At 31.2% G+C, this 72,089-nt stretch overlaps 2 pseudogenes; both read right to left on the bottom strand.

Moving 5' to 3' along the window:
- Positions 1 to 42,074: 42,074 nt before the first annotated feature.
- On the bottom strand, positions 42,075 to 43,554 carry LOC124913375 (annotated as a pseudogene).
- A 129-nt stretch (positions 43,555 to 43,683) lies between these two features.
- On the bottom strand, positions 43,684 to 45,167 carry LOC124913374 (annotated as a pseudogene).
- Between the last annotated feature and the right edge of the window lie 26,922 nt (positions 45,168 to 72,089).

The raw sequence follows: 72,089 nt of genomic DNA, 5'->3' as shown, positions 1-72,089 counted from the left end.
ACCTCATTTAGCCTCTTTTAATAAACCATAGATAATTTTTATTTTTTTATTTATATGTTTAATTAATTAAATATTAATATAATTTATCTCTTTTTCTATTTCATTAATTAAACCATTTAAATTTATTTTAATTTTAAAATTTTTATTATTTTTATATTAGTTTATCTTTATTTTATTTCATTTTACTTTTTTTTATCCGTTTTTATTTCTCTTAGTTTGTCTAATATTTGATTATTACATTTTTGTTGTTCGATGAATGAGTTGTTATTATTATTTAATTCTTAATTCTTAATTAATTTATTTTGTATTGAAGGATTTTTAATTTTTAAAAGGATAATTCATTATTATATCCCACCATTGTGACCAAACAATTTTAAAATAATTAATAATAAATGTTAATATAAGAAAAAAACATAAAATTAAAATAATTAATTATGAATGCTTTTATATATAAAATTAAAATAATCAATAATAAATACTTATATATGAATAAAAAGAAATTTATGAAAAAATTAAAAATAGAGAGTTATTGATTAATGAAAAAGTAGAAGAGATAAAATATATTAATATTTAATTAATAAATATATAAATTAAAAAATAAAAATTAAATAATTTACTAAAAAGAAATTAAATTAACCTATTTTTAATTGTAGATACGTATAAATGATCTTTTATCAGTAAAGGTCTACGTTTGTGAATTTTTTTTTTCAATTATAAATATTATCTTTATAAAATAAATAAATTAAAATTAATTGATCAAAAACTTGGTTGCATCTTGTTTTGTCCCATTTACAAAATAGAACTTTAAACCATATTGAATTAATTAACACAATTAATGGGAACATTTGAAAATTCTCGTGAATATGAATTTGCTTGAACTTCCATATTTACTTATGATATGTAGTATGAACCTCTATCAATGAAAAAATATATGATTTATACATTAAGGTTGATTTTTCTCAATATTTTATTTATGATGCTTATATTCAAATTATATAACTATATTTATTTATTTGAATAGAATAAAAAATAAAATCATATAAAAAAATAGATATATTAATGAATAAACACATTTACCATCTCCAAGCGATCTTCACTCTCTCTTAATGCCTTGTCTATTACCATCTCATCGCTCACATTCAGATTCATGTTTGAGTTTGCGTCCTGAACCTGCTGATCTGAAAAAAGAGAGAAGACGCAGCAACTTAAGGAATCCAAACGTGCATAGGCGTTTCGCAAAAGGAACAATTCGGTTCGAAGAGCGTTAGATGAATTAGATTCGATTTGGACGCCTGATAGGTAAGATTCAAGAGACGCCTTCGACTTGAAGATCATAGAGATCACAGATTTAAGCTCCTCCATTGCGATTTGTGATTAGATTTGGCTTGATATAACTATAATTGACTTTTTACCTTTTAATTTATTTACTAATATTTATTGCTATCTATTTTGTATTGGGAACTATGAGTTAGGGTTTTAAACAAATATATTTAAATTTATTTGATTTTTTTTTTTAATATGAATTTAGATTAGAATACAATACAACCCAACTCAAGTTTATATGATTTAGTTGTATCAAAAGGTGAGATTTAATTAGGCCTTGATCAATTATGGTTATTTGGTAGTTATTATCAAAACTGGTTGGTCTTGGTTAATTTTCAAAATAGGTTATTTAAGGGTTTTTTTTAAGTGAAAAGTAATTTAAGATTTTGTTTAAAACAAACAGGCCGATGATGACCATTAATGCAACTATATACAAGATCTCGAGAGGGTTATATGGAATTTGAAAGGTTTTGTTTTTAATTATAATTCAATATTAAATTTCAAGAAGAAAAAAGAGGCTGTTGAACTCTTCACCATGATTTTATTTATGCAAGAAATGAGGAGACAACTATGTAATTTGTAATTATCACTGGTAAAAAAATGGTCAAAACCGAGAGTTAAAACTCTCGGTTTTGAGCCCATAACTTTCGGTATAGACTAAAATCCGAGAGTTAAGATGACTGTCGCCATCCCTCGGTATTGACTCCTTCGTTAAAAATAATTGTGTATTTACCGAAAGATGTCCTCTAGTTCTCGGGTTTTCTTCAATGCGAAAAACCGAGAGTTATTAGCATAACCTTCGGTTTTTCCTTTGAAGAAAAACCGAGAGTTATTAGCATAACCTTCGGTTTTTCCTTTGAAGAAAAACCGAGAGTTATTAGCATAACCTTCGGTTTTTCCTTTGAAGAAAAACCGAGAGTTATTAGCATAACCTTCGGTTTTTCCTTTGAAGAAAAACCGAGAGTTATTAGCATAACCTTCGGTTTTTCCTTTGAAGAAAAACCGAGAGTTATTAGCATAACCTTCGGTTTTTCCTTTGAAGAAAAACCGAGAGTTATTAGCATAGCCTTCGGTTTTTCATTTGACGAAAAACCGAGAGTTATGAATTAGCATAACCTTCGGTTTTTCCTTTGAAGAAAAACCGAGAGTTATTAGCATAACCTTCGGTTTTTCCCTTTAAAGAAAAACCGAAAGATTCCATTTAACTTTCGGTTATTCTCTTAAAAATTTACAAAATAGCCGTACTGATTTGTGCTAAACCGAAACCGCATACCGAAACCTAAACCTGTTCAGCCAAACCAATCAATTCATAAAACAAAATCATCATTCCAAAAATCTCCAATCAATCATCCCAACAACAAGTTTTACATTAAACCATTAAACATATTCAATCAATTCATATAGTCGAAACGTCTTAGAACTAGCTGGTGGGGGGAGGGGGCGGTTGATATTGCCGCATAAACATTTCAAAATTCTCTAATCTTGCATTCAATTCTAACCTTTCCTTCTCCTGTTTTGCACTTTCTCTATCCATTCTTGAAATCAATTCTACCTTTACTGCTTGGATTTGATTAATCTTTTGTGTTTTTTCTTCATCCCTTTTCTTCAATTCCTCAAGTTCCATCGCCATTCTTTGATTCTCCTCAAACAATCGATCAGTGGCTCGTTGAGAATTGTTAGAACTCCGTCGATCTTGACGAAAGTGTGTGGGTCGGACGCCTGATCCCATACCGAATACTCCCCCGTGTTTTTGGGGTCCGAATACTCTCTCCGTCAACTCAAAGTCTGATATTTCCGGTTCGTTACTTAGAACTTCCTCCATCTCAACCTGCAAATTTGAAATAATTTGTCAATTATATAATAATTTATAAACTAGTTATAAGTAATTTAATTAAATTCAATTCACTTACAATTTTCTCTTGAACGCGGTCGTCCGGGACGGGAGTTGGGTTTTCTGTTGTAGGTTTTGGGGTACGGGTCCTCTTGAACACTTCAACGACAGATGGAGCCCGTCCCATTTCAATCGCCTGTTGAAAAAAAAATTATATAACTCGTAACAATCTTTATATTAAGTTATTATATAACTCATAACAATCTTACCAACTCTTCTTCAATTTGAGCAAACGGTCTACTTCCCGTATGATGCGGGAATTTCAGCTGCTTTCTGTTAGCCATATTTGTGTTGCTATTTTTCTGAAATTTAAATAAAAAAATTGAAGTTAGAATAACTAATATCATATTTTATTTGAATTATGAAACCGTACCTTAAATTTCTCCGTAAAGAAATGGTTGCGACACACAAACTCCCAATCATCTCGATCGTAGTCTGGTAGAGGATTGGCAAGTACCGCGGCCTCGTCTCCTTTATGGATGCGGATATATTCCGTGTGCAAATCCGAGCGCCATCTATCCCATATTTGTCTGACGTGTCCCATTGCGGTCTTTCGAAAAGAATCAATAGGACCATTAGTAGCCTCGAACGGATCCTGAAAATAAAAACATTCAAATGTTTTAAAATAATTATTGAATGATCAATGTAGAATTAATTAATCTTTACCTTCGCAGCATTCCAAATGTAATCCAATTGGTCAGCACTTAATGCCTTCCACTTCAAAAGACGGTGCGAGACGGCTGAGGGATCCCGCACAACCGACCCCACATGTCTAGACCACCTTGTTCTTCCAACGTCAACACCTCCCGGCCTCCCATCTACCTCTCTAAAAGTGAGAGGAATCCTTGTCCCCGCTGGTCTCTTAGATAACGCAATATTCTTGTTTTTCCCTCGTCTCTTGCGGGCACAAGATTCTTCAAAATAGATTAAATTCATAATCAGATATGTGAATCAATTCAAACTATAACTAATAGTAAACAAGTTACCTGTCGATGATGGGTCGGGAGTCGATCCATGCTCCTCCTCTTCATCCACGTCCTGAGGGTCCTCGTGACCCTCGTCATCAGCCTCATCGTCCTCATCCCCCACATTAGCAAACGTACTCTCTACAAACTCTTCTGCCTCAGCAGCCTCAACATCCTCGTCTGCTGGGGGAGCAGTAGCTATCGGGACTACAGCAATAGGTGGTGCATCTCTAGTAGACGATTCTCGGAGCCTCAAGTTTTCTGATTGTGCAATGAGGTTCTGGTACGGCTTTAAGAGTTTGCTGGGTGTTTTCCTCATACTCCACCAAGGTTCTTTACTACCTTTAGACATTCTTAATGCATACACCATTAATAAATGAGCGACTAATTGAAATAAAGTAGTAATAAGAAATAATATATAGTAAAAAACAGATAATCTACCTAATTAATCTGATCTATATATTTGTAAACCGCGGTTTTATTTTTGTCACAATCTTCCAACCGGGTCGGGCTGACATATCAAGGGCGTAGAAGACTTGTTTTGCTTGACTCGCCAATATATACGGGTCTTGACTTTGGGTTTTTAAAAATCGGTTTACATTTATACTTACGAAGCCATATTTATCCACTTTCACTCCTAGTTCCCCCGAGTGTGTATCAAACCACTTACACTTGAATAAAACAACTCGTTTGTGAGAAAAGTATTGCACTTCGATTATATCTGTTAAAACTCCGTAGTATGACATTGTTTCAGAACCATTGAACCCTTCGACAACCACCCCACTATTTTGAGTTGTCAAACCTTCGTCGTGTTTTTCTGTACAGAATTTGTATCCGTTTACTTTACACCAAACATACATAGACGAGTACATACTTGGACCTTCTCCTAAGATCTTGAGGTCTCTTGATATGTCGTTAAATTCGGTTAATTGAGCAACCTATACATACATTTACCCGACATGTAGTTGTTAAAATAAATATAAAGAGTTAGAATATATGGTTTATGATGAACTCACTCTATGTTTGAAATATGCGGCAAACGTTTCTCCACGAGACTCGTTGTTATTGCAATATTGCATGTAATCTCTGCAAATAGATCGAATATTAAAAAGCATACTTTTTAATGCTAATTAATAACAGCAACATAGAATCTTACATGTAAAAAGGTTCAGCTTCGGGGCAATTTTTCAAAATGTATGAATGAGCTGTCACTCGATCGATATAATCCAAGTTGTATATTTTTCCGTTAGAAAGGTCTTCCAACGATGAAAATATAGAAATGCCCGAGATTTCAGTTTGTGCATTTTCTTGCTCTTCTTCCTCCATATACCTTGCACATAAACTAATACTCTCATTTACAAGATAGCTCTCGCTTATAGAGGCTTCTGGGTGGTTATTATTCCGCAAATATCTTTTCATTGTACCCATGTAATGTTCAAATGGATACATCCATCGATACTGAACAGGTCCCCCAAGCAAAGCCTCAAATGATAAGTGAACCGGGAGATGCATCATGATGTCGAAAATTGACGGCGGAAAAATCATTTCAAATTTGCAGAGTGTCAATGTAATATCCATGTACAATTGTTCGAGGTCCGCTTGAATCAACTCTTTGAAACACAACAACCGAAAGAACCGAGACAAATTTACTAACGCATCATACACATTATCTGGAAGTAATCCACGGGTTGCTAAAGGAATAAGATATTCCAACAAAATGTGACAATCATGACTCTTTAATCCCGAAATCTTTTTCTCTTCCAAATTTACACAACCACTGATATTTGAGCAAAAACCATCAGGCAACTTGAGATCTTTCAAGAATTTCCAAAAACGTTTTTTATTATCGGATGTCAAAGTGAAAGGCGCTTCTGGATAATGAACCACTCCTTCATCATTTATAGGATGTAACCATGACTTTATGCCTAATAGTTGTAAGTCTTTACGCGCTTTAGGACCATCCTTCGTCTTCTCTTTCACATTCATTATTGTTCCCAACACGCTATCACAAATATTTTTCTCAATATGCATCACATCCAAATTATGTCTCAATAATAATGATTTCCAATAAGGCAAGCGGAAGAAAATGCTCAATTTGTTCCAATTGTCTCCCCGCGTTTCATGATATATCTTGGTTTTCTTGCTTAGATCCGTACTAAGAATTATGTCTTCTAGGTCTCGTGCTTGCTCGTAACTTTCTTGACCCGTTAACAATCTAGGGGGCTCTCCATAATCTGTTCGACCATCAAACGACTCTTTATCCCTTCTGTATTTGTGCTTCGGTGGAAGGAAGCGTCTATGACCCATGTAACATTGTTTGGAACCATGAACCAATCGAAGAGATACTGTGTCGTTGTTACAACAAGGACAAGCAAATTTACCTTTCGTACTCCAGCCCGATAAATTCGCGTATGCGGGAAAGTCGTTAATGGTCCACAACAATGCCGCTCGCATGTTAAAGTATTGCGAGGTGTGTGCATCAAACGTTCTCACACCAGTTTGCCACAGTTCAGTCAACTCGTCGATCAATGGCTGGAGAAATATGTCAATCGCATCTCCCGGACTCTTTGGACCCGGAATTAACATAGATAAAATAAAATTGCTAGAATCCATGCAAGTAGAGGGTGACACATTATAAGGAACCAGAATAACCGGCCAAACACTATATGACTTTTTTCCATTTGCAAATGGTTGAAACCCATCGCTTGATAAACCTAGTCTTACGTTTCGAGAATCAGACGCAAAATCTTTATAATTTTCATCGAACGTTTTCCAGGTTAAGGAATCAGCGGGATGTCTCAACGTATCACTATCAACTCTTCCTTCTTTATGCCATCTCATCATTGGAGCCGTTTTTGAGGACATGTATAGTCTTTGCAGTCTTGGTATTAGAGGGAAATATCTCAACACCTTCTTTGGAATGAATTTCCCATTTTGCTTCTCTCGAACTGTCCCACTTGTTTGGTCGACTTTCCATCTTGAAAGACCACAAACTCTACAAGAATCTTCATTTATGTCGTCTTTCCAAAATAGCATACAGTTGTTCCTACATGCGTCTATCTTGTCATACTTAAGCCCGATATCAGTAATGAATTTTTTACTTTCGTAGTAGGAGTTTGGCAATTGAGCGTCAATCGGTAATATGTAGTCTTTAAGTAGACGCAACAACATATCGAACGAAGAATTTGTCCATTGACACACATTCTTTATGTGAAGTAGTTTCAATAGTGCCGATGATTTCGTTATTCGAGCACCTTCATACAATGGTCGTTTGGAATCATCAAGCAATTTATAAAATCTCTGCGCATCTTCGACTGGTTCATGGTTGTTCGGGACATCATTAACGTTGGAGAACATATCGTTTATGAAATTGTGCATATAACGTTCTTCATTGACCTCTTCGTTAACTGTATTATTTGTCTCCGTTCTCGGATCGTTGAATTCTGGTACGGCATCCTCTGACTGATCATCATCATCATCATCGTAGTCATCGCCATCTTCATCGACATCTTCATTAACCACTTGAGTAGTACGTCTTTTTTCTCCATGACAATACCAGTACTCGTAATGCACATTTATTCCATAAATGATGAGGTGAGTCTTCACTTCGTCTATTTCCATAAATGGCGTGTTCAAACATTTCACGCAAGGACATTTCACTTTTTGTCGGGATGTACTCCTAACAGCAAACTCGAGGAATTTGTCAACACCTTCCTCGTAATCTGGATGATCTCGACGTAAGGTCATCCAGCTTTTATCGGGTACTTCCATCTTTCTAATAAAATGGAAAACAACCCACATTATTATTTACTTAACTTTGTCTAAATTAATTAGGATTACATATTTCTAACATAATCTCTACATATCCAACCAAAAATCCACCGTAAATCTAGCATACATATAATATAACATTATTTCATTCTTACACATTTCAAACCAATCAATTATAATCCAACATAACTTTATTCATACACAATTCATTCCATATATCAATTCCAACCTAAAATGAAATCTAATTGAAACTCAATCTAATTCAACATTTCAAACATAATCTAACATAATTAATCAACCCAAACATAAATCAAACTTAAGTGTCACATTAAAATCTATCATAAATCAACCCTAAACATAAATCAAACTTAAATCTAACATTAAAATCTAACATAATTCTAACATTAAATCTAACATAAATCTAACATTAAAACTAACATAAATCAAACATTAAATTACTAACCTAACCATATAATAAAACAACAATAACTAACCTTGCACAAAAAGAGCAACGAAGAAGAAGAGCGGGCGGTGTACGTAGATCGAACAATAATAAACCCTATTAATCAAACAATAAAGTATGAATCAAAAACCAAATCCAACAATTCATACAAAATTAACTCAAACCAAAAATCAAAAAAAAAATGAAACCAATCTAAACTAAATCAAACTTCAATCCAACCAAAAGCAAACCAACATCAAACCAATCTAACCTAAATCAAACCAAAATCAAATTTCAATTCAACCAAAATCAAACCAACGTGAAACCAATCCAACCTAAATCTAACAAACATCAAACCAATCTAACCTAAATCAAACCAAAATCAAATTTCAATTTAACCAAAATCAAACCAACGTGAAACCAATCCAACCTAAATCTAACAAACATCAAACCAATCTAACCTAAATGAACAATAATCAATGCATTCACAAACTCAAATCTAACCTAAACAAACAATAATAATCAATTCATTATTCAATACATGAATGTAACCTAAAGTTAACCAAAATCATACCAAAAACAAATAAAAATCAAACCAAAACCTTAATTTAAACAAGATCTAATCTAAATCAAAATGCAATCAAACCAAAATCAGTCTTCAATCAAACAAAAATCCAAATTCTAACCTAAAATTCATACCTAAAATTCATACAAATTCAAACCTAAAAATCTAACCTGAACTACAATCCTAATTCTAATAAACCAGCATTTCAATTCAAATATATATATATTACAGATTACCTTTGGTCGAAGGAGAAGAGCGGCTGAAGGAGGAGAAGACCAACGGCTGAAGGAGGGGAAGGGCGTCGGTCGTTGGCGGCGGCGTCGTCGTCTGTCGCTCGTCGTCTTGGGTCGGCGGCGTCCTTGGTCGGCGTCGTCTTCAATCAAGCGGCGTCGATTGTGGGTGGCGGCGTCGATTTCGGCTAAGGGGGCGGAAGAGAGAAGCGGGAGCGAAAAGGGAAAAGGGAAAAGGGAAAGAAGAAAAGGGAAGAAGAAAAGGCGCGGCTGGGGTTTTTATTTTCATTATTACCGAAAGTTTAAATAAAACTTTCGGTTTTTACATTGATCAAAACCGAAGGTTTTAATAAAACTTTCGGTTTTTGATCAATGTAAAAACCGAAGGTTTTATTTAAACTCTCGGTTTCTATGAATGTAAAAACCGAAGGTTTTATTTAAACTTTCCGTTTTATCAATGTAAAACCCGAAGGTTAGGCTAAAACCTTCGGTTTTCAATTACATATTTCCGAGAGATGTCAAATAATCTCTCGTTTTTGATAACTAATTCCGAGAGTTCTATAATAAACTTTCGGTTTTACAATTTGGAAAAATTTAAAATTCATTTGTTTATCACTTTCTAATAGCATTGAACATCATCAATTTAACTCATTTCATATCCTTAAAATATTTTCCAATACATATGATCAAACATTACACAAATACATAAGATAATCAAACACAAACATTCAAATACACTTCTCTATATAATCAAACACATTCATGAACATTTTAAGATTAAACACAATATTAATTTTTAAAATACAACACACAATAGATTATATTTGTTAGGAGTCTATATGTGAAGGTAAAAACCACTATAATTTAAGAAATGAGAAGTGATGTTTCCGAAAGTTTTATCATTACTTTCGGAAATAGACATCAAAACCGAAAGGTTTAGCTAACACTCTCGGTCCTGGAAATGGTAAAACCGAAAGTTATATTATTAACTTTCGGTTTTTGATAGTTATTTCCGAAAGTTCATTAAATAACTTTCGGAATTATCACTTTACCACTTGTTAAATTCATTTGTTTATCAATTTTCTAATAACCTTCAACAACATTCATTTAACACATTTGATATCCTTCAAATATTGCATAATCCATATGATCAAACATTACACACATTCATAAGATAATCAAACATAAACATTCAAATACACTTATCTATATATAATAATCAAACACAACCATAAACACTTTAACATTAAACACAATATTAATTTTTAAAATAGAACGCACAATAGATTATACTAGTTAGTAGTTAATATTATTTGGTTAAAAACAAAATAATTTAGGCTTTTTAATCTATGGGCAAAACCGAAGGTTCATTTGAAAACCTTCGGATTTTACCCTTCCCACACTTTTTAATCTAAGGGCAAAACCGAAGGTTTTCAAATAAACCTTCGGTTTTAGCACTTCACCACACTTAGAAAATTATCTGATGTTTTTATACATGGGTCAAAACCGAAGGTTTTCAAATAAACCTTCGGTTTTAGCACTTCACCACACTTAGAAAATTATCTGATGTTTTTATACATGGGTCAAAACCGAAGGTTTTCAAATAAACCTTCGGTTTTAGCACTTCACCACACTTAGAAAATTATCTGATGTTTTTATACATGGGTCAAAACCGAAGGTTTTCAAATAAACCTTCGGTTTTAGCCCTTTCCCACACTTAGAAAATTTTCAGATATTTTTATACATGGGTCAAAACCGAAGGTTTTCAAATAAACCTTCGGTTTTAGCCCTTCCCCACACTTAGAAAATTTTCAGATATTTTTATACATGGGTCAAAACCGAAGGTTTTCAAATAAACCTTCGGTTTTAGCCCTTCCCCACACTTAGAAAATTTTCAGATATTTTTATACATGGGTCAAAACCGAAGGTTTTCAAATAAACCTTCGGTTTTAGCACTTCACTGTTTTTATACATGGGTCAAAACCGAAGGTTTTCAAATAAACCTTCGGTTTTAGCCCTTTTTTAGAATAGGGTTAAAACCGAAGGTTTTGAAACGAACCTTCGGTTTTGGCAAGGCTGTTTTTTTTTTAAAAGATTAAAAGTAAACAGATACAACATATAATTAATTAACAACATATTCAAACCAAACCAAAACAAACCAACCAAACATTATACTAATAATTCATGAATATTAAAACAAAACACATACAAATATTGTCATCGTTCGTACGGAAAAACTAATAAAAACATAATAAATCTAAAAATTAATTAATTATTAGATGGGGTGGAAGGACAGGGTGGTTGATTCAGTCGACTCCTCAACACCACAAGTTCCTGTTCGAGATTCTCTAATCTCTGAGACATTTCGGCCCGGTCGGCTTTGATTTCACTAAGCAAACGACCTCTTTCCGCATCCCTTAATCGAATTTGTTCCATTTCCAGCGTCATCTTTCTTACCTCTTCCTCACGTGCCGCAATTTCTGATTGTGCTATCAGATTCTGGTAACACAGAGGCAGTTTCTCCGGTGTACGCCGAAGTCTCTGCCATGTCGAATCACCCATATCCTAAATGCATTTCAGATATATGTATATATATATATATATATTAATCAAACAAAATAACATAAACTAACATAAATCTAGATCTATATATAATATATATATATATATATATAAACTTAAGAAATCTAAATCTTACAATAAACAAAAAAAAAAACCAAATCAAACAAATTACCTGAAGAGAGGAGAAGAACCCGCGGCTTGGAGGAGGCAGGCGGCGGCGGAGGCAGAAGAGAGAGAAAGGAGAGAAGCCGAATGAAAAAGAGAAGGGTTAGGGTTTGTATTTATAGAGGTTGAGGCCGAAGGTTTTCATAAAACTTTCGGTTTTGATATTAGTCAAAACCGAGGGTTTATTAAAAAACCTTCGGAAAAACCAATTTCAAAAATTTGATTTTTTGAAACCGAAGGTTCTTTGTAAAACCTTCGGAAATGAAATATTCAAAAAAAGGCAAAACCGAAGGTTTTTTGAAAACCTTCGCAATTCAAAAACCAAGGGATTTCAAAACCGAAGGTTTTTCCTAAAACCTTCGCAAATAACCCACACCCAACACTTAGAATTTTTTTGGGTTTTTTGGGAAGTTAAAAACCGAAAGTTCTACAAAGAACTTTCGGTAATAAGTAACAAACCCGAAGGTTTTACACTCCTCTCGGAATCTATTTTTAATAGCGAAAGATTTGTTCCTCTCGGGAGTATTTAGGAGAGGTTTACAAAACCCTCGGGAAAAACCGTCGGTAAAGGTCCTTTTTTTACCAGTGTATCATCTGATTGCATATAAGAAAAATTATTAACTTTAAATATGAAAGTTGTATATTTACTTTTAATTTTATTCATGTTATATGGTTTCTTATTATCATTTGAACCACCATGAACCACCTTAGTTGATTAATAGTTATGAAATATTAATTAATTATTATCTAAGAATAAATTTAAAAGTAAAAACAAAAACTAAAAATCATGGATTAAACTAAAATAAAATTTGATTTTTTTTTTTAAATACTAAGAAAAAAATCCATCTGAAATCAATATAGACCATGAATTGCAATGATTCTTATTCTTAGATTGTTGTTGAGTAGGTAATTCAAATTCTTATGTAGTTAAATAGTAACATTTATCTTAGAAAATTAAAAAAAAAAAAATCACAAAAATTAAAAATTAAAATTCATTTGAAAGTCAAAATAAAGTTCAACAATCATATGAACAAACAAGTGATGAATTAAATATAATATTGAGAATAATAATTGAAATTTTGAGGTATTAGATCAAAATATAATATATATGATACAATTAAATCAATGAGTACTAAAAGACTCCAAATCATTTACTATCAATCGAAATAGAAATAAAAATTATTCATATAATTTGTTTTAAGATCAGACTTACTTAGAGATGTCAATTCGTTAAATGTGAGTATCTAATGTTCGTTCGGATATTTTAAATCTGGTTTGGAGTCGGTGTCGAACATGGTGAAGGAAAAAAAAAGTACATGGTCAGGGATGGCGGAGCGCGAAACCTAAACCCAATAGTCGTGTTTATATTAATAATAAAAATAAAATATTTTTTTTATTAATAATTAATGTAACATTTCAAATACATCGTCATTATAAACATTAATTTAAATACATCATTTATTTTTGTTATTATCCATACTTCACCGTACTAACTTTATTTTTTAATTTTTTCCCCACCAAAAAAAAATATTACTCTCTTAAATTTTTCATCTTCAACTTTTTTTTTTTAAAATAACACAATGTTATTTATCTCTTATATAAGTAGCCTCTTTAAAATACATTTTTTTTAATCGGTAAAATAAACAAACACAATTAGTCCCTTCTCATATAGGTTCTAATTTAATTTAAATAATTTAAGCCAAATTATGTTTAGCTTTTAAGATTTAATTAATTTAATCTCATTTATTTTACGTTTAAATTGTTAGGATTTTAATTATTTTGGAACCGATTGTTACGTCGGTTTCAAATTAATTATTTATTTAAATCTCGTGCGATAAGTCCGGATTGAAATATTTTTTTTAAATCAAATTTGACTCAGAATTATTTTTAAAAGTTTATAATTTTGGGGGTAAAAAATGAGTGTACAATTTTATAAATAGTTAATTTTTATTTAATTAAAAATATTGATTAATTATATACACAAATTTAATGTACAAATAATATATAAATATTAAACAATTAAACGAAAATTTAGATATTCAATAGTGTAACTAATTTGTAAAAAATTATATTTAAATAAAGAGAATCCAAATAAATCAATATTGTTAAAATAATTTTTTTTTATTCTCTTCGAAAACATTTTGAATGGAAGCAAAATATCATAATAGTTCTTTTTAGTGAAAATAAAAAGAAAAATAAATAGATTCAACTTTTATAATAATAAATATTGATAATGTTATGAAAAAAAAATTAAGGTGTGTAAAATTTATCTTATATAAAATTTCCACATAAAATATAAAATTATGGTTTATATAAATTTTACATTTATTAATTAACTATGGATACACCCTATTCAACTTCATTCTTTCCATTATCAATTTTTTTATAATGCTTGTTAAATTTCATCTTGTATGAAAACAATTCAGGATTTTATAAATAGATTTACTTATTTGAATAGAGTAAAAGTAAAATAATTTAAAATAAAAACAAACTAAAGAAAAGATGAATGAGAAAAGAAGAAGAGTGAGATATAAATGAAAGATTTTTCTTAGACAACACTTTGAGTATCACTCAATTGATGGTTGTTGTATCATATCGTTCAACCTCGACATTTGATAACGAAACAAAATGGGAAAATTCTCTTCATTAGATTGATATGCAACATATATCTCATTCAACCTTTTCTGCAACTTGATTTTCTCCATCGATTCCTTATTTTTTACTTCAGCGAATTCAAGATCTTCCTTAACTTTCTGCACCTTAAACTTCTCAAAGTCTCCTTCCGTCTCAGCATGCTTCTGTTTCAAACGATTCATCACCTCCGATTGATCATCAGCAACCCGTTTGATCGCTTGTTCTATTTTCTTCTCCAAGCGATCTTCAAACTCTCTTAATGCCTTTCCTATTACCACCTCATCGTTCACCTGCGGATTCGCGTTTGCATTTACGTCCTGAATTACTTGCTGATCTGCAAATAGAGAGAAGACACAGCAACTTAAGGAATCAAAACGTGCATAGGCATTTCGCAAAAGGATCAACTCGTTCTGAAGAGTGTTAGATGAATCAGAATCGATTTGGACGCCAGATAAGTACGATTCAAGAGATGCTTTGGAGTTGATGATCAGAGTGATACAAGATTTAAGCTCCTCCATTGCGATTTGGGATTAGGTTTAGGGTTTACTTAAATATGCTATTTCAATAGTTTCATTTATGTACTAATATTTATGGCTATATATTTTGTATATGGAGGCATGTGAAGAAGGCTCTAGGAATTGGAGTCGGTTTCCAAAAAATATTTATAATTTTGTTTTTGTTTTTTATTCAAATATTAATTTAGATTATAGTATAAGTTTTTCATAATGATTAATGACCCAACTCAAGTTTATATGGTTTAGTTGTATCAAAATGTGAGATTTAGGGGTTGGTAGCTATTATCAAACTTTTTATTCTTGGTTTATTATGAAAATAAGTTATTTTGATTTTTTCAAGTGAAAAGACATAATAAACATTATAATTTTAAGAGAAAAAATAGAGGGTTTTGATTGATATATTAATTAATGTTTTATTTGAGATTTTTTAAATAATAAAAAATAAACAAGGCCGTATGAGCATTAATAATGCAACTATATACACCAGAGCCGAGAGGGTTATGGAATTTGAAAGGGTTGTCAAGTTTAATATTGAAATAAGAATTGAATTAAATATATAGAGAATAATTATTTATAAAAAAAAAATTAACTGATTTGAGGGGGTAATATGTGAATTCATAGTAGAGAATCTGATTTGAAGAAATGAACAGGGATAGGGTTTTGGGATGTTATTATAAATTTGGTGCTACACTCTACATACCTTCATAAAAATTGGTTAAAAATTGGTTAGTTTATTAAATAAGTTAAAATTAATGAAAAAACAGAATAAAAAAATAACTTATTTGTAAAGTTGGTACAAAATGGAACATCAAATCTATAATAAGATATCTGAGATGCAGGGTTTCTAATAACAATTTTTTTTTTTTCAACTCAAATGAATGATTGTTTATATCAATTAAAAAAAAGTAAAATAATGCTGATACATTTTAATTATATTAAATAATAATGTTATTCCCAAAACATAACATAGTTTAGTGTTAAAGTCATGCTAATTTTCTTTAATTCAAAAAAAATATTATACTTTTTCGATTTATTATTTATTTAATTATATACTTAGTCAACAATGTCAAGGGCATAGTCAAATTAAAATAGACCTAGCATCTAATGAACGACATACAAACATAAGGAAGGTAGACGAGGATGCTCGAGATGTGACCCCTATGATCGATCGATGTCAACGTGTCTTCCTCCGACATGTTGCTTTCCTTCCCCAACAACTCCATGCAACATCAAACAAAAGACGTCGACAACAGTTTTTTTTATAGATTTTTCCAACTCCTCCGACAATCCATGAAATTGAATGGTTCTAAGAGAAAAAACGAAGCCCTCATCTCTAGGATCATGTCATGCCAACCGACAATGCGCCCCTACTCCATAATGGGCACTATCCCACCTGCAAAAAGGCCTAAACTTGAAATGACGAGGAGCCCTAAGGCCCAAGGCAAAGAGCTCGAGGGTCGTTCTTATCTAGGGGTGAGCAAACGGGTAAGCCCAACATGTATTACCCAACTCATATTTAACCCAAATTAAATTAATCCAACTCAACTCATATTTAACCCAAATTATTTTTTCCCTCCATTTAACATGTATTCGCCTCATTTAACACATTTTTATCTGTTTAACACGTTATTAACATGTTTAACATATTTTTAACGTGTTTAACACGTTTTTCACATTTTTGGCACGTTTCACACGTTTAGACACGTTTAGACACGTTTAACACATTTATTTTCGTTTTTGACATGATTAACACATTTTTAACATGTTTAACGTATTTTTCATGTTTTTGGCACATTTAATACGTTTTAACACATTTGACACATTTTGACACATTTAACACATTTTCACCCGTTTTTCACGTTTAACATGTTTTTAACACATTTAATACGTTTTTCACATGTTTAACACGTTTTTGACATTTTTAACACGTTTTTAAACCTTTTATTTTACGTTTTTGGCGTGTTTGACAGATTTTTGGCACGTTTATGGCACGTTTAAACATGTCAAAACGTGTTAAAAATTGTTAAACATGTCAAAAATGTGTTAAACATGCTAAAACGTGTTAAACGTGCCAAAATGTGAAAAACATGTTAAATGTGTCAAAACGTGTTAAACATGTCAACAACGTGTTTACGTGCCAAAACGTAAAAAAAATGTGTTAAATGTGTCAAAACGTGTTAAGCGTATCAATAATGTGTTAAACGTTCCAAAAACGTGAAAATGTGTTTAACGTGTCAAAACGTAAAAGTTTTCTAAACATGTCAAAAATATGTTAAACATGCAAAAAAACATGAAAAAAGATGTCAAAACGTGCCAAAATGTGTTATAAGTGTAAAAATGAAAATGTGTTAAACGTGTTAGAATGTCCAAAACGTGTCAAAAACGTAAAAAAAACTTGTGAAAATGTGTTAAATGTGTTAAACATATAAAAAACGTGTTCGACTGAAATGGAGATCAATGTAGTAAAAATCAATAGAATATATTAAAGTTGGAAATTGTTAGTTTATATTAGATTAATAAGAGATAATTAAATTAATTTTATATAATTTGGGTAACTCTAACCCAACCCAAATTAAACCTAACCCATACTCAACCCAACCTATATTTAATACAACTTAAATTAACTTACCCAAATTAATATTTTGGGTTTGGGTTAGAGTTGAGGATTAAGTAACCCATAATATGCTCACCTCTATTCTTATCCATGGGAAAAAAGAGAACGAAATTTGAAATTTAAAGGACAAGAGAAGTTGGTTTTAAAGCGAAAAAAAGAAAGAGAGAACTAAGAGAATTTTTAAACATGGTTGGTTTCCTAAGCTTTATGGTCTTTTTCTGTTTCGATTGATAGAGGAAATGAGCAACTTAAATGTGACATGACATAGGGATTACTAACAAGGTCGGTTAGGAGCTCCCTCAATCTCTGATTTTATTTTTGATTCTCTTTGTTACAGTATTTTAAATAATTTTGTTTGCTTTATTTCCTATATGTTGAACACTCAGGTGCATACTTAAGATATATCTTAAATAAAACATTTTACAAGCATGTTTATGTGGATAAACATGTATACATATATTTAGGATTTTGATTAAATAATTAATTAAATAAAAATTTGTAATAATCACACTTTTAGTTATGTCCATTGGTTCATTAGTAGAAATAAGTTTTTTAACAACCAACTTTAACGACGACGAACATACGCCGTGATTAATATATATTATTAGTGTCAACGACCATTCCGCTGTGGTTTATAATATTTATTAGTGTCGGCGACATAACAACAACGTTGATAAAAAAAAATATTAGCCACAGTTTTCATTGTCGACACCGTGGCTAATATTCTGTTATCTTGCCACTCTCCCGTAATTATTATCAGCCACGGTTTTCGTCATGTACGTCGTGGCTAAAAGTCAGGTTTTCCAACCCTTTCTTCGCCATTTTTAGAAATATTATTAGCTACGGTGTTAACATAATGTCGTGACTAATAATCGATAATATCAGTCACGACAATAACATAACGTCGTGGCTGATATTCCAAAACTATTAAAGACGACTATAGTATAATGTCGTGGCTAATAATATATACTATTAAACACGACATTACACTATTGTCGTCCCTAATAATCGTATCAACGTCCCACCAACAAATGTCGTCGCTTATATTCTTTTCCAAATAATTTTCAAGGCCTATAAATTACACACGCTCCTCTCTCCTTTCTTTCTTAAGTGAAACTACTGATTTCCTTCTAATCAATATCAAATTGGGGCCCTTTAAATCTCTTCTTAGATATCTCTATCTTCCATTTGTTAAAAGACATTTGAAGATTTCTTAAAAGACCCTGATTGGATATTAGCTAGAAGCACATTGATTGAAGATTATCAGAGAATATTAAAACATTATTAACGTTGGCACAATGAAAATTGATTTCCTTCTAACCAATATGCAATCGGGGTTCTTTTGAGATATCTCTATCTTTATTTTATTAAAAATAAATTGAATATTTTTCAGAAGACCCCGATTGGTTATTGGTTAGAAACACATTGGTTGAATATCACAGGAGAATATTAAAACATTATTAACGTCAAGACAATAAAAAATGATTTCCTTCTAACCAAATGCAATCATAGTCATCTGAGATATCTCTATCTTCAATTTGTTAAAAAGAAATTAAAGATTTCTCAAAAGACCCCGATTCTTTATTGGCTAGAAGCAAATTGGTTGAAGATCACAAGGAGAAACCAATAGCCAATCGGGATATTCTCAATCTTTTATGAGATATCTTCATCTTCAATTGGTTAAAAAGAAATTGAAGATGGAGAATTGTTAAAAGAGCCCGAAGGATATTGGTTAGAAGCACACATTGGTTGAATTTTCTCAATGATCATCAATCTCATCTGAGATATCTTCATCTTCAAATGTCTAAAATAAATTGAAGATGAAGATATCTCAGGTGAGCCTGATTGTTTATTGTCTATTCAAGTCATCCATCAATGGTTTATTGAAATATCATTTACTTTTTTTAGATTATTTAGAGTAGAAACATTCAATAATTTCAAATATATAAACATTTTATAATTTTAAAACTATATATATATATATATATATATATATATATATATATATATCATGATTCATTAAGAAATTTTAAATCTAGAAATTTAGTTATTTGATATTTGTTTTTATTTATTTTATTTCACCACCACCGATTCATTTCATTGTACATTGTCACTCATCACATAAATAAAATCAAAAAACAAAAAAAGGAAGATGCAAAACAAATTTTTTAGATTCATCATTGGGCATAAAGAAACATAAGTTTTATTGATAAGTTTGAATTATTTAATCTAATATTAGTTTCGGCGTTATGCTAAAGTCGTGGTTAATATAATTATTAATGCCGAACTTATCCTAAAGCTGACGTTAATACATGTAAGTTACTACCGAAAACAAAGCATTTTTTGGAAAAGAACATTACGTCGACTTTATCTTAAAGTCGACGCTAATACAAGTGAATTACTACCAAAAACAAAGCAAAGAATATTGACGTCGACTTTATCCTAACGCCGACATTAATAATATCACCTATTAACGTCAACTTTAGGATAAGACCAACGTTAATGTTTATTAAATGAATATTAACTCTGACACACGATAATGTCGACGTTGATATGTTTTTAACATAAAACCTTCGTTTCTTTCTTTCTCCCTTCTGCCTTTTTTCTTTCGTCGCCTTCCCCTCTCGCGATTCTCCTTTCTCTCGCCGCACCTCCTCTCCATTCTCTCACTGAATTAGGAATAATCCTCCGTCCGCCTGGATTAGTTGTCGAAAGACTACCGTTCGTCCGAAAGTCACCTTTCGTACATTCGAATGTCGCCCGCATGCCACTTGCCGAAAGCCTTCCTTCAATCCGCCTCCCTTCACCTAGCAAAGTGATCGTCCTCTAGGTAATAATATATTCATATTTAGATTTTAGTTTTAAATTATTGATTTAGGTTTGATAAATTAGATAAGTATGATTTATTGATAGATTTAGGGTTGTTTGATTTAGGTTGGTTTGATTTATTGATAAATTTAGGTTGTTTGATTTATGTTGGTTTGATTTTGTTTGATTTAGAGTGTTTGATATGTATATATATTATTGATAGATTTAAGTTGATATTATTAATTTAGGTTTGAATGTTTCATATATTTGATTAGTTGTTTGATTTTGGTTGTTTTATGTTGTTTGATTTTGGTTGATTTATGTTATTTGATTTTGGTTGTTTGATAGGTATTATTGATATATATATATATATATATTATAGATTTAGGTTTTATTTGATCTATTTCCAAATAATGTTTGATGATAGATTGTCGTTGTTCGAGATTTTAGTTTTACCGGTTGAATTAAATAAGTATTCGAGATTTACTCTTCGTCGGCATTCTCCATTTGATAAGTTCTAAAATTTGCCTATGTTTTATATTATTAGGGTTGCATGTTTATAGAAATGACTTACTTGCATGACTAGAGTTGCATGTTTAGAGAAATGACTTACTTGAATAACTAGGGTTGCATTTTAAAGAAATGACTTACTTGGATTGCATGTGTAGATAAATGACTTACTTGGATTATTAGGTAGAATGTTTAGATAAATGACTTACCTCACTTATTAGGGTTGGATGTTTAGATAAATGACTATAGGTAGATTTAATTTCATTATTGGTTGTTAATTCCTATTTAAAATGGAAGTCCCCAATGAAAGTTGGATGACTCTACGCCGATATGATCCAAATTATATTAAAGGGATTGAAATGTTCATAGACTTTGCGATTAAGTCTACAAATAAAAATTCGATTGTTTGTCCGTGTGTAAAATGTGCAAATCGAACCTATGAGAATAGAACAGTTGTGAGAGATCATCTAATTGTGTTTGTAATCCTTCAAAATTACATTTTTGGTACTATCGTGGAGAAACGAGATATTCGAATGTAAGGGTCGACGATGATGATGAGGATGATAAATTAGATGACCTTGGAAGATTTATCGATTGCAACACTATACACATACGAACCGGGTGATCGGGAGCATGCTCACATATATATATATTTTGAGAAATTGTATCGAAGTCGAACAATATTAAAAGTAAGAGTTCATAAGTTGATTAGTGACTAAGTGTGAATTTTGTAATTAACTAATTACATTAAATTTCATTATATGCAGCGAATTCATGCAAGAGTTTACCAATATAGGGCGACTCAATCTTTTGAATCTTGAACGCGATAAACTTTACATAATTTTTTTCAAGACGAAAGTGGGGCAATCCAATGATGAATTAGGTCAAACTTTGAGCCTAAAGAATATTTGGAGTGGCCCTACAATTTATTCTAAGAAGTATAACTCTTATAAAATAAACGGGAACAAGTTCAACACTAAGAAAAATGACGAAGGATTAACCACGGAAAATAGTGGTGTCTTTGTAGTTGGCAACAATGAGACCGAAGCGATAAATTACTACGGAGTACTCACATATATCATAAAAGTTCAGTATTTTGGTGGTAACCGAGTAATTCTTTTCAAGTGTATGTATAATCCAAATACCGTGGTATAAAAGTATATAAATATGGGTTTGTAAGTGTTAATATGAATAGGACATTGAGAACTCAAAGTCATGATCCGTTTGTAATGGAAAATCAAGCACACCAGGTTTTTTATGCTACGGATATGGCATCTAGACATGGATAGAAAATGGTCACAATGATAAATCCTCGTTATTCGAACAACTAGACAAGTTTTATTTATGTGTGTCAAATGTGATGACTTATTTAAAATTTGAACTTTATTGTTTTTTGCATATATTATGGCACATAAACGAGGTCCTAGTCGAGCACTATCGAGACATTTGGACGAGCTCTGAGCTCGTGCAGATGATGTAGAGTCCGATGATCATATGTACTTTATAGGATCACATCTTCATGATATTGAGATACTGAATGATATTCTAGCATTCTCTTACAGTTTGTCACCACGGAGGTGGATTCTCCCATTCTCGAGACATAGGTAGTTAATAATAACTTATACGTGATATTTAAATGATTATATAAATTTTAACAAATGTTATTTTAATGTTATTTTGAAGGGTCTTCATCGAGGAGGGGACGGAGGAAGAAAAAAAATATGGTTCTTGCAAAAATGGCAACCGATGAGAAGATGATGTTGGAGTTTAAAGACTTGGATGGAAAATCTATATGCGATAACACATGTTATTTATTGGTCTCTCCATATTGGAAGAGTTATTCGGAAACCCGAGGTTGTGCCACTTCGACTCAAAAATTGGTCTGAACTGTCTCAATCCCAATTAAACCTTATATGGCTGTCCATCTTCGTGAGTTTGATATTTTTAACATGTTATACTATAATTATAAACTTTCACAATCTTAAAATATGTTTTTATTTTTTAGGATCCTTTCGAGTCTTCAACAGTCATTCTCATTGACTCATATAGAGATAAAGTGATGCCACAAACAAAGAAAATATGTGATAAGTGGAGATATACGAACAAGATGGATTACATCGACCAATATATTGAGGATGAAGACAGAATCAGATTAAACCCTCCTCAGGAATTTTATCACGAAGATTGGAATTATATGTTTGACAATCACTACTTCAAGCCTGAATTTAAGGTATAGTACGTAGTCATTTATATGTCAATATATGTTTTTTTCGAATATTAACTAACAACTATTGTCTTATAATTGTAGAAAAAAAGTAAGGTCAACACTGACAATAGAACAAAATTTGTATACCCCCACCACACCGACAACAAACCATTCCTACATATACATACCAGGAGAGCGACCATCGGGGATCTGATTCTTGTACCTTCTCCCCAAGTCAGTACGTCGTCGTAAGTAGTAATCATTTATACCGGTTTAGTTTGAATGTCTAATTAAGTTTAAATTAATAACATTAATGTTGTAAATGAATGTAGACCATGGTGCGCGAGCGATTATAAACAAACATTAATATGTTACAGCTTAAGGTGCATGAGGCTACTTTAGGACGATAGACACATGGGAGGGTGACCGGGATGGGATCGGGAATACGTCCAACTCATTTTAGACCCAATCAATGGGGAAGTTCTTCCTCAAGCGTCAACAACTCACGTGTGTCTCAATATCAACAGCCGAAAATGCTCTTGGAGGAGAACAAAAATATGCAACAACGGATGGAAGAGATGAGCGAACAACATAAACGTGATGAGGAGATTTGTGAAGAGCAGGCATGTCAAATACAAGAGATGCACGCAATAGTGTTTGAACAACAAGAGTCTATAAGGACAATAGTAGTCTATAAGGACACTCATGTCTAGAATCCCCCTTCTTCCCCCCGATCATTAATGATTTACGTAGATTTGAAATTTTTTTACTAATATGATTTGAGATTTTTGAAACTAGGAATTGATTTTTATTTATGAATGGTCTTTTTTATTTATGAAACTGATTTTATAAAATAAAATAAAAAACACCTAAAACTCGAGAGCAAGCATTATCAACGTCGATATTTGGGGAGTGTCAACGTTAATATCGTTCTTTATTAACGTCGGCGTTGGGAATGCCAACGTTAGTAAAGAGAACCACAAAAGTTCAAACAACCCGAGAGCAAGAATTATCAACGTCGGCTTTAGGGTAAAACCGACGTTGTTAAATAATGATATTTACGTCGGCATTAGAAATGTTGTTGTTAATAACATTCTTTATCAACGTCGGCCCTTCTCCCCTAACACCGACGTTAATATCATTCTTTATCAATGTCGATACTCATCCCATAACACCGACGTTAATAATCGTATAAAAAATGTCGGCTTTAAGGGAAGATCGTCGTGGTTAAAAATCAAAAACATTTAACGTTCAAATCTTTAACGTCGACGGACGACAGTTTTGGTCGCCGACGTTAATAAGTATTAACGTCGGTATTAGGGATTTTAACGACGACTTCTTCCGTCGCTAATAGTATGATTTCCACGAGTGGTTTAAGTAAAGATCGTTTCAAAGGTCGGGGATGTGGGACATTACCATCCCTAAGATTGGGTGACCTAAGAGAAAAAATTATTCTTATTTTATATTTAAAATAATTATATTTTATATACTATTAAATAAATATAATAAGTTTGTATTATTTTAAATCAATGTAACCTAGTTTAGTTGGTTAGATAGCATATTAACACATATATGGTTCAAACTTATTAGTACTATTTTTTTATTTATGATTTTGGGTGCCTCGTGTGGGAGGAACCCTAGGTGGACACCTAACTAGCTTTACCCTAAAGTCGTCCCTGCGTGGGACATAATGCCTAGACTATTACCAATGTGTAACCAAACACTAAACTAAACATAATTTCTAAAATACAACATATTTAAATAAACGCAATATTTTCCTAATTTTTAAAAAATTGGGCGACAACTCTTAAAGACCAAAGTATATTATAAATGTTTCGTTTAAATGATGACAACCTTGGGTCGAGTCTTTCGGTTCGATCGGTCGCCCTCGAACATTTTGGGCTCGTATAACTTTTTGGCGACTCTACTGAAGAGTTAGCTGTTTGACTTGAAAATCAACTTTTGTCCATAACGTAAAGTGTGATTTTACATTTACAACAAATTATTGTTTAAATAGATTAGGGTTGAAAATAAATCGAGTAAAACTCAAATCAGCTTGAGCTCGAGCTCCACTCGATCTTGAGCTCGAACAAGTTATAAATTTGAGCTCGAACTCGGCCCGATTATTACCTATAAGCTCGGTTCGACTCGAAAAGTTTGATCTAAATTTTAAATTTTAATCTCAAGCTCGAGCTCGAGCTCAAACCAAATTTATTTTTAAAATAAAAATATCAAACTTTCATACTTATTCAATATTTAAAATATGATATTTCAAAATGAAAATATAAAATAGTCATAATTATTCAAAATTCCAAAATATGATAGTCCAAAACATCAAACCACCATTACTAATCAAAATTCTAAAATATAAAATTCCAAAATTAAAGTACAAAACTATATAAATTGTTTTAACATTTAATATATTAATCTTTTTTAATTAATGTTTTTCAATAACAGCACATCACTAGTAAAAAGCTAAGTTATAGCGACGAAATTTAGAAAAGGTATATTATTACTATCGCTGTTGGTCAAAAAAATAAAATAAAAATATATATATATATATATAAAGATGGACACTAGTTTTTTATACCGTGGTCAAAACCTGTTTTCTTTTTAAATAAGAAGCATTATTTACTTATACTTCATTTATAATTTAACTAAACCCTAAGCGCACACCACTTATACGAGTGGAGAGGATAGATTCATATAAGGTTTTTGAAGCATTCTGGAGTATCGCCCAACTTCAAGCCCTCATCCCGCTCGCTCGATCGTCCAGTCTAATCTCACTCGCACAACCACCTCGCTCCAATCCATTAATCAATCAACGAAGATCAAGATATTTGATTCCTTCAGATCTCTCAAGTATATCTAGAGGAAGTTAGGTAAGTTTCTACCGCTTTCATCTTCTCGTCTTAATGAGCATTTTCAGTTGGTTGTTGATGAAATTTGTCTATTGTTTCCATAACTCACTTCATTCTCCAGAAGATGACACGCTTCACCTAATTTTCAGCTTTGTTCTCACACAATCTATATGTGCATTTTTTTTCTCTAAACTAACTTTATTTCAGTGGCAGTTCTGGTTGTAATCATCCCGAAGATCTGCAATATCTAAATATCCTATGGTTTGTCATTTAATTGAGTTTCAAAGTGCAGATTTTGTACTGAAACTGATTTTTTTATCCGCTAATTTAATCTCTATAAATTTAATCAATGTTCGTCTCTTTTTTCCATTATTATAGATTGTCTTTACTTGATGTGCTTATACTTGTAGATGCGAATCTTCTGAAATATATACCTCACATGTGTGTTTGTATGTTAATTCCTGCTTCATTTGTAACTCTGCAACATTGTTAGTCTTCATATTTTTAAATAAAAGTTCTTATTTGTTTGTTTTCGTTATAAACACCTAATGGGAACACAAGCTTTGTGATCATTACCTTTTATTTATTTTCTTTTCCTTATAATATTTTGATTACTTTACATAATTGATGTGCAAGTAAGGAAAAAACAGAGTTCACGTATTCTTGTTACTGATACAATGATTTGGTTTATAGAAGGAGATAAATAACTTTGATTACTTTTAACTAGGAGCAATTTTTGTTGCTGAAATTTATTTAATGCGTTTTAGTTGACAACCTAAAGTAAAGTGGTCTCAAATGAAAGATAAAGTTTATATTCAACTGCCAAATTCAAAAAATGCTAAAACTAATATTGATCATGAAAGAGTTTTTACATTCTATGGTACTACATGAGCTGAGAGCCTTCATGTTGAATTAAGATTGGATCTTTTCGGCAAGGTTAATGTAAACATATAATAACAGTTAGTTGATTCTAGCTCATTATATATAACTTTTTGTGCTATTTTTATTATTGAAACAAATTAATCTCTTTTAAATGGTTATATTATGAAGATCTTAGGGATAATAAGTAATTCTTCATCAACCATCATGTTGTTCCCTCAACACAACTCAGGTTTAAGAAAAGATCGCAATACGATTGGGTTAATAGGCCTGATGGTTACTTTATTTGTTTGATCTTTTATAATGAATAAAATGTGTTGGGTATATATGAGTTAAATAAATTATTTGTTCTGTCCAGTTTTCCTATGAATTTTGCAATGTCTTTTACATAATTTCTTATGAAGCTCTATGTTATTTTTTGTTTGTCTTCTTTTCCTTACGTTTGACATAATACATTTGTCTTTATTGATAATTCTGGTATTTTGTTACAAACAACTTCCCTGGTCCATTGTCATCTGAAATTTAGTAACTTACTAAAATTAGAACAATTGTAAGTGCCTTCCATCTTTTGTATTTCTTTGTTAGATAGTCATCTTTTGTTAGAATGTTTCTAATTCTAATTGGAAGTAGATGCACTTAATGAATTCTAGTTGGGGAAAGATGACAAATATTAATTGTTATTGTACTGTGATATCGTTTGGCATTAGATAATAATACAATATTAAAAGTTAATGTATATTTTGAATGTATAGTTGAAACTAGATTCAAATATTTGTTAAAATTCAATTAACGAAAATAAAGACTGAACACTAAATTTAACTTTCTTTCTCTTACTGTTCATTCTCATATCTTCTAGATTACATAATAATAGTATATACAGGTACATATGGATAAGAACTCAAGTTATGTTTGTGAATGTTTTGAACTCTTTTGAGGTCATCAATTGACTGTTTTCTTACTATTTATGCTTAGATTTCTTTTGTTTTAAATTGCATCATTTTTTAGGTCAAGATGATTATAACAGATTGAGGACTTTGAGCTATCAAAGGGAAGACGTATTTGTCTCTATATTCTCGTTGGTTAGCCGAGCAAGCAATGAGAACATACTGAAAAAGGTCTGTTTAGTGTTGGAATTCCTACAATTTAATTATAGAAATGAACTGCTTTAAAGAAATATACTATAATTTCCATGGTAGTGGCTTCCTGAACTTCAGCATTTTGCACCTCGAGTGCCAATTAGACTAGTTGGAATCAAATTGGGCAAGTCGTATTCAATTATTTGTTATTGGTAAATCACATTTTCAGGTGGGGGTCACCATTTCATCCATACATATTCACATACTAACTAACTTCAACATTACCTATTTTTCATGGTTTTCAATTTTTTTTTGTCATTTCTATCCATAATTTCAACATTTAAGTGATCATTTTCTTTTGATTCTGCTGGTTGTGATATATAATCACCACCTCTATATTCACTGTTAGTTTTCAACTGTTTGCATATAGTGGGAGGATAAATGTTACTTGGCTGACCATCCTGGCTTGGTGCTGGTTTCCACTACATAGGTGTGTCAATTTTAATATCTAAGTTGTGTAAGAAACTTTGTTATGATGGTTTTGGTTTTGTGTTCTTCATTTCATTAAATTCTACATGTTTTATATATATTTGTTTTTTAATCTTTCCGATAATATTGGTATTATTATTAATCTCGGGAGAAATGAAATGTGAGTTTATTTGTATTAAGTTATTCAACTGTTTTGGTATTAAAATCTGATCTAAGGAATAATAATTTAATTGAAATTGATTTTAGGTTATGCAAGTTCAAATGGGAAATAATGTGTTGATTTGGGCCAAGAATACAAAAAAGAACGTGTTGATTTCAGGTTCTTCTATTTCAATTGAATTTTACTTTTTTTTTTTGTTATATAGTTGTTAATTTGATAATTTTACTATCATCACATTCATTGTTGGATCATTGGATGAGATTGCTAACAAAATTATAGATCGATTGGATTGACATTATTGGATGAGATTGCTAACCATTGCTTATCTTTCTTTCTCATATGTCTTATTTTGTTCTTCCCTAGTTTGAAGTAATAATGCAGGTGTAATGGCTCCTCAATTCACGCTTTCCCAAGACATTATTGAACTACAATTTTCCACCAATCATTTAGGTTTGTGTCCAACTTGTATTGATTGTAGTTTGTGATTTTGGTTCAATCTAAATCCACATCTGAATGAGAAATCTGCTAGAAAATTTCAGAATGAATCTTATCTTTTTTTGTTTAGGTCATTTTCTATTGACAAATGAGGTGTTGGAGATCATGAAGAAGACAGTTCGTGATGCCAAAGAGAATGACGGATTGTTAATGTCTCCTCTAAAGGTCATATGTTAATGTACAAGAATGGATTCCATTTTGATAATCTCTAAATGACACAGATCGGAGAACATTGATGCATTGGAGACAATAAAAGGATTGTTGGATGCCCTAATTGTGAAGATGGTGAGTTTTCGTTGTTTTGTTATCAAAATTGGGCTGTAGAAAAATAAACTTGATTTAGTGATGATAACATTTTTGCTGTAAACAGAAGATGAGCATAATGTTGTTTAGTTTAGGCTAGTGAAACGAAAGCCACACGAATTCCCTGTCTACTCAGTACTTTGAGGTGAGTCTTTTATTATTCTTCAAATCATTATTTACTGTATAAAGTAGTGACCATGGTGATGAATATGATGGGGTGATCTTTTTCCAACTTGTATGTCTAAAAAGTAAGGTATTGGTATGTAATTAGTGTTTACACAAATTAGATTTAAAATGCAGTAGACTCAAAACTCTTTTAACTTAATTTTATTTGTGTTTTAAATTAGATTGAATTGAGTTTGAATTTGACTTAATTGTGATTCATATGATTGAACATGATTATGACTATATTGAATAAATTATTGTATTCTATTGATGATAGGGTACTGATGATGTTATCTTCTCATTCATTATTTGATATTTGATAGGTTTTTAGCAAGTGTTTGGGAAGTCAACTAATTTTATGACTATGTAGGGAGATTTTTCAGAAATAAATGGAGAGTACATGCTCAAACTTATATTTGATGTATTTTATTTTTATTTTATAAAATTGAGAAATAATGTTTGTATTTTATAGAAATATTATGTAGGTTTGTTTTAGTAATATGAATATTTAGTTTTACTAATAACAAATCTTGTTTCAAGATATTTGAAATTTTTTCATTCATGTTAAATTTAGTAAATTATAAAATAAATTAGTAATTGTTTTAAATTAATGTAACTACTCTTTAGCGACGGTATATAATTCCCTTAGCCACTTCTTTAGCAACAATATTCTTTTACTGTAGTCAACCAATAGCGACAGTAAATGCTCCTATAGCCTCATTTTTAGCTACGGAAGCAATAGCGTCGGTTGTCGACATGTATGATTATTGTGGCTATTAACTTTTAGCGACAATTCATTGAGCAATAGCGACAGTATTTCCTGTCGTTGTTGCTCTATTTTTTACTAGTCATGTACAACTACCTTCATTTAATAATATTTAATTTTTAAGCTTAAAAATAATTAATATAAAAAGTACATGTTAAAATAAATAACTAAAATTTAACTTCTTTCTTTTTTTAAAAAGTTTTATTATATTAAAAAATTAACTTATTTTAAGAGATAGATACCGATCAAAAAAATACTAAATATTATATATCACTCTTAATATTATATATAATATACTAATTATTATATATAATATATTAATTATTTATCTCTTTCAATATAATATGCTAATTATTATATCCTAATATTTACTTTTATATTATTATATATAATATATTAACATATTTTTATCCCTTTTAATATTATATATAATATACTAATTATTATATCCTTAATATTTCTTTTTATTATATATAATATGTTAATTTTTTTATCTCTTTCAATATTATATATAATATATTTTTATTATGTATATTATATTAACTTTTTTTTATCTATTTCAATATCTATATATATATAATGATGCTTAATTTTTAAAGTGTCCGGATTGTCGGGTCAGAGCTGTGGTTAATTTGGATATATGTGAGAGTAAATGAATATTTGGGTCAGATTGTGGGTTGATCCGCCCATAAACTTAAAACGGTTAAAAATACAATAAAAAATGTTATAGGTATGGTTTGAACTTGCAACCTAACAAAAACAAGTACAATCTTTTAACCAACTAGACTAATAACACTTTATATTTTAAATTCAACCCAAAATTTGATAAACGTGTGATATTTTAACAATATAAGTTCAACTTTTTAACTAAGTAATCTATATATATAATGATGCTTAATTTTTAAAGTGTTCGGATTTCCGGGTCGAGAGCTGTGGTTAATTTGAATATATGTGAGAGTAAATGGATACTTGGGTCGGATTGTGGGTTGACCCGCCCATAAAAATTTTACCGTAATATTTTTTTCACAGTTTTTTATATTATTACTCGTGCAAATGCACATGATACATACTAGTTATATATAATATACTAATTATTATATCTCTAATATTGTTCACAACTTTTTTTTTTCTATCATCAATCAATCATTTTTTATATTCATCCAAACACTATATCTATATAAGCATAAATTTCTCCCAATACATGAAGAAAAGAATGAATAAGACTTACCCGATGAGTTAACCAACAAAATATTGTTTTCCTTCTTTGTCGCTGGATTTTCTTAAAACAAAAAGAAATTAAAGTTATTTAAACACAACAACAAGAGTTGTAGTAAAAGTAAAAATAAATTCTAATTATATGTTGGTCTCTTGTGAATGAATGAGAGCTGAAGACTGAAAAAGAAAAAAAAAAATAGATGAAAAGTGAAAAAATTATGAAGGTTGAAGAAGAAGAGATGAAGAGTGAAAAATATTGTGAAGATTGTAGAAGAAAATATGAAGAGTCACATGGAATATAAACATAAATTATACATTAGAAATTAGAGTTTACTTTAGGGATTGTGCGCCTTTATATGAACTTTGAGTAGAGAGGGAAGAAAAAAAATATTGTTTTAAATTTTAATTTTTTAATATTAAATAAATAAAAGAATATATTATATATTATGAGGCTCGAAAAAGCTCGACAAACCATCGAGCAAACATTATATAACTCGAGTTCGGCTCAAATATTAAACGAGTCGGTTCAAACTCGATCAAAGTCAAGATCAAGTCGAGTTTTGATCGAGCGGTTTGATTAATTTGCATCCCTAAAATATATACATAACTCGATTAGACTCATTACGTACATTCAACTTCAGAATGTATATATAACCATCATACGTGTGAGATTGGTAGAAGATATGTTCTGAGACGCTCGAGCGGAACAATCATATCAGATCATTTTATAAGTTAAAGAGGATGAACTTATGTATATCAGATCGATCATTTTCCTAACTAAGGCTTCATATAAAAATTAAATGAATTAAATTATAAAATCATCTTAAAAATCGTTTTCCTAACTATGGTTTTTTCCACTTTAACTTGCATATACTAATTTTTAGAACCATCCTCATTCACAGGAAAGTATATGAATTAAATGAACTATAAAGTAATCTAATATAAAGAGTTGATAGAAAATACATGTTCTTATTAAAATAGGGACCAGACTATATTGAGATGGAGACTCCGAATTAAATGAACTATGAAGTAAGTCTAGGGATGACAACGTGTACCTACCCAACGGGTATGTAGTGAAGTACTTATTTCGAACCCTATTATCATTTTACTACCATCCCTAAATCCGACATGTATCTCTCTTCATATTCCCATCTTCGATTCGCCCGGTACCCGATACCCGATGGATACACTATTACTCGATTAAATTTTTATAAGATTATATAAGTTGGAAAATTAGAAACATAACCTTATTAAATAATAAATAATTTGTAAATCGAAATGTTGAACAAATAAATGAAAACATTATTTACTTTACCCACATATTTATGTTGTAAATGTTGATGAAGATAACAACTTTATTGTAGAGTTAAAAAATATGTTAGAATAAAATTTGGAAAAAAAGGTTAAAAAATGAATAAGAAGAAGATATATAGTTGTATGTTGAATTATTTAGATCACGAATCTAAAGCACTATTATAGAAGAATAAAAACTTATACTTACGCATTTATTATTTCTCTAAATTTTTTGTTCGGTTTTATTTTTTAGCGGTGAAGGCTCTTCCCCTCACTCACCATGGCTAGCTTTCATTTGTAAAATTAATCCGACGAAGATCGCTCTAATCTCAGTTAGATCTAAGCGGAAACTCATGCATCGGAGTTGTCATCGACTTAATCTCCCTCGACATGTACAATCTAGGCATAAAATGCAATTGTTCCTTCAACGACCACATTATTGAGCCTTCAATGGGTTATTATTAAACTATGAGTTTTTCCACTTTACCTTGTATATACTAATTTTTAGAACCATCCTCGTTTATAAGAAAGTTGAGTTTATAGAGAACACATGTTTTTATTAAAATAGGAACTAGACAATATTGAGATGGAGACCCCGAATTAAATGAGCTATGGAGTAAGTCTAGGGATGACAACAAATACCCTATTTACTGGGTAGTGAAGAGTACTCATCCCCAATTTTACTATTCGACCCCGATCCCGACGCTGACGTGTTTCTTTTTTCATATCCCCATTCCCGATTCGTCGGGTACCCGATCCCTTACGGATACACCATTACTCGATTAAATTTTTATAAGATTATATAAGTTGAAAATAAAAACATAATATTATTAAATAATAAATAATTTTAAAATTAGTAAATCGAAATGTTGAAAATACAAATGACAACATTAGTTACCTTTTCTACATATTTATGTTGTAAACGTTGATGGAAATAATAACTTTAATGTAGAATTGAAAAAATATGTTAGAATAATGTTTGAAAAAAAATTGAAGAATGAAGAATATGAAGATAAGAGATAAATAACATTTTGTTATTTAAAAAAAATTGAAGACAAATAATTGAAGAGTAATGTAAAGAGTAATAATTGTTTTTTTTTGTGTGTGTGTGTGTGTGGGGGGTGGGGTGGGTTGTTAAAGTTGGAGTGAAGTGTGGAATGTGAATAGGGATGGCAACGGGTACCCTACCCGCCGGGTAATGAAGTACCCATCCCCGAACTCGATTTTCATTTAAATATCCGACCTCGAACCCGACGGGTATTTCTATTTAGATCCCCATCCCCGATTTGTAGGGTACTTGATATCCGACGGGTACCCATTACCCGATTAAAGTATAAAATTATATTTATTATTTTTAAAATATACAAAATATTAAAAAAAAAATTAATTAACATATTAATACTAAAATAATTTTAAATTAAATCTAATATCTTAACTAATATGTTATTACAAAATATAATTTACCAAAAAAAATATTAATAAATATTGGATACTTAAACAACAATATCATTCCTACTACATAATATAAATTCATTCATACCACAAAATATAAATAAATAAACTTAAAACAGACACAACAATATATACTTAATTAAACATAAACTTCAAAATATTCATCAACAAGAAAATTTTCTCACAAAAAAAAAACACATTCTTCTTGAAGCGAGTCTTGTAAAAGTTATAGAAATGTCACATTTGTTACTGCTAAAACGGAAAAAGAAATTACAAAATAGAGATTGAAGATTAAGTTAATAAATAAGTATAAGATTATAAAAGTTAAAGAACAAACATAATTTTATTAAATAATAAATAACATTAAACTAATAATATCGAAATTTAAAAAACTTAAATGAAAACATTACTTACTTGCATAGTTAGGTTATAGATGTTGAACAAAAACTAGAAAGAGATGTTGAAGATAGAAGTTGAAGAACAAAACTAGAGAGAATGTTGAAGATAAAAGTTGTAATAAGGTTGAAAAAAAATAAAAAATGAAGATTAAAAGTCATAACTAATGAGAGAGAAACAATTATTAGAATGATATTGGAACAATTATTAGAATGATATTGGCGTGACTTATGGTTTTGGGTAAAGAGAAAATAAATACAATATTTATTGTATTGTAATGATGATTAAAATAATGATGGTTAAAATAATGATGGTTAAGAGATAGAATTTGAAAAGTTATTTAAATTATAACAATATATATATATTATATATTAATATTCTGGTATCGAGTATCGGGTTTGAGTTTCCAACACTACCCATCCCCGAACCCGATCGGGTAACATTTTTTACTCCCCTTCCCCGACCCCGACCCCGAACCCGATTTTAAATACCCGAACTCGATCATCGGGTACCCACGGGTATCGGGTATACGTGTACCTATTGCCATCTCTAGATGTGAATAATAACAAAATAAATGATGTATTTAAAATAATGTTTGTAATGATGATATATTTGAAAGTTCATATTAATTATTTAAAAAAATATATATTTTATTTTTATTATTAATATAAACGGATATCGGATTTGGGTTTTGCACGCACCCTATCTCCGACCCCGAACCTAACCGGATACTTTTTCCCTCCCCATGCTCGATTCCGACATCGAACCCGATTTAAAATATCTGAATCCGACAATCAAATACCCACAGATATCAAATATACGGTTACCCATTGTCATTGTTAAGTAAGTCTAATTTTAAAACATATTATATCAATAATTTTTATTTTTATTTCTATTGATAGTAAATGAAATTAAGTATTTGGAGTCTTTGAGTACTCATTGATTTAATTCTATCATATATATATTCTACTTTGATCTAACACCTCAAAATCTCAATTATTATTGTCTCAATATTATATTTAATTATCAGCTTGTTTGTTTATATGAATGATGGTTGAACTTTATTTTGACTTTCAAATAAATTTTAATCTTTTCTTTTTTAATTTCTAAAATCGATGTTACTATTTAACTATAGAAAAAAAATGAATTACCTACTCAACAACAATCTAAGAATATAAATCATTGCAATTCATGGTCTATGGTTTTAGATGGAATTTTATTTATTTAGTATTTAAAAAAAAAATTATTTTGGTTTAATCCATGAATTTTGTATTATTTTTTATTTTTTATTTTTTTAAACAATATTTAATTAATATTTTCATAACAATTAATCATGGTTCAAGTGTCAACGACCAAATATCATAGTCGAATTCCGGCCTTACATTAAAAATGTAATAAAGAAACAATATAACATGCATTAAATTAAAAATAAATATACAATCAGATAATAATTACAAGAGGAATGATAAAGAGCACGTCTGGAGACAGCGACTGGGAGAGCGATGCTCTACGTGGTCCACAGGTAGAATTAATAAACAAATAAAAATATAATAATAATTAAAACACGTTTGTAAAATATTTTCTCTCCTCTTATTAATTAATTGCTCTCTCCTCTTATTAAATAATTTATCTCTCTATCTCTACAAATTAATTTATCTTATTTATCCATATTTTCACGATTATTATTTTACTCATTTATTTGATATTAAAATAACTCAATAATTTATCATAAACTATTACATTAAATATTTTAATAATATGTTTAAATAAATTCTAAACTCTAAACCCTAAACCCTAAACTCTAAACTCTAAACTCTAAACCCTAAACTCTAAATCCTAAACCCTAAACTCTAAACCATACATCCTAAATACTAAATTCTAAACCCTAAACTCTAATTAATATTACTAATTAATTAAAATAATTGGATAAATATGACTGAATATTAAAATATATATATATATAAATGAACACCCTAATAAACTACGGAGATGGTAGGTGTGGGATGTAAAAAGTTAACCCTTATTTTAAATTGATAAAAGATTAAATGAGCCAATTTTAACCCTATGAGTTTATATATAAAAAAATTATAATTTACTAATATTCAAATAAACTTCTAATACAATTAATTATGCATGACTAAATGAGATTCGATTCTATTATAAATATAAATGTGTTTTAATATATTTTATTTTGTATTTATAATAATAGTCACATACAAATTAATATTATTGGACTTTATCTTCATAATGTGAGTTATATTCATTTTTTATCTTAAAAAAAAATGTGTCAAACCGGAAAGAACAATATTATTTAATATAAATAAAATGTATAAGCGTAATTCACTTTTCTTTTATTTTGAATTGATATAAATAATCATTCTTTTAAGTTGATCAAAAGAAAGTATAGTTATTAACTAGAAAACCCTAATTATCATTAAAATTCCTCGTCTTATTTTTCTTCAGTTTGCATTTAATGGTGTGGTGTTTTGATCCATTCCATAATTAATTAGTATTTGGTGTTTTGAGCAACTCAATAAATTCTTTAATGGTATGATATTCTACCTTGATCTTATACCTCAAAATCTCAATTACTGTCTCTTCGTACATTTATTATATTATATTTAATTCAATTCTTATTTCAATATTAAACTTGACAAACCTTTCAAATTCCATAACCCTCTCGGCTCTCGTGTATATACTTGCATTATTAATGCTAATACGGCCTTGTTTATTTTTTATTATTTAAAAAATCTCAAATAACACATTAATTAATATATCAATCAAAACCCTTTATTTTTTTTTTCCGGAAAGAATGCCAATTTTATCACTGAACTATATGAAATATTTATGTATATCATTGAATTAATTTTTGTTCACTCATACACTGAAGTTGAGATTAATATTCATCTATGTCACTATTCCACCTAACCTCTAACCCCGTTAAGTTTCTGTTAAATGAGACGACAAGTGAATTAACATGTCATCTTTTTTAATTAATATATTGACATGTCATATTTTTTAATTAATATATATTATATATATTTTTATTTATTTAAAATTCTAAATAATAAAACATTTACAAAATCATTAATAATTTTCTTCTCCTGCCCTAATTAACTGAACTCACCATTCTTCTTCTTTGATTCTTTGTCTTCAAAGGATTCGATTTCTCAAATAAAGGAACCGAAGGGAGACTGACGAGTTAGCAAGAGAATTGAGGGCAATGTGAGATGAGATTTTAATTTCAGAACCCTACCACGACGAACTTTGACATTTAGCTATGCCTTAGACCTCAACTTTATCTTCTTATTTCGACTAGTCTCAAACAAAGTTCACAATAAACAATGATGACAAGTAATGAAGTTTACAAATCTTCTTCTTTTTGTTAAAGGCTTATTTCTGGATTATTATTATTGTTCTCTTCCTATATGCTTCCTTATCTCTTCAGAGTTTGTTCTCATTTCTCTTCCTATATTTCTGAATTATTGTTCTGTTTTATAAAGATGAATCTATTTGATTGATTAGAGTTTATATTATCAACAAGAATGTAATATGAGGATAACATTTACTTATCTCTGTTTTAGAAATGTGAATCTATCTGATTGATTAGGTGAATCAGAAAAAAAATTATGAGTTTAGTTCATTAGGGCAGAAGAGAGAAATTATTAATGACTTTGTAAATGTTTTATTATTTAGAATTTTAAATAAATAAATAAATATATAATATATATTAATTAAAAAAGATGATATGTCAATTTCACATGTAGTTTCATTTAACAGAAACTTAACGGGGTTAGATGTTTGGTGGAGTAGTGACATACAGGGGCGGAGCCAGGATAAAAAATTACCTGGGGCTGACTCCAACTTGCATCTCAGATTTAACTTTCTATACTCCTCTTTTTTTTCAATAAAATTTTCACGATTATTCAAAGATGGAGACTCGTCATGCCCTCTCAATGCACACGCTTGCAAAGTGAGTCACCGAGTGTTTTCAATAGTTGTTGTAAGCCGTAATCTGTTATTTTGTTTTTCATCTGAATACTATGCATTCAGTACTTTGTCAATATGACAAGGATATTTATTAGATTATCAAAATATTCAACTGCCCTATTATGTGGTGAAATATTACATCCTATATGCATAACAAAAGAGCATCTATCCCCATCATTAACTCGCTTTCAATATTTGAATTCATCTATTGTAAATGTAGGTTTTTGGGGTTGTTTATGTTCAAACAAGAAACATGGGAAACAAAAAGTAGCATCTTTCAAAGGAGAGTATTCTAACCAAGTAAATTTCTTAAACCAATGATTTTGGAATCGTCGATTTTTATTTCAAATTTGGTCGGCGGGTACTCATCCTTAATAGGTTGATATGACCTCATCTTATATAAGCTCGTCTAATTTCATCCATTTTATTAAAAGGATATTTCCATATCGGAATGCGTAATGCTGGATCAAGTTTAAGAGAACTTACATCAAATCAATTTTAGGAGATTTGTTAGGTTTTTGAACATGGATATCAAATTTTTTATTTAAATACCGAATCAAACCAATGTAACTATTTTAACTTGTTTATTAATATTAATATATATTTTCTTATAAATTTTTAAAATAGTTTAAAATTAAGAAATATAAAACACTATTATTATTTTAATTTTTATATTTTACCCTTATAAATAATTGTATTATTAATTATAATAAAATAAATAAAAAATAATGTATAATTATTATATAAATATAATTTTAAAATAAATAATATTATTATATGATTTACATTATTTTATATATAATTTTTTATACTTTATTTATATAAATAAATCTTATTTATATATTAATTAAAATTTATGGATTATTATAAATATTTGTATATTAGAAAATATTGTTAGTATAAAATAAAATAATTATGAATTAATTTATAAATAAAATTAAAGTTGAGGCCAGGGCCAACTGGGCTAAGAATCACTTGTCAAATACATACAGTGGCGGACCTACAAGGGGGGCCTTGGGGGGCCCGGGCCTCCCCCAACCTTAAGATAAATTATGTTTTATATATATATTTGACAAGTAAGTCTTAGTCCAGTTGGTTTGGTAACCAAACTCTGAAGATGAGGTCAGTTGATCAAACCCTGGCCTCACCTTTAATTTATTTTAACATATAATAATAGTATTTACTATTTTAAAAATTTATAAGAAAATATAAATTAATAGTGTTTACTATTTTAAAAATTTATAAGAAAATATAAATTAATATTAATAAACAAGTTAAAATAGGTAGGCTGAAATCTATTAAATTAGATTTTCATATTTTGCATTTGATGAAAAAATTATTGGGAATTACAAGTGAGTTGTCACTTTGCCTACAAAGAGGAGAGCAAAATATAGTTCAAGGCATGTCATTGATTTCGAGTTCGAAAAATCAATTACAAAAATTTAGAGAAGATGGATGACATGATATTTTGGACCAAGTTAACAGTTTTTGTCAATTACACTCGATCTTAATATTTGATATGAATAAACATATGATAATTGATAGCAATGATAGGCGGAGAAGAAAAGAGGAACTCATCACTAATCTTCATCATTATCGTGTGGAAATCTTTTGTCAGGTATAATAAAATTGGCTGCATATCATGTCTTCCTCCCAGAAATTCATTCTCCCAATTTGATATTCGTAAACTCATTCGTCTTGCCAAACTTTATCCCAAAAATTTCACAGGCAGTGATTATTTATTTTTGGAACAACAACTTCGGGCTTACTTATTTAATTTGCGGGATGATCCTCAATTTTCTTAAATTGAAGACTTGGGAATTCTTGCTCAAAAATTGATTGCAACAGAAAAACATATAGTCTTTCCATTGGTTTATCGATTGATAGAGTTGGCTTTAGTTTTATCAGTTGCAACTGCATCCGTTGAAAGAGTTTTTTTTCTGCAATGAAGACCGTGAAGACTGATTTGCGTAATCGAATGGGAGATGAATAGATGAATGATAGTTTAGTTGTATATGTTGAGAAAGATATTTTCTCAACAATTGAAAATGTGCCAAATATTGTAATATTTTCAACAAATAGAATCTCGTAAAATAAATTTGTCTTCTTCTGAACCGACTCATGAACAAGAATAATTTAGTGATTGTGTTTATTAGTATTTTGTAATTGTGTTTGTTAGTATTTTTATGTAATTATCGAGTAAAATTTTAATTAGAAGATGTATTTAATTGATCACCAAAAAATGCTACGTTACTATATATTTGGCCCCCCCGAGAAAACATTTCTGGGTCCGCCACTGAATACATATATAAAATTTTTTGTTTTAAGATTTTAATTTAGGTGGGGCTGAAGCCCACCCTAGCCCATGTGTGACTCCGCCCCTGGTGACATAAATGAATATTAATCTCAACTTCAGTGGTATGAGCGAACAAAAATTAGTTCAGTGATATACGTGAATATTTGATTATAATTCAGTGATAAAATTGATATTCTTTCTTATTTTTTTCTCTTAAAATTATAATGTTTATTATGTCTTTTCACTTGAAAAAACCAAAATAACTTATTTTCATAATAAACCAAGAACAAAAAGTTTGATAATAGCTACCGACCCCTAAATCTCACATTTTGATACAACTAAACCATATAAACTTGAGTTGGGTCGTTAATCATTATGAAAAACTTAATTAGATTATAATCTAAATTAATATAAAAAAAATAATTCAAAAAAAATTATAAATATTTTTTGGAAACCGACTCCTCGTTTCTGGAGCCTTTTTCACTTGCTTCCATATACAAATATATATATATATATATAAGTAAACCCTAAACCCACTACAACAAAAAAGACCAACGGCGACGCTTAAAAAGATCTCTGCCAACCCTTAAAAGCGTCGCCAAAAATGTTACCGACACTTATTCTTGCGTCGCCGAAAGCAGGGTGGGCGCAAGTTTTAACAACGCTTATTTAAGCGTCGGTATTAAAATTTTAAGCGTTGCCATAGGAAGGAATATTTAACGACGCTTATTTAAGCGTTGGTAACATTAGTTAAACGTCGCTAAAAGTCTAATTTATTTTTAACCTATTATTTTAACAATTCTTTTAAAATTTTATTTATTTTTATTTATATTTCTACATTTTTAGGACGTTTTAATTTAATTTTTGTTATAAATTAAATAATTAAAGAAAAACATCATTACAATTTTCAAAGGTAATAAAAAAGATTTAATAATTAAATAAAAAGAACATTAATTAGTTAACTTACATTTAATGTTCAATTTATTTAAATAAAATGCTTTAAATTTCAAATAAATAATTCCTGTGGCGATTTGAGATCCTTTTGGCGATTTGAAATCTTCATTGAGTGTTGGTATTGAGTGTTGGTATAATTGCTTCAGCTTCCATTAATAGAACAATTCCCTCAACTTGCTTATCAACTTCTATTAATGAAGTTGTGAAAACATATTAGACAAAATTACTCAATACCATTAATGCTAAAGATAACTGTAAGTTTTTACCTCACTTTAAAGTCTGGCATTGTCACTTGCAAAACCTCTATTTCTTCACCCTAATTAAATATAGAACATAAATTAATAAGCAAAAGAATCAGACAATTGAAAACAAGAAAATAGTTATAGTTAATGTCAGGTTTGGTTTTACTTTCGTATTTTATCATAAGTAACAAAATTATTTATTTTCAAAGAAAAAAAAAGAGTATGACTAAGACATGCACTGCAAACATGAAGAAATATTTTCTCCTAGAACACATGATGTAGGCATGTAGAATGAGGTTTACTAACCAGTCTTCTTGGAAAAGGTATAGCCTTTTTCGCTAACATAAGTACGAGGATTAGGTGTACATGGTTTCTTAAATACTATGTTTGTCCCTGCAAAGATCGTACACAATCAAACATTAGGGCTCATCATAATTCACTTTATTATCAACCAAACTATCAAAAAATTATCCTTCATATAACATCAAACAAACTCTAGATGTCTAATATAAAACCTAAAATAACTGACATTAAGAAAGTGTTTCTTTAAAATGGTAAAAATAGTATCTTTGTCTGTCTCCTAAAACAAAGTGAGAAAGTGAACTAGCCTTTGTGATCACACAAACATCAACATTGCTTCCACTACCAAAGTCATTGAATATACTAGAGCAAATAGCCTCAGTTACCAACTTGACCACTTCCTCATTCTGAGGACCAAAGACCATAATCAGGAAAAAATAATTCAAATGACTGTTTTTTAATAAGTGATAACAGAATCTTACTTACAGTAAGACCTTCACGATATTTCGTTCAAATATCGCCATAGCAGCAAGTGAACCAGAACTCATCGTGGCAAATGGAAGAGTATCGGTTGATCCATGAGGATAAATCTGCAAACCGATTATTGCATAAAAATAACATTTTCTTATATAGTTGATTATTTTTCTGTATATATAACTCATAGTGTGTAAATGTGGACCAGTAATGTCAACTCCACCAAGAACCAAAGCACCAAGAACCAAAGCAGTAGAGACATGTCCATGGTAACTAAATAATCATCAAATCTAAGTTTATAAACTAATCTAAAAAAAACATACAAATAACAAGATAATATTAATACCCTAAAAGACGAGTTTTCAACAATATAAGAGCAGTCACCACTCTTGAATTACGACCAGTATGGAATCGATGTAACTTCAACTGTGAACTAACCATATCTAAACAAACAATAGAAACGAAAAAAGATGTTTAACATTTCTAATTCATAGTTCGAATCGAAATCATTTGATTTTAACCTATGGTATATACATTTCTGATTCATATAAGATCGAGAAATCGAAATCGGAAATGGATAAAGCTCGAATCGACTTAATAGATATGATAATACATGGATAAATGCAGATCTATAGATAGGAATTTTATGAAATGATGGAGGAATACTTACAAATCACTAAATGGGAAGAACAGAAAGTGATGAAGATCTTTTATTCATACCGATGAAGAACAGTATTACCCCAAACAATGCTAAATTCTAAACAAAAAAACAAAAAAATGACCATCAATTATGTTCCTTATCTTGAATCATAATGAGAAAATGGACTGTTATTTGTACCTGTGTAAACTTAACAAAAAGTTAACCATATGCTTTTCTGTCATCATCGTAGTTGTAGAAGTTGTACAAGATTGGAGTGTCTATCAATTTGTGAAGAAGCTGAAACAGAACTAAACTGTGTGAGATGAATTCAATATCAAATTCTGATAAAAAAGAAAAAGATTATACCTACTACAGACCAGTAAATAGGCTCTAATTGAACTCCCAAAGATGAAAAGAAAGCTTCCCAATTCCTTTATAACAATTTAAGCTGCAATTAAATATTTGATCTGTCAAAGAAAAGAACAATAATATCAGAAAAAAATTATGTTTTTTTTTCAAAACCATCTTATATCAGACTGACTAGCTGATTATTACTTCAACATCTGACACTTTCAAACCAGTATGATCAGTAGCATGTTTCAAGAAGATGTTGAACTTTGGTTTCAGGGTCTTGGCCGCTGGTCCACCATCAACCCCAAATTCACTGAACCCCTGAGAACCAACATCAATGGTTTATTAGAAGGATGTTATCATCATTATCTTCCATTTGCATAAAGGGAAAGATGAATACTAATATATTAACAAATATCAAAGGCTACCATTTTCCTTTTGTTACCTTCAGAATCAACAACTTATAAAAACTTAGATAAGAAGATCTACAAAGCTATGTTACAAATATACTAAAGAAGATCAGATAAACCTAGACAGAGACCTTCATAGCCATGAAATTTGAGAAATTACAGTCAATGTTCATCTTCAACAGAGAGTGAACAAAACTACAATCATAGATACACTATTTTATCACAAAAGAATACACCCTGGGTAACTAAAACATACAAAAATTAGATCTATTGTAGAAGTATCAAGGATTAGCGATCAATAGCCAGAAAATCATCAAATGCGGTATTAAACCAACGAGATCTATTGATTAGAATTCTCATCATGATAAGCTAGCTAAACATATTATTGGAGAATGAAACAAAGTTCATCTATATCTTCCAACAACAGCAAACTACGAAGCAATAAATCATAGCATGAGATGAAACTACGGAATCGAGAAAAGAACGTGCTTAAATAGGAAGAGCGAAAGCATAAAAGGATGGATCTGATTAAAGAAGGCAAAGAAGCTAGCTTACTCTTGCCAAGCTGAGAGAATGAAGACGAAAACGAAGAGAAGTCTGCCGATGAATGAAATGAAAGCCATTGATGCAGAAATCCGTAACTTAGAAGAATTTAAATCAAAATCTTACTCTTCTCCGAATCTCGATGTGTAAAGTTGAAGGAGAGAGATGGTGTCCGGGGAAGACGAAGCGGCGCGGATGGAGGATGATGTTAGTCAGCAAAATGAAAGAAACCTAATGGAGAGAAAATATTAATAATTGTTCTAAACTTTTCAGTTTATTGGTGCAAACCCAAATTAGTAAATCCATTACAAATGCATCATTAAAATAGCCCATATATTATTTGAAAAAAGCCCATACAAAATTCACAATATTATTAAAATAGCCCAATTATAAATTTATTAAATTTGACTTAAAATTATAAATAATTTATTTAATAACTAATTTTATTATATTATTTATTTTAAAAAATATTTATTTTATTTAATAGAGTATAATTCTATTTAATTAATTTAATATTAATAATGAATTTATATTTAATTAACTCAAAATATTAATAAATTTTAGGTTTGAGATAAAAATTAGCATATAATTTAATTTTAAAAAATAATAGTCTATATTATTACAAAAACAAAATTTAAAATAAAAAATTATAAAATATTAAAACAAAATTTTATCTAACTATTTGCTTATAATTTTTTTTAAAGGAATTATAAAATAAGGGTTGTCAAACATATTGAAAGAAAGGTTGGCAAAAACATTTTTTTTTCTGACTTTTGCCAACGCTTAATATGGGTTGGCGATTATGTGTCGCCCAAAGCCTATTTTGTTGTAGTGACCTAATCCTAAATTTCAATGGAGGAGCTTAAATCTGCGATCTCTCTAATCTTCAACTCCAAAGCATCTCTTGAATCGTACTTATATGGCGTCCAAATCGATTCTGATTCATCTGACGCTCTTCAGAAAGAATTGATCCTTTTGCGAAATGCCTATGCACGTTTTGGTTCCTTAAGTTGCTGTGTCTTCTCTCTATTTGCAGATCAGCAAGTAATTCAGGACGTAAACGCAAACGCGAATCTGCAGGTAAACGATGAGGTGGTAATAGGAAAGGCATTAAGAGAGTTTGAAGATCGCTTGGAGAAGAAAATAGAACAAGCGATCAAACGGGTTGCTGATGATCAATCGGAGGTGATGAATCGTTTGAAACAGAAGCATGCTGAGACGGAAGGAGACGTTGAGAAGTTGAGGGTGCAGGAAGCCAAGGATGATCTTGAATTCGCCGAAGTCATCTATGAAATTGAGGAATTGAAGAAAGAAAGAAATAAGGAATGGTGGGAGAAAAACAAGTTGCAGAAAATGTTGAATGAGATAAATGTTGCATATCAATCTAATACTAACAGTTTTCCAGATTGGTTTCGTGTTCAAATGTCTGATTTGAGTGATCTTCAAAGTTTTGTCTAAGAACATCTTTTTATCTTTTTTTTTTAATGTTTTTATTTTAAATTATTTTATTTTACTCTATTCAAATAAGTAAATTTGGTTATAAATTCCTAAATTGTTTTCATACGAGATGAAATTTAACAAGCATAAACTATTAAAAAAATATTAATAATGGAAAAAATGAAGTTAGAATAGGATGTATTCATAGTTAAAATATTAAATTTATTCTTAGTTGTCACAATTTTTTAAATATATATTTGGTTGTTCAAAACACTTAAGGTATACATGACTTTATTTTTTGTTAAACAATTATTAATAAAATTAGCATGGATCTCATGCATTTTTTATATTATTTAAATATTTCACTTGATTTTAATTTGTAAAATATCAATTTAAATTTAATATTTTTAAAGTTTAAATATTTTTAAATATTTCAATTGAGTATATAAAGTTTGAAAAACATATAAAAAAAAAATGAATATGGACCAATCATATAAATTAACAACATCAATTGTGAGAACTTTTTTTTAGAAAAGATCATCAAATATTAACTTTTAGATAAAATTACAAATCAAATTATATAAAAATTTACTATGATCTAATATTCTTTATTATTATTTACTTATTTAAAAAATAAATATTTCAAAATTATCTAACCAATTTATTTGCGTTTTTATTGATATTTATTGAACATAAAAAAATGGAATAAAATTAATTGTTTAAGAACAAATATATTAAAATAATAAACAATTAGATAAATATAAAAAATATTTAAAATTAATATATACATATATATTAATAAATATATAAAATATGTGATAATAAAATTGTTATATATAATGTCTTAATTTGTTTTCTATAATTATTATTATTATAATAGATAATTGTACAAATATTATAAATAATTAAAATTAATATAATAATTAATTAAAAAAATATGTGCTAATAAAAAAATTGTTCATACAATGTCTTATTTTGTTTTTTATAATAATAAATTAGTATGATATATAATTAGACAAATATTAAAAAATATTTAAAATTAATATATACATATATATTAATAAATATATAAAATATGTGATAATAAAATTGTTATATATAATGTCTTAATTTGTTTTCTATAATTATTATTATTATAATAGATAATTGTACAAATATTATAAATAATTAAAATTAATATAATAATTAATTAAAAAAATATGTGCTAATAAAAAAATTGTTCATACAATGTCTTATTTTGTTTTTTATAATAATAAATTAGTATGATATATAATTAGACAAATATTAAAAAATATTTAAAATTAATATATATAAATAATGAATTAAATAAATAAAATATAGTAATAAATAAATAATTTTTTCGAGTGTCTTAATTTATTTTTTTAAATAATAAATAAGTCTTAAATACATCTCCTAATAAATTTAAAACTTAACATATTTATAGTTAAATATATTTTTATTTTTTTAATTTAAATATATTTGTTAATTTATTTTACAGTTTTTATTTTTAACAATAATTTTTTATTTTTTTTATTTCAGTTTTTTTAATTTATAATATAATAAATTCATATTGATATTTTTATTTTTAAGTTTTATCGTGAATTCTAAAATATTATTTTAAATATATAATGTCTTATTTTATAATAATAATAAATAAATTAAAAATATATTTTAATTTCTTGTCTCATTTTAAAATTTAACATATTTAGTTAAATATATTTTAATTTTTTATTTCTAATTAATATTTTTTAAAATTATACATATATAAAAATATTATAAATGAAAATAAAAATATTTATTATATTTTATGAATTTTTTATGTATATATATATATATATAAATAATTAATCGTTTTAATATTAAAAAAGAAAAAAAAATACATTATTAAAATCTCTTGACACATATTAATCATATACATTATCTTTCATTATGAACCCTAATTAACCATTCTTAATCCCACCATACTACGGCTTTTGGCATGATCTTGGCTTTGACTCACTCTCTCTTGAAGAACTTTGGGTTGTTCAAATGCATTCTTAAACATTTGATTTCCCCTTTCAGTATGATCTTAGGCCTTAAATTACCCTCCGACTTTACTCAAAAGTCGACATTCCTAATATTCGACACCTTTCATTATGATCTTGTGCCCTAAATCTTCCTTCGTGTACGAAACTTTAGGTTTTATCACAAATATTTTCTTTACAAAAGCCAACATTCCCTGAGTGAACGAACCCTGAAGTTTTCTCACAAATGTTTACTTTACTCAAGGCGACATTCCCTTTGTAGCCGAACCTTAGGTTTTATCACTAATATTTGTGTTACTCCAGTCTAGGGCTGCAAATGAGTCAAGCCGCTCGTAAGCTGCTCGCGAGCCGCTCGGTCAAAGCTCGGCTTGAGCTTAACTTTGATCGAGTTCGAGTCGAGCTCGAGCCGACTCGTTTAATAATCGAGCCGAGCTCGAGCTCATATAATGTTTGATCGATGACTTGTCGAGCTTTTTCGAGCCTGAAAATATATAATATATTTATTTATTTTTTTAATATTAAAACTTAAAATTTAAAACAATGTTTTTTTTTCTCTCTTTCTTCAAAGCCAATATAAAAGGCCCACAATCCAAATTATTATATTATATTGTCATAAAATAAAACCCTAATTTCTAACGTATGAATCATAAGTGACTCTTCATCTATTTTTCTTCTTATTTCTACCGTCATCATCCTTTCTTATTCTTATTCCTCCGTCTTCACCATTTCTTCTTTTTTTTTCTTCTTCTTCTGTCTTCACCATTTCTTCTTCTTTCATCTTTATCATTACTTTCACTCATTCATAATAGATTAATACATTTTTTTATGTTATCTCTCATCTACATTATTTCTCTCATTCATTCACAAAAAATCTACAGGTAATTAAAATATATTTTTATTTCTACGATATTTATTGCTCCTACTTTTAAATAATCTTGATTTTCTTTTGTATTATGAAAAATTTGTGATTATATAGATCGTTCATATATATATATATATATATATATATATATATTGATCAGCAAAATACGTTTAAGGGCATCACCATAAATATAGAAAAATACATATTATATATAATGGTTTACAATTTATATAAGGATTAGATTGATGATAGAAAAAAGGTAGACAATATTATATTATATATTATATTGAAAGAGATAAAAAAAAATTAATATATTATATATAATGAAGAGATAAAAAATGTTAATTATATATTATATATAATATGTTGTGAGAGAAAATGAATTTACAAGATTAATAATATATTATAATATATAAATAAATTAATAGTTTCTTTTTATGAATAAGAAAATAAATTCTTGTTATATTTGTACCCAAATAATTTAAATATATATAATAATATTTATTAATAAAAACTGTGGTTAAATTTGTTTTTTCTCGATATCTACTCTTAAAGTAAGTTAAATTTTAGTTATTTGTTTTAACATGTATTTTTTATATTAATTATTTTTAAACTTAAACATTTTATATTAAAAAGTATTAATATATTGAATGTTCAAACAATTTATATAGTTTTGTACTTTAATTTTGGAATTTTATATTTTAGAATTTTGATTAGTAATGGTGGTTTGATTCTTTTTGGATTATCATGTTTTTAGAATTTTAAATAGTTATAACTGTTTCATATTTTCATTTTAAAATATTATATTTTAAATGTTGAATATATATGAAAAATTGATATTTTCATTTTGAAATAAATTTTAGTTTGAGCTTGAGTTCGAACTCGAGCTTGAGTTTGAGTTCGACTTTTTCGAGTCGAGCCGAGCTTATAGGTAAATAGTCGAGTCGAGCTCGAACTCAAATTTATAAACGTGTTCGAGCTCAAGCTCGAGCTCGAGTCGAGCTAATAAATACTAAATCGAGTCGAGCTCGAGCTCAAGCAAGTTCGAGCTCGACTCGGCTCATTTGCAGCCCTAATCAAGCCGACATTCTCGCTTCCGCTTTATCCAACAATGTTGGCGTACCTACATATAATAATTATTTTAGAGTGATTTCCATTTATAATTGTTGATTTTTTTTTATAATTTTGTGTATCTATATATATTTTGTATGTTACATTTTCAATAACTATATATTATATAAATTATTCATACTCATCAAAAAAAATATAATAAAAATAAAAATATCTTATCTTAATATTAACTAAAAATCTTTCTTATTAATAATGATGATTGTAAGCACTGAAAAATTACATCCCAATTTATAATATTAAAATAATTATTTTTAAAACCTACATTAAAATAATTAACCCCATGCCAAAAACCTACTTAAAATAATTAATTAGGATTAATTAATATGTTAATTAATCAAATTAATTAAGAGTTAATGCCAAAATAAAAATAAATAAAAATTATTTAGGATAAATGTTATACCCATAATGTCTCAAAAAAAAATTTGAAAAATTAAATGACAAAGATAAATAATTAAGAGTGAATTTTGTATTCAATTCAGTTAAAAAATTATTTATTTAAATACTAAACATATACAAAAAAAAAATAATAAAATAAATTGATAAAATATTTTTCATATTTATTTTAATATTTTGTGTAATTACAAAAAATAAAATTGAAGCCAAAAAATAGAAAAAAATTCAATTTCAAACAAACTCTTAAGGTTTTATAAATAAAATAAAACTACAACCTAGTGTGGCCGAAATTAAAGAAATCAACTACATCAGGAATTTCATCCATCAGATGACCACTTGATCTTCATCCAACAAGTTAGGACGCTCCATGTAGCCGGTTGTAGCAGAGAAGACGCGCGCCCAGGTAGTAGTCGATCACAAAACGACTATTAGTTGAAACGCTAAAGGACCGCTCAAACGTCACGTCATCGCCTTAGCCACAAAATGATGTTGTTTCACCCTTCGAATGTCTTCTTCGTCGCGACACCGGAGCAGATAAGAACAATCGTCTCTGATCTTCAAGTCAAAGTGAACTCTCTCGATAGTCCACCAAATGACTTGATTCAAAGGCCAAAATGATCACGTTGAGATCGTGATCATTTCCCCTACTATAATAGGCCTTGTCACGACCTATTCGGTGACTGCTAGCCAAGAACAGTCAAAAACATTAATGGATTTTGGCTTATTTAGGTCACTAGGCTTCGTGAACCAACCTAAGAGGAGTATAAATACCACCCTCAAGTAATTCCGAAACTAACCAACCAACATATCCCTCTTAAATCGAAGAAATTCGAAATCTTCCATTAAAGCATGAAGTTTTCGGATTTTTTGAAATTTATGTTTTAAGGCTTAGAAGCTCGGTTTTTGCATCTAGAAAGCTTCAATAAAGATCAAGGAGTGTTCTTCAATCCTTGGTAAGGTTTCAATCCTCCTTAAATTTATATTTACAGTTTGAATTTGGAATTTTTATATTTCAAATTACAAAAGCTTGTATGCTTGTTATTTATGTGATTTGATGATTGGATATTGATCCTAAGATCATTTAAAAACTATCGGGATAGGGTAGAATCAATACATCAACCTAATAATGAAAACCCAAATTTGAATTTTCTAAATAAAAAAACGGGTTTACTATTCTTGGGTTAATTCGATCGAATCACAACCCAAAAAGCTTCCAAGCATGATTGTAATGATGTTGAGCAACTATTTGGATCATGTTTGATCCATCCCGATCATGTTTGATCAAAATCATATTTCAAGTAAAATGAAATTTTTTTGATGTTATTTAATTGGTCAAAACAAACAGTCAGTGTTCTTGTTTTAATATCAATCAAGTATATGTGATATAGGGAAACTATTGCATAACTTCTTTTACTTCAAAACAACTTGAAAATTAAAATCTCAAATTTTGATCACAAACTGTTTTGAACAAATTGATCATCATCCAGGTCGATCCATACCTTGAGATGATGAGGAATCTTTTTCTTGGAGCTTTGTGAAGCTACCCAAACTCTTTGATCAAAAAATTTTACTTAAAAAAATTATTTTTAAAACTATGTTAGGATCAGTGCAACCAATAGAGACTAGGGTCTGACTATTGTTAGAAACTTCTTAAAAACGGTTTGATATAAATCATGTGAGGGATTGATATCACTTTCTATTATTCGCAAACCTTCACAAACTCTTGAAACGATTCAAGTACGAAAATGTTTGTTTGGGTTTGAAGCTTTGAATCAACGAGAAAGGAAAGATTACATCAAGCTGTTTATGGATGTTCGGAGCAAACTCTCCTACGTCACCCTTTCTTCCAACAACTGGAAGAATTTCACTAAATACTTCTTTGAATCAAATACAGTTTGTTGAACTAGATAAAACACAATGTTGAACAGAACAACCTCTATTCAACTTACAATATTAAGAACAATATTCTCTCAGCTAGACAATTTTGATTCTTTCTCTCTTGAACTTGGAAGATGATAGAAATCAGTAAGTGCAAGAGTCAATAGTAGGATTGTGAGCAAAAGTATCCGGTTGATTCAACTGTTGTCCTTGAGCATCTATAAGTAGTGGAAGGACACCAACGGTCGAATCTTCTTCATGGACACGTGGCAAGCGTCCATTGGAAAGCCCCCATAGTACAAGAGTACAGTAGACTCTGTGCACATGGATCGTGGTCGTACTAAATGGTAGAGCACCTGATATTCTTCTAGTACAGTCCCGTATTGAACAAGTACTGGGAAGAATATTCGTGTACGTGGCATTCATTCATTTGATGCAAATAGCTGGCGTACTGGACTGCAAGGAAAAGTGGAGCAGGAGTAGCGTACATCTAGTTGATCGTGGGTAGACGTATGCTAACTTCAAACAGCTGCTGAAGCGAGGCATTAGACGTGCTCCATTAGAATGCCAAGTCTAAGGGAGTTGGACGTCGACGTCTAAAAGCGTGTTTCATTAGACCACCAAGTCTAATGGAGTTAGACTGCACGTCTAACTACGCATCTGTTAGACTGCACGTCTAACTACGCATCCGTTAGACTGCACGTCTAACTACGCATCTGTTAAACTTCACGTCTAACTATGTATCTGTTAGACTGCACGTCTAACTACGTATCTATTAGATTGCACGTCTAACTACGTATATGTTAGACTAAACGTCTAACTACGTATGATATCTAATAAGCCTGCTTTAGAGTAGGTTTGAATTAGTGACGTTTAATGCACCTGCATACACACAATTAGATTGCTTAGCTTTATTCTCAACTTATTAAGTTATAATTAACACATCATCAAAATAAGATTGGTCATAGAATACACTTATTCTCTTAATTATTTTAAACAAAATAATTTAACCCAACAATTTCCCTTTTTTGATGATGTTAAAACTTAATTAGAAGATTAAAAATTCATGGTTTTCAACAAACAGCCAGGCAATAGAAGAGTAAAAGATCATATATTCAGAAGTTCATGAAATACATAATATGATTCGAAAATTTTTCAACAGCAAAAGATTTTCTTTCCCCCTAAATTTAAGGCATCTTTTCCTTTCCCCCCTTTTTAACATCATAAAGAGAGATTGATTCCTAATTGGCCCTTGCAGCCAAAAGAATCTCCCGATTTCTTCTTTTGATCTTCATCTTTCCTACTCTAAGAACATAGTCAAGAACCTTTTAATAGGTCAAGACTTTGGAATATTTGATAAGGATCCCTGGAGACTCCATGCGAGACATGAGAGTGGGAAGGAACATGCTAAGTTGAGCGGCATATCCAAGGGATCTTCTTATAGGGGAAATCATTTCCATGATGTTTTTGAAGATGATTCGAGACCAGTTGATTGTTGTTCCCTTAGAGATAGCGATCATCATCTCGAAGACCAACTTCAAGTACGAATTAGAGAATCCCTTAGCCAGGAGGGACTTGGAAATGATATCATTCAACAAAGAGAACTCAACCTTCATATTCGATTTTAGTCCGTGAGAATCAACGGGAACGAGATTTCCATAAATGAATGTGTTGGAGAACGTGAGTCTCATCTATGATAGGGCCTCTTCAAAAGATGTAGGGAACTCAGAAATTCCCTCAGAAGGAAGATTGAAGAATAGGGCAAAGGATTCTTTAGTGAAACTTACAGTTTTATTGAAGATTTTTGCAATGACAGTCCTATTGTCGTAAAGACCACAACTTTTAAAGAACTCACGAATCTCTGGTTTATGCATAATCACAAGAGCCTTGAGAAAATTTTCAAGGCCGAAAGCTTTTAACGATTTGAACATAGTTATCATTTCGGGAAAAACTATTGATGATACTGAGTCAAAATTAATATGAAGGGTGGATGGAGCAAAGGAATTCATTTCAAATATTGATTGATGTAAAAAGTTGAAATTCTAAGAGACACTCGAGAGGTTCTTAGAGAGATAGAATGCTCAGATTCACAAAGCATAATGAAAATCTTTGAATATGATGATTTCTTTTAAAGGGCTAGGCTGACGTACAAGAAGGTAATGAGTATATGAACCGTCAAAAATAGAAAGAGTCTTTTCCCAAGAAAACCCAGCATTTAAGAGTAATCATGAAATGAGGTTACTAATGATATGCGTAAGAGGAAGGGTTATCAAAGGTTTTAGTCACACATTTAACATTGAGAAACACATGTCTTCAAGTTATTTGGTATAAGACTGTTCAATTTTTGGCGGGAATAGTACATAGACAGGCAATGTATCGGCGGACAGCTGTCCCACTCGCCCGAGGATGAGAGGACTAAATACACACGTAGTTAGACGTCTTAGACTATCCACATTCTTTGCCTTTAAGATGAATAAACGTTCATTAGACTTCAAAGTCTAATAGCATTTGTCTTATAGACATCCAACGGTCTATTAGACGTTGGACGTCTAATTAAGCTTAGACACCACGCATTAGATGTGTGTCTGGTTAGACGTTAGCGTCTCACTACGTTTATCTTATAGACGTCCAAAAGTCCATTAGAATTTGACGTTTAATCGCGTAGGCATTATACCAAGACATTTATTCAACCATGAAGCTTCGACTGCTTAAGCATAAGACCGTCTAAATAGATGCGTTCATTAGACGTCTGATCCATTAGGCCAATGGAGACCTTCGTCTACACATATCTGACCAAAACATTTTAAACAATATGTTTTTCCCCCTCAATTTATGCATAATCAGTTCAAGCAAATCAGTCAAGATCAACAAGCCCTAAAATATTTCTAAAGTAAGAAAACTTAGTCTCGATTAGTGGCTTTGTGAAGACTTCTGCCACTTGTTGATCTGTAGGGACATATTCAAGGCGAATATGCTTCTAACTGACGTGCTCTCGGATGAAGTGATGTCTAATTTCAATGTGCTTTGTCCAAGAGTGCAGAATTGGATTGTAAGTGATAGCAATTGTACTTGTGTTGTCACAGAAGATTGGAGATTCCTCTGCTTCAATTCCATAATCCCTCAATTGTTGTTGGATCTAAAGGAGCTGAGAACAATAACTTTCTGGTGCAAGATACTCAGCTTCAACTGTAGATGTGGCAACAGACGTCTGCTTCTTGTTGAACCAAGAGATCAAACGATCACCAAGGAACTCACAAGTTCCACTAGTGCTTTTTCGATCGATCTTGCACCCTGCATAATCTGCATCTAAAAAACTCTTTAGATTGAAACTGTAATCCTTCGGATATCACATTCCCACATTTTGAGTCCCCTTTATATATTTCAGAATTCGTTTAGCAGCAATAAAATGATAGAGTTTCGGATTAGCCTAGAATATTCCACAAACACCAACAACGAATTGAATGTCTGACATTGAGATAGAGTAAAGAACCAATGAGACCTATGTAGGCGGTGATGTCTACACTTTCTCCATCTTCATCTTTGTCTAACTTACTAGAAAACCCATTCCAAACTTCTTTAGCAGCTCCTTGATGTATTTGGCTTGGTTGATGATGGTCTCTGCTTCAAGTTGATGAACTTGGAGACCAAGGAAGAAGGTTAATTGTCCCATCATACTCATTTCAAACCTATCCTGTATCAACTTGGTAAATTTCTCACATAATTTGGGGTTAGTTGATCCAAATATAATATCATCAACATATACTTGAACACGTATAATATGAGAATCTTTGACAAATCTAAACATTGCTTTGTCTACTAACCCAATAACAAAGTTATGATCAAATAGAAACTTAGTCAAAGTATTATACCAAGCTCTTGGAGCTTGTTTCAAACCATATAACGTTTTTTCAAGATTAAAAACATGATTTGATAAAGTATGATCTAGAAAATCAGGAGGTTGTTCAACATAAACATTTTCATTTAATTTTCCATTTAAAAATGCACTTTTTACATTCATTTGAAAAACTTTAAAATTCTTAAAAAATGTATAGGCTAGGAAGATTTTGATTGTTTCAAGTCTGGCCACATGTGCAAATGACTCATCAAAGTCAATAACTTCCTCATGTCTATACCCTTGAGCAACCAACCGGGCTTTGTTTTTTAACAACTAGGCCATCTTCACTGAGTTTGTTTCTAAAGACCCATCTGGTTCCAATAACCGATTGATCAGTCGGTCTTGGAGTTAGATGCCATACCTTATTTCTCATAAATTAGTTTAACTCCTCTTGCATGGCGTTGATCCAATGTGGATCAAGAACTGCTTCACCAATTTTCTTATGTTCAATTTGAGAAATAAAGGCAGAATTGACCATTTCATCCAACAATAAACTTTTTGTCCAACGAGGAGAGTTAGGATTACTAATGATCAATTCTGGTGGATCATTCCTGTTCTATTTGAAGTTTGTTCCTAAATGATTAGATGTTTGATCAGATGGCCCCGCGACGTCCGGATTGTCAACAACCTGTTGAACAGAAGTTTGGACGTCTAGTTGAATTTCAACCGGATCAGCTACTTAATCAGATAAATAATCCTTTTGAATAGGGGCTTCATCTTCACTCTCAGATTCAAGATTTACAGCTTTTAATCTGCTAGCAAGATCAATGGGTTTGGTAGATTTGTTTTAAATAGATTCATCACAAACTACATAGAGCTAAAACACTCTGTTGAACAGAACAACCTTTGTTCAACTTACAATATTAAGAATAGTATTCTCTCAGCTAGACAGTTTTGTTTCTTTCTCTCTTGAACTTGGAAGATGATAGAAATCAGTAAGTACAAGAGTCAGTAGTAGGATTGTGAGCAAAAGTAACCGATAGATTCAATTGTTGTCCTTGAGCATCTATAAGTAGTGGAAGGACACTAACGGTCGAATCTTATTCATGGACACGTGGCAAGCGTCCATTGGAAAACCTCCATAGTACAAGAGTACAAAAAACTCTGTGCACATGGATTGTGGCCGTACTAAATGGTAGTGCACCGAATATTCTTCTGGTACTGTCCCGTATTGAACAATTAGTGGGAAGAATATTCGCGTACGCGACATTCATTCATTTGATGCAAATAGCTGGCGTACTAGACTGCAAGGAGAAGTGGAGCAGGAGTAGCGTACAACTAGTTGATTGTGGGTAGACGTATGCTAATTTCAAACAACTGATGAAGCGAGGCATTAGACGTGCTCAATTAGACTGCTAAGTCTAAGAGAGTTGGACGTCGACGTCTAATAGCGTGTTCCATTAGATCACCAAGTCTAATGGAGTTAGATTGCACGTTAAACTAGGTATCTGTTAGACTGCACGTCTAACTAAATATCTGTTAGACTGCACGTCTAACTACGTATCTGTTAGACTGCGCACGTCTAACTATGTATGACATTTAATAAGCCTACTTTAGAACATGTTTAAATTAATGACGTCTAATGCACCTGCATACACACAATTAGATTGATTAGCTTTATTCTCAACTTATTAAGTTTTAATTAACACATCATCAAAATAAGATTGGTCATAGAATACACTTATTCTCTTAATTATTTTAAACAAAATAATTTGACCCAACAAACTATGTTCTTGGTGTTATTGAGGACCGATGCCTGTGAGCCGAGGACCGAGAGTTATGACCGAGAATCCTCGATCCTGATCAAGGACTGATAAAAATAAACCAGGACCGAGACCTATGACCAGAGTTCTTGAGTTAGGACCAAGACCTATGACCGATGTTCTTGAGAAGGACCGAGAAATCATACTGAGGATTCTCTCCTAGGACCGATAAGATTTGAACCTATGATTGAGAGGTCTGACTTGGGACCAAAACTCCCAGGACCCGAGACCGAGAAATCCATACCTGGGATCAAGCATCCCAAACATGGGACCGAGACTCCCGAGACCAAGGAACGAGGAACTTAGCCCAAAGTTAGCCCCAGACCGAGAGGTTAATACACCTCGATCGAGAAACCTAGCCCCATGCTAGTCCATGTCTGATAGATTTTTACACGTGGACTAGTAAGATCAACTAAGGACTGAGAGTCCTTAGAACCTCGACCAAGAGCCTCCGCTACTTAGACCGAGAGCTCCCGAGTCTAGAACGAGGGTCTTTAGACCCCGACCGATAAAACTGGACCCGAACCTTAGGACTCTGGTCCTAAGGCTTGTTTGGTTCCATTTTTTAAAATACAAAATTATTTTTTATTTTGGGACTTTAAATCATTTTCTAAAAATCCAAAAAACTTAGAAAATGCATTTTAAATATTTTGGGATATTTCCACAAAAATATTTCAACAAATGTTTATTTGTGTTTATTTCTAAATCCTGATGCCTTTAAAAATGACTGATATTCTGTAGGTATTTACACCCTAGTTATCATCTGCAACAAGTACCATCATTTAAATATTGATGTTTGAATATCTTAAATAACGTTAAACATAGAAGCATGACTAGAACTAGAATAATAATTTGTTCAAATTAAAAAGTGATACAACCAATTTTTAAAAACCAACTTTATAAGTACATACCATTTTCGGACGGGTACTGATGATGAAGCGCGAAAGCCCTTTTCCGAGTATCATCAAACTTCGAACCAAAAACGAAACTCTAGTATAAAATACATTTGTACACATATATCTTTTTAATTATTTTTTTAAAATCAATTGACGACTTTGTATTCAAATAAATATTATTTTCTTAAATAAATTATGTTTAATTAATTTAAACCGGATTTCAAATCAAATCGTCATTTGATTATAACAAATCCTCAAATTATTTAAACTTGAATAAAATTAATTATGTACTATTAAAATCTTTTAAAAATAATGTTTTATTTTAAAAAGATAAATGACACGCAAAACCAATATTGAAATCATCAAACTTCGAGCCACCTCTAGTTCCTATGTATTATCACATGTGTCCTCCAAACACGTGCCATGTTACAAGGTACAAAGGAACCTTCCTAGTTTACAATGAAATATATATATATATATATATATATATAATTAAATTTTTTATCCGAATTTTTCTTAATATATTATATAAATTTATTAATAAAATTAATTTTTTCTTATATATATATTTTATAGATATATCTTATCCTAATTCAAATTAATGATATTTTATAGATATATTTTTACGATTACAAATATATATATATAAAATAATAATATTATATATCTTTCAAGTATCATCATTGTCATTTCAACATTTAATTACTCATTATCTATTATTCACCAAAATAAAATAAAATATATATACAATTTATGTCATTTTTAGAGAAAAAAATGTTATTATAAAATATCTATAATAAACTAATAATTATAAAATTATATTGTTGTATAGTAAATTAAAACCTGAAAAAAGAAAGTGGGTGAAAAAATAAACAGATTTATCCAAATCAAATAATTATTGATAATTTGCATACAATTGGATACATTTTTACAAAGCGATAATCTTTTAGGGTATGTCACAATGGTTGAAATGGAAGCTTTAAAGACAACGAAAATGACAGATGAGTTACATTCTTAATGATGTTGTCATATTTTTTACTATAAACTATTATAAACCTTAAAACTTAAGTTGCCATACACTACAAGACGATAAAAATTGACAAATGTATAGAAATCAACCAGTTTCAAAATAATTTGAACTAAAAAACTCAATTTTACGTAATAAACAAAATTGATTCACCGATTATTTGGAACGAGCTTAACGCCCTTCAACAAATTCAAAAATTATTTCTCACACACCATATTTGTTTTTGCTGAATTTAAAAATGTTGTTGACGAATCAAATTCTCGACAATCGAATTGAATTAAGATAACTCTAACGAATAAAATGGATAAGAAATTAAAAAATTAGGAACATTTGTGCAACCAAAGTATTTTTTTTAGTATGAATGAGTTCATCTGGTTTTTAAAAGAATTTAGAAACATTTTGTTTGTTTTCATTAACTATATATAATTGTATCTCACATTAAATATGTATATCACTTTTGAAAAGAAAAAAAAATAAACATTATGTAATGAAAATGAGTATATTTTAAATAGTTATTCATCATAGTTAGAAAGAAAATAATAATAAATAAAAGACAAACAAATTAAAAGTAAAATAAAATAAATTAAGAAATTTTCATTGATCACAGTTACAGTTTTTGGTATTTCAAGCTCAGTGAGACTGGTTAGGTTCTTTTTAAAAACATTACAGGATATATAATAGATAGTTTCCATTCTTCTATCTGCTTCAACAGCTGATCAATGCAGACTTGTTTCTCCTCTCTTTGGGTCTCAATCAATCAGATGATTCATATCATTTTTCTCAAGTTTATGTTTCTCAAACTCATCTTCCATCAGATGATTCAGATAATTATTCTCAAGCTTAAGTTTCTCAAACTCGTCTTCAATCTCTTGAACCAATTTCTCCTTTTTTATCTAGCTTCAATTTCAAACCATTGGTCTCTTTTGTTTGATCATCAACAACCCGTCTCAATTGTTCGATTTTCAGATTCAGGGCCTTCTTCTTCTTTCCAATTGATCAATGGGGACTTGTTTGTCCTCCCTTTCAATCTCAATTTTCAGTTTCTGAAAATCAACTTCCATCTCTGCAACCAATTTATCCTTTTCAGATAGCTTCACTTTCAAATCATTAGTCTCATCTATTTGATCATCAAAAACTCGTCTCAATTCTTCTATTTCCTGATTCCCGACGAAACAGCTTTCTATTTCCAAAGAAGCAAGAACGGCGTGCAGCTTGGTCAGTTCGGAGAAAAGGGTTGAGTTATCCGATTCCAGACAAGCTTTTGATTTGAGAAGAGAGTCGACCGTTTGAACGATGAGTTTAAGGATACAGTCGGAAATGCAAGACCCATCTTCCACCATTGTAAATGTTGGGAATTTTGAAATAAAGATTACTTTTATACTGTAATCTAGCAATGTGAGATGGGTAAATGCACAGGTTATCCAAGTCTAAAACAGAAGATCAAACACAGAACAAAACAACACTAGATTTACGTGGAAAACCCTCTCAACCTGGAGGGTAAAAAACCACGGGGCCAACCAACAAATTTCACTATTAGCAAGAAACAGATACAAATGTTCTTCTCAACTTTAAACTCAAAGTTGAGGCATACAAACAGAGAAAACCAGATTCATTCAGACTTAAGCTAGTCTGGATATAAGATAACAAGAGATTGAAACCTGAAGGTGAAAATGTAAGAGATCTACTGCCTCCTTCTCTTCTTCTTCCTCCGTTTCTTCTTCTCTATTTCTTCTCTTCTTTGCAGAATGGCTTCTCTCTCTAGAAGTGATAGAATAAGCAGCATTCTTAGGGTTTTACTTGTTTTATTAAATGCCTAAATGGGCTGGACCCAAAGGCCCAACAATCTCCCCCTCCAGCCCACGGAGAGAGGTACACCGATCTTGAAGTCATCACTTGGTATTCATGCCGACAAGCCGACAACAGAGCTCGAGCTTGTCTTTTGGAACAATCTTCGTAAACATGTCTGACGGGTTCTTATCCGTGTGGATTTTCTTCAACTTCATCTGCTGGTTTTCTATTACATCTCTTAACCAATGAAACCTCACATCAATATGCTTAGTTCTGGAATGACATGTAGCATTTTGCTAAAATATATGGCACTTTGGCTATCACAGAAAACAATTGCATCTTCTTGTTGCATACCAAGCTCTAGGAGAAATCTAATCATCCACAATAACTCCTTACCAGCTTCAGTTGCTGCAATGTATTCTGCTTCTGTTGTTGATAAAGCCACACATTTCTGCAATTTAGATTGCCATGACACGGCTCCCCCTGCAAAAGTAAACACATAACCCGAAGTGGATTTTCTGTGATCTAGATCTCTAGCCATATCAGCATCAGTGTAACCTTCTAGCACATGTTCACCATTTCCAAAACTCAAACACAAATTGGAAGTGCCTCTTAGATATCTATGAATCCATTTCACTACTTCCCAATGTTGTTTTTCTGGATTAGAAAGGAATTTGCTTACCACACCGACTGCATAAGCTATATCTGGCCTAGTGCAAACCATTGCATACATCAAACTCCCTACAGCTGAGGAGTATGACACACTTGACATTTCATCCTTTTTTCTTTTTCTGTTGATGGACACAACTTCTTGCTCAATTTCAAATGGCTAGGAAGTGGACAACTTACTTTCTTTGCTCCTTTGCATGTTGAATCTTTCAAGCACCCTTTCAATGTACTTCTCTTGTGACAACCAAAGTCTCTTAGCCTTTCTGTCACGAGTAATCTTCATGCCCAATATCTGGCGTGCTTGACCCATGTCTTTCATTTCAAATGTCTTGGACATCTCTTTCTTCAACATAGCTATAAACAGAGCATCCTGTCCTGCAATCAACATATCATCAACATAAAGTAAAAGAATTATAAATTTTCCATTAGGAAATCTTTTGAAGAAAACACATGGATCTGCTTTGGTTTTCTGGTACCCATGACTCATCATAAAGGAGTCAAATTTCTTGTACCACTGTCTCGGGACTTGTTTCAAACCATATAGACTCTTCTTCAATTTGAAAACCATGTTCTCTTTTTCTTTCACTTCAAATCCCTCTGGTTGCACCATATAGATCTCTTTTTCAAGGTTACCATGAAGGAATGCAGTTTTTACATCAAGTTGTTCAAGTTCAAGATCTAGGCTAGATACTAGACCTAACACTGCACGAATGGAAGTCATCTTTACCACTGGTGAGAAAATTTCCTCAAAGTCGATGCCCTGTTTCTGTCCAAAACCCTTTACAACCAGTCGGGCTTTGTACTTCATAAGTTCTCCATTTTCATCTCTCTTTAGCTTGAACACCCATTTATTTCTCAAGGCCTTTCTGCCCTTAGGAAGCTCCACAAGCTCATATGTGTCATTTTCTTGCAATGACTTCATCTCGTCTTTCATTGCATCCTGCCACTTAACTTTGTCTTTATGAGCTTATGCCTCCTGAAAACTTTCTGGCTCTCCTTCTTCTGTCAACAGGATATACTCTGAAGAAGGGTATCATTTAGAAGGTTTGTGCTCTCTTTCTGATCTTCTTACTTAGGGCTCATCTGGCTCACTTGATGATGTTGCTCCCCCTGCATAGAGCATCATTAACAATATCATCATCATTACTACCATTCATGTCAGAGGTTTTTTCAGCAACTTCTTCATCATGTTCATCTTCATTTGTTGCTGTTGACTGTACATATGAAGGAACTGGTATGAGTTCTATGAACTCATTAACCCTCTCTGAATTCTCGTTGATTTCTGGACTTATCCCTATCCGACCTTCAAAGAACACAACATCTATGCACCTGACAATTCTCTTCTTTTCTGAGTCCCATAACCTGTACCCAAATTCTTCATTTCCATATCCAAGGAAAATACATGGAGTTGCTTTATTATCCAACTTGGATCTTTGTTCCTTTGGAATATGCACATATGCTTTGCATCCAAACACCCTCAGATGTGAGTATGAAACATTCTTCTTAGACCATACTGTTTCTGGTATCTCGAATTTCAAAGGAACAAATGGCGACCTGTTTATGAGATAGCAGGCTGTGCGAACTACTTCTCCCCAAAACTGTTTTGGCAACTTTGCCATCTTCAGCATGCATCTCACCTTTTCTACAATGGTGCGATTCATTCTCTCAGCCACACCATTGTGTTGCGGAGTTCCAGGCATTGTCTTCTCATGTCGAATATCATATTTGGTACAGTATGCTTTAAATTCCTTGGAGGTATACTCTCCCCCGTTATCAGAGCGAAGACATTTCAGCTTACTGTCTGTCTCTCTTTCTACCATGACATGGAACTCTTGAAAGTAATTGAATACCTGGTCTTTTGTTCTCATAAAATAAACCCACACCTTTCTAGACGCATCATCAATAAATGTTAAAAAATATCGATTGCCACCCAATGACTCCACTTCAAAAGGACCACAGACATCAGAATAAATCAAGTCTAACACATTATGTTTTCTTTCTGATGTCTGACTAAAAGAGACTCAATGTTGCTTACCAAATGGGCAGTAGTCGCATAGATCCAGAACCTCATCTTTGGTTGAGGGGATGTGCAGCTTCCTCACCAGAATTCGCAGCCCTTTCTCACTCATGTGGCCAAGGCGTTGATGCCACAGATTTAGAGAGCTTTAAGCTTGTACTGCATTCAGATCATCTTTGAGTACCTTCACATGTGTTCTGTACAATGAGTGCCACGACTTCCCTTTTTCTACAATCATTGATCCTTTGCTGAGTTTCCATTCACCACCACCAAGATAATGCTTGAATCCATCTTTGTCCAATGCATCACCTGATATCAAATTTAGACGCAAATTAGGAATATGCCGCACATCTTTTAGTGTTAACCGATGCCCCTGTTCTGTCTGTAAATAAATGTCACCAATAACCACAATGCTTGTGTGACTAGTATTACCCATCTTCACTGTACCAAGATCTCTAGTCTTGTACGTGGTGAAGAACTCTTTATTCGGTGTAGCATGATAGCAAGCACCTGTATCAACTATCCACTCAACTCCTTGGTGATCTTCTACATGTAGATATTGTTCCTTTTCACAAGAAAGAATAACTACATCCTCTGCAGTTACTGTGGCTGTGATATTTCTGTTTTCATCATCTTTCTTCTGATTTTTGCCTTCATTCTGTAGTCTTTTCCAAGCTCTACAATTTTTCTTCATGTGACCTTCTTTACCACAGTGATAACATTGTCTTCCCTTAGATTTTGATCTGCCTCTGGACTTGTTATGGTCTCTTGATTGTTGTCGGTATTCAGCTCTTCCCATGTTCTCTGTGACAAGGGCCTGTGCACTGTTTGTATTAGTTGACTTCCTTCTTGTCTCCTCATTGAACAAGCTGCTAGTAACTATACTCATAGTAAGAACACCATTCGGAGCTGCATTACTGACTGTCACAACCAATGTCTCCCAACGGTCGGGCAATGATCCCAAAAGCAATAAAGCTTGCAACTCATCTTCTAAGGTCATCTCCATCACTGACAATTGATTAATCAAGCTCTGGAAATCATTTAAATGCTCAGCAACACCTGCACCTTCTCTGAATTTCAGATTTACTAACTTTCGAATTAGAAACGCTTTGTTACCTGCTGTTTTCTGCTCATACAATGACTCCAGCTTCTTCCACAGCTTATGTGCACTCTTTTCACTTGCTACATGGTGGTACATGCTATCATCAAGCCACTGTCTGATTGTGCCAACTACTTTCCTGTTCAATTTTGTCCAATCACTGTCAGACATATCTTTTGGCTTCGCAGTATCTCCTTCAACCGGCTCATACAAGTCTTTACAGTAAAGGATATCCTCCATCTTGGATTTCCAAATCTGTCAGTTATTATTTGTCAACCTGATCATTGTGCTATTGCCTTCCATCTCAACCTACAAAAGCACTCTTCAAAATAAACCTAACAACTCTGATACCACTTGTTGGGAATTTTGAAATGAAGATTACTTTTATACTGTAATCTAGCAATGTGAGATGAGTAAATGCACAGGTTATCCAAGTCTAAAACAGAAGATCAAACACAGAACAAAACAACACCAGATTTACGTGGAAAACCCTCTCAACCTGGAGGGTAAAAAACCACGGGGCCAACCAGCAAATTTCACTATAAGCAAGAAACATATACAAATGTTCTTCTCAACTTTAAACCCAAAGTTGAGGCATACAAACAAAGAAAACCAGATTCATTCAGACTTAAGCTAGTCTAGATATAAGATAACAAGAGATTGAAACCTGAAGGTGAAAATGTAAGAGATCTACTGCAACCTTCTCTTCTTCTTCCTCTGTTTCTTCTCTTCTTTGCAGAATGGCTTCTCTCTCTAGAAGTGATAGAATAAGCAGCATTCTTAGGGTTTTGCTTGTTTTATTAAATTCCTAATTGGGCTGGACCCAAAGGCCCAACAGTAAATAGAATCAACGAGTATAGTTTTGAATCTGGATTCCATTTCTCTGCATTAGGAAGATGATATAATAAGTTTATAATGTGTCAAAATCTAGTATTTATTTTAAAACTGTATATTTCAAATATATATTCATTTATGATTCAATCTAGGATTAAGTGGAACTCGGTCCATTTGAGAATTTGGAAGGGTTCTTGGAATTGGAATGGATTTTATATATTAATCATGGAAGAAGATGATATGAAGTTTTAATGATTATTATGCTATATAAATGAGAAGGGAAATTTGATTAAATAACCTCAAAGATGAGGTTATTTGATCTGGTGGTGATTTTATAATTAAATTGCGCCCGTGATTGTATATTTTTTTTAGACGATATTGCCCTTGTAGCGAAACGCTAAGGGACTTAGCGTTTCGCGAAGTGGATTAGGTTTAGTATAAATACTCTAATATTTTCATTTTCTTCGTTTTCTTTCTCTCTCTTCTCCTGTTCTCTCTTTCACGGCGGGCGGTGACGACGACGACGGAGGTTGCGGGCAGGGCGGTTCAATTCATACAGATCTATACAGATTTACAAAATCTTTATTTCTAACCTAATCAATTTATGTTTTTATTTACACGATCTTCATAAACCAACCCTTAATCTATTTTGCATGCAGGTCTCCGATTCTAGGGTTTAGGGTATGCAGGTCTCCGATTCTAAGAATTTGAAGGTCGAAGAAGATGTTCATTTCAAACCTAAACCTAATTCGAGTTATGTTCATGTTTACATTTTCTTCATTTCAAAAACCTTTTCATATTTCGTTCATATTTGGTTCATATTTGGTCATATTTGTGGGTTCTTATTTGTTATTTGATTCATATTGGTTCATATTTGAGCATTTCGTTAGGTTCATGGTTCATATTTGCAGAAAATCTCTCATCATATGGGTTTCCGTTTTAGGGAAGATTCGTTAAACGTTTCGCAAAGGACTCAACGTTTCGCTACGGACTTACCGTTTCGCTACGGACTTACCGTTTCGCTAAGTAGTACCTCGCGATTCGCTAAGTGTCAAGATTTTTTGTTATTTATAGTTAATCATGAACTTCATTTGACAAGGTATCTACATCAGTTCATGGTTATGAAGAGAAGTTGTGTTAGCAAAATATTTAGATTCTTCAGAAAAAGGCCATTTAAGAATCCATCATTGAGCTCCAGATAAGCAAAGATTGACTGACTTTGATTTCGTTAGTCATTAAGCTAAAAAAATAAATTTCAAACAATTTTCTCTTAGCTGGAGCTCAATGATTGATTCTTCAAAGGCCTTTTCTGAAGAATCTAAATGTTTCCATGTAAAATTATAAGGTTTATTTTGTTAACACAACTTCTCTTCAAAACCATGACTTTGTTGTTGATACCTTGTCAAACGAGATAGATTACCTATGAAACCAATAAAAAAATTTGTACTTCACGATTCGCTAAATACTACGAGCTACAGCTAAGAGAATGGTTTGAATTCAATTTCGTTATTAAACAAATATAATAACGAAATCGTATTCAAACCATCTTCTCTTAGTTGGAGCTCATTGACCTCGCGATTCTCTAAGTACCTCGCGATTCGCTAAGTATCTCCCGATTAAAAAATTTCAGAACATTTCATTTCAACCGCCTGACTCTCTCTCTCTAACCCATTGTCTTCACTGAATCTTGTCAAGGCCGATCATTTCTGCCCGTCGTCTTCTGGTTCTTTTTCTCGTTCGTCATTAAGAAGGTTGGTTCATTCTTCTCTCTGCCGATCATTTTCTGTTTTTTTGTTTATGAGTTTTGGTTTTTGAATGTTAAGGGTATATGCATGTTAAGTGTTTTTGCATGTTAAGTGTTTCTTGTCTGTTTCTGGTTTTTATTAGTTTATGTATGGTCCATTTTTGTTGTCTTCTGTTCAGTAAATTTTTTCGCTATTAGGGTTTCGTTAGGTACCTCCCGATTTGGGGACTATGGGTATTCACGCTAATGTATATGGAATACTTGACCGCTAACCAAGACTTGCACAATGTGACCTTAGATAACATGGAATTTTAGGCAGAAGATGGCGGTCAGGTTATTCCATCAAATTATCGAATCTTAGTGTAACCTTATTTTGAAGTAAATTGTAAATTGGATAAATTATTTTGATGTATTGTAAACCTTGATGAATATTTTTGAAGTTGAATATATATTGAATTTTGAACTTCGTACTTGAATTGAAGATAACCTTCAACGTAAAAAACAAGTGTAACCCTTGAATTGAGGGATCCCTTGAATTGACCCTTCAATGTAAAAACAAGATAACCTTGAATTGAAGTACCCAGCGTTTCGCCAAGTACTCAACGTTTCGCTAAGTTAGTACTCAGCGTTTCGCTAAGTTAGTACTCATCGTTTCGCTAAGTTAGTACTCATCATTTCGCTAAGTACTCAGCGTTTCACTAAGTACTCATATACCACCTGAATTAATTAACATAGTATCTGAATTATCCCAAATCACCTGAATTAACAACATAGTATCTGACCAGTACCATAATTCAATTAACAACATATATTACAACATAGTATTTATCAAGCTAAAGGTTCATATTATTGAGATGATGACTCATGTTGCTTAGATGATGAAGCTCTTGCAGTAGATGGTGCAGGCATCACTGCTTTGCATGTTGCCTTATTATGTCCTAGTCTAACACATGAGCTGCATCGTCTCGGGACCTTACGAACCTCACCCTGGGATGACCTACGCTTTGTTTGTGGTCGGCCTTTCTTAACCTTGACATTTGGTTTAAGACACGAACATTGCTTGATATGTTCGGGAACATCCCAATTTTCTTCATCACCAGGAGGATAACATGTCTCCGCATATGAATTTATCCAACATTCAGTTGTTTAATACCTGTGTGCAGGGAAAATATAACGACTTATGAATTGGTTAAACAGATTGAACACGTGAGCTAAATAATACCTTGAACAGAAGTCATAAGTAACCAAATTCCGACTACGGGCAGCAGCCATTGCATGCGTACAAGGAAGACCCGAAACTTCAAATACTCTACAAGTGCAGTTCATGTCTTTCAAATTGACATTGAAATGGGACTGATTGTCATGGACATAAAACTCGAATCGGTTAAGCGATTGAACTGTATAGAATCTGACCTTCTCGAATCTCTCACGTAACACCTTCTCATAATTTGGAGATAAAACTTCTTCGTGATTTGACGCTTTTTCTCTTCTATCGCTAAACCAATGTTGTATTGTGAATCTTAAATACTCATCCATTTCTGAAATGGGATACTTACTGGCTTCCCTGATCTGACTATTGAAACTCTCAGCATAATTGTTTGTTAGTTGATTGTATCGCTTACCGGGAAAAAATACTCTACTCCATCTTTGGAACCCAATTTCTTCCAAATAGGCAGAAATCCTGTGATCTTTAACCTTGATCTTGTCAAAAAACCGATTAAATTTGTGGATAGTGTACGCCCTAGAAGCCGAATCAAACTCCGCATGACACTTATCACTTTTGAATTTGACCGCAATATTCATCTTTATGTGATATGTGCACGCACCGTGGTCTGCTTCAGGAAAAACAGCACACAAGACATTGGCGATGCTTAGGTGTCTGTCGGATACGAAGACGAGATCATCAATTAATCCAATTGCGTCTCTCAGTTTTTGCATAAAATAAGTCCAGGAGTTATTATTCTCTGAATCAACAACGCCGAATGCGACAGGATATAGTTCCTCATTCGCATCCAATGCAATAGCCACCAATAATTGACCACCCACCTTGTGCTTAAGAAAACTAGCATCAACACATAATACAGGACGACAAAAGGATTTGAAACCCCTAATTGAGAGGCCTAGGGACATAAACATATACTTGAAGTGGACGAGCTCGTCTGTCTGGATGTCAGTTATGGTACCAGGATTACACTTCTCCAACATGTAAAGGTATGATGGTAGTATTCCATAGGAATCCTCTACCGTTCCTCGCACCGCTATTAAAACATTTTCCCTTTCCCTTCATGCCTTATTATAAGTCAAAAATATCCCAAAAGTTGACTGCATGTCTTCAATTATTTTCTTAGGCAAGTGGTTATGGTGATGGTCCATGTACTTGCTCTTGACGCACTGCCCAATAACCCATGCTGGTGTTTGCATTTTTTCTTTGGCCTCGACAAAACTGAGCATGAGTGTTATTGCTCAAATTTCCGGATCTCAAATATCTCAGAAAACTTACCTTTCACAGCCCGCAAGCTCCACTTGCATGTCTCATCCAAACATTTCAGTTCCAAAAGATGTTTTATTGACTTCTCCACTTTGAATTCAAAATGATTGGTCATCGCATATTTATATATAGAAAGTTAAAGTTCTTTTTTATTTTCAAACAACGAACCGACTTCCAATACGGTTTCACTAGTTAATGTCATCGCAAATGAGGGGTCTGGCGGTGATGTGTCTGTCGGGTCTGTCGATGGTGTACTCATTGAAGATCTTCTTGCACTAGATGGTGTACCCATTGATGATCTTCTTGCACTAGATGGTGTACCTATTGATGCCTTTTTTGCACTAGTTGGTGTACCCATTGATGATCTTCTTGCACTTGGTTGTATAGGTATTGATTCCTTTTCACCAGTATTAACATGCAAGTCCTGAGTAAGTGGGATGTGAGGCAAAGAGTTTTCTTCGGCTTCATTTTGACTTTCAACAAAGAATTCTGAGGATACAACGGGTGGTACAATTTTTTGAGTAAGTTGTGGTGGTAGTATACTTTCTTGAGTTGGGTATGTAAGTAGTGGTATCTTTTCTTTAATAAATGTTGCCTTCTCTACTACAGATACACACAATGGTGACACGGTTCGACCCAAAATCAAGCGTGATAAATGTAATTTATTAATTCTTAAATAAATAAATAAAAATTCAACTAATCAATACTAATATATTATATAATGTATTTATTCATAATTAATTTTTTTTTATTAATTTCTAAATAAATAACCCATTGAATAATATATAATCTTTTACTAACAAAATTAAAAAATATCTAACTTATTCATTCTTAATTAAATTTAGATACCTAACATTAAGACTATCCACACAGGGTGTCAAATAAGGTATCAAATGAGTGTTAAAATAATATCAAATTATGCAGCAGAGTATCAAAATTAAGTGTTAAAATATGGGTATCAAATTTTGATACGGGACCAAATTTGATGTGGCCCAATCACAGCGTGCCAAGCGGTAGCGTTGGTGGTTACTTTTTTTGTTTTTGTTTTCTTTTTTAAATACACTTTTGCATAATAATTGATTAATATATATATATATATCATTATTTTTTATTTTTCGAGATCTATAAATAGAGACTTGGTTTGTGTCATTTGGACACCAAAAAATTTCTAAAATTTTCCACCATATTATCAT

Source organism: Impatiens glandulifera, chromosome 8, assembly GCF_907164915.1.
Source record: "Impatiens glandulifera chromosome 8, dImpGla2.1, whole genome shotgun sequence".
In the NCBI taxonomy this organism is placed as follows: Eukaryota; Viridiplantae; Streptophyta; class Magnoliopsida; order Ericales; family Balsaminaceae; genus Impatiens; species Impatiens glandulifera.
Note: the sequence above shows the minus strand (reverse complement) of the source record. Positions and strands in the feature narration are given on the sequence as shown.